The sequence below is a fragment of the Centroberyx gerrardi genome, chromosome 21 (genome assembly GCF_048128805.1).
Source record: "Centroberyx gerrardi isolate f3 chromosome 21, fCenGer3.hap1.cur.20231027, whole genome shotgun sequence".
Classification (NCBI taxonomy): Eukaryota; Metazoa; Chordata; class Actinopteri; order Beryciformes; family Berycidae; genus Centroberyx; species Centroberyx gerrardi.
Genome location: NC_136017.1, coordinates 3460207 through 3532295, shown reverse-complemented (window position 1 = coordinate 3532295; position 72089 = coordinate 3460207). Strand labels below are relative to the sequence as shown.

The 72089-nt window shown below is 41.5% G+C and overlaps 1 protein-coding gene across 1 annotated transcript; it reads right to left on the bottom strand.

Annotated features, from left to right (window-relative positions):
* Positions 1 to 18286: 18286 nt before the first annotated feature.
* On the bottom strand, positions 18287 to 41474 carry LOC139920561 (cytoplasmic protein NCK2). The gene is made up of 3 exons (XM_071910589.2): positions 41249 to 41474; positions 19500 to 20248; positions 18287 to 18481 (listed from the first exon to the last, which is right to left on the bottom strand). Exons 1-3 carry the CDS (start codon positions 41472 to 41474, stop codon positions 18287 to 18289), a joined length of 1170 nt encoding a protein of 389 aa, XP_071766690.2.
* Between the last annotated feature and the right edge of the window lie 30615 nt (positions 41475 to 72089).

Here is a 72089-nt window from a genome sequence, read left to right as displayed (position 1 = left end):
TCAGTCTGCACCTCGTTAAGTTTTGTAAGATCAGGCAGCTAAAACAGTTTGGTTCAAGTTCAATAAATAAAAACTTGTTGTCATGACTTGGGATTTGAACCCGAGTCGCCGCCCCCCCCCCCGCCCCCCCGACCTCCACACCCTGACCTTTACTTTTACCATTTCATTTTTTTATATTTATATATAAAATAATTTATTTTTACAGCATGCATGACACGTTTCAATCAAATACATCTTTCCTTTGACATTATTTTCTACACCAGAAAAAGCATATAGTCGAATAAATAAAAATGCAAATTAAACAGCTCTAAAGAGCCTGTGCTTTGTGGGGAAAAGAAAAAGAAGAAATGTAAATAAATCAAAATAAATAAACCTTTACCATTTCAATGTCACACTACTTCCTGGTTCAGTCACCTGAGCCCCGCCTCCCGTTTCACTCGATTCACCTTCGTATCATTTTTCGTAACCAGAACCACGAACCTGATCTGAGAACAGCCTGTTTTCTTGTTCAGATCAGTGTCATCAGATCAGGGAAAAAAAACAAATCTACTTCTGTCTCTGTTTCTAACGTTCAGCGCAAACTGTCCCTGGATCTGTTTTCTGCAGCTCAGACAGTAAAACACCAGCTGAAGATTATTTCTGTGTGTTCATTTGGTTTATTTTGCTTTTTATTTTTACAGTGTTTCTTTGCATTGCAGTTACAGAAAACTTAATAAGCTAACACTTGACAGAATAAATATGCTGTTTCTTTTCTTTGAAATGTGTGATCTTATAATATATGGTATGGTGATGTGGTGTAAACATGATAACACACTTTGAAATATGCTGTAATTAAGAATTAATGCTCTTACACTCACTTACACTCCCTATTAGATTAGCCGAAGGGTATTTGTTAATAACAGCACACTTTGACCTAGTGTGTGTTATACTTTTTATCAGAGTTTATCATTCAGAGTAGAAAGATTTTAAGGGAATGGCAACAGGGAAAAATTTTGTTGAATTTCTGTAAGTTTTATCACACAGTGGCTCTTTGCTCTCTTTATCTTAATTTTATCTTATTTATATTTTATTTTATCCGTACTATTTATTTTGGTTATCCTAGTATTTAGTTGAATGTTGCTCTTATCTCTTCTCTTAATTTTAATTCCTGTTTCACACTGTTTTATTGCTTTTTTAAAATTCTGCTGGTATTTATGACTGTCAGTTATTATTGACTTTTATTATTATTTGCTGCAGTTTTCTTTGCTTGAATTAACCCACAGATTTGGGCGTGGTTTGGTATGAATGTGTGAGAAAACATGGCATCTCATGAGTTATGGGTCTTTCTGTGTTTCTTTTTCTTTCTGTGACACCCTTGTGCACACACACACACACACACACACACACACACACACACACACTTTATATATTCCTTGAGCTACATGTATTTCTATAACCCGAGCATTCAGAAACCAAGACACAAACACTTTTTGTGTCTTTCCCACACACACACACACACACACACACACACAGAGAGAGACACATGTACACACACACACACATGTAGATTCATATACACACATAAACATATGTGTGCTTTATACACACATAAACATATGTGTGTATATACAATATATACAACAACACAACATTATGTAGATACACAAAGAAACACACACAGAGATACAGTATATACACAAAGAAACACTCTCATGCACACACATACATATCCATTGAGCTTTGTGCCTTGCCCACACAGACATGGACGCATGTAAGCAAGCACACACACACACACACACACGCACACACATACATACACACACACAGAAATGCCCTCTTCCAAAGCAAAATGGGATTTTGTAGCAGTGAAAGCCCGGTCGGTGCAGCAGGGGGGATGAAAGACCGACAATCCCCCTGCAGTCTCAGTTTATTCTGTGATGCTAAGAGCACACACACACACACACACACACACACACACACACACACATATACACACACACACACACAGGCACACACACACAGCCTTTACAGCAGAGGAGCAACAGAAAACCCTTTGTCTTTTCATGAAGGACACTGATGAGGTGAATCCAGGTAGGAGCCATTATCCCTTATTGATTTCCCTGATTAAATCAATACTAATCACAGAGGAGGAGATGGAGACTGAAGCCCCTTTCACAACCTGAACCTGGGGACTCGAGTCACATGACTTGGGTTCTGGTGACTTGGGACTTGACTCTGACTTGTACTTTGATGACTTGAAAAGGTTTCTAAAGTCTTGACTTGAGATCTTGTGTTTGTGTAAATGACTCAGATTGAAAGTGATGAGATTTGTTCCAGCGGACGACTGAATTTAAATTCTGTTTTCTGAATTTGTATGGAATGATTGAATTTATTGAAGTTGAAACTGATTATAGAAATCAAACTCATGATGCTCTTACCAAGTTTTTATCCTATTAAAACCATATTGCATTGAAAAGTCCTAGATATTTAGTTTTCTTTAAGATATTAAATTGATACTGGACTCTTGATTTGTTCTGACTTGACTTGCTGTTCTACATTTAGACTTGAGACTTGACATTAATGACATGGACTTGACTTGGTAATCTACATTTAGACTTGGGACTTGACTTGGGACTCGAGCAGAGTTGTGGCAATAATGCCGATGGGAAAAAAACTTAAAATTACACGGGTATTATCCTTTAAAAATACAGCATGTCAACACCCAGAAATCCCACTTCATGTGCTTCAAACAAGCCGGTAGAAAGTCAACAGCACAAAGGAGGGTTACATCATCCTGTGCATCAGTAAACATCTTTATGTTCAGTTCATGTGAGGTCCTGTTGTCTTTGTACCGTGTGTGTTATGTATGTGCTGTGAAGCCGTCAATATGTTTTCACACCACGCAGATCGATCCTCTGGTTTCCGGTCATGGCCGCATAGAAACCTCAAGGATTACACAACAGGAATCGAACAAAGACGCGCTCATTTATTATCGATCGGCACACAGTGAACGGCTTTGTTGTTTTTGTTCTGTTTTCACAGAAGAATGCCCATGTCGAGGTCATGCAACTTGTCCTGGTTTGCACCTTTTCCCCCGAGACATGCTGTGGCAAGAATGGCTGAAAAAAAAAACATAAATACCGGAACTGAACAATCAATAGACTAATAGAGACTCAGTGAACTGAACTGAAGCGCCCTCCGGTTGGCTAAGAAACTGACAGCGATGCGTTCAGGAACACTAAAAACCAGTGGGGGAAAAAGTCTGGAAAATTGTCTTTTGCCATAAGAAAAGAATGGGAGATGTTTGTCCAAAAACTATGAAATGAAAAACAGAAAAATCACATTTCTAAACTGATTTTTTCCAGTCTATAATATGAAAAAATGTGATTGGAGTTTTTGATGTGAATGCAGAGGAATTGGAATTGGAATTTGACAAAAACCTACAGGAAACAGAACTGGAATTGATTTTGAATTTCAGGAAGTTTAATTTAATTCAGTGAAATTCTGTGAAATTCCATGTTTTTTTCTCACCACATATCTGAAATTACAAATAGTGTTATATATTATCAATACTGAACATCCAGAAAATCCAGCCAGAAAATCTCAGCAATATAGGCCAAGTAATTGTTGAGTCATTTTTGGACGGTCGAGATTTCCGTCTCACTCCCCCGTCTCACTCCTCCGTCTCACTCCCCCGTCTCACTCCTCCGTCTCACTCCCCCGTCTCACTCCCCCGTCTCACTCCCCCGTCTCACTCCTCCGTCTCACTCCCCCCGTCTCTCTCCCCCGTCTCACTCCCCCGTCTCACTCCTCCGTCTCACTCCTCCGTTTCACTCCTCCGTCTCACTCTCCCGTCTCACTCCTCCGTCTCACTCCTCCGTCTCACTCCCCCGTCTCACTCCTCCGTCTCTCTCCTCCGTCTCACTCCCCCGTCTCACTCCTCCTTCTCACTCCTCCGTCTCACTCCCCCCGTCTCACTCCTCCGTCTCACTCCTCGGGCTCGTGGCTGCCGTAGCCCAGGCGGTCGGCGGAGGGGAAGTGAGCCCAGAAGGTTCGGGCCAGGTCGTCGATCTTCTCGTAGCCGGCGTGCTTCCTCAGCTCCTCCACCCAGCCGAAGAAGTCGGAGGAGGACAGGGCCCAGTTCGGGACGTCCCGCTTCTCCCTCGCTTCTGCAAAAAAACACACTGAGGTGAGCCGGAGTGAACCGAACTGGATTTAACTGGAAATTGGAATAAATTGGAATTAAATGAACTGGAACTTGATTGGGATTGGAATAAATTGGAATTAAATGAACTGGAACTTGATTGGGATTGGAATAAATTGGAGTGAACTCAGCTGAACTGAACTGAATTTAATTGGGACTTAATTGGAATTGAACTGAACTGAGCGCTGCGATGGACTGGCGACCCGTCCTGCCTTACGCCCAATCAATGCATGCTGGGATAGGCTCCTTCTTGGTTTTTACAAAAGTGGTTTTCTGTACAGAGGCTTCATTTCACACAAATCACAAAAATCAATCAGATATCAGTGGTGAAATGATCAGTTCCCAGTCAAAAACAGCACAGAAACAAAGCTGTGTCTGTTCAATTCTGTTGAGACGGACCTCCAATATGGCCGCCAGAGGGTATTACATCACCTGGAAGCCTTCTCATGCGTGAGTGTTTTTTAGCAGCCAAGCAACTTTATCAAATATATTGCAGTAAGGCCGGGTGGATTGAGCACAATCCTCAGAAATCCAGCAGGAATCAAACGCCCACCTGAAGCTTGGCCGGCCTCCTCCTGCTCCGCCGCTGAAATGAAGAGAAACAACAAGGAGGAACTTCAGATTAGGGAACACATATTAACTATTAATAAGCTGCTTATTAACATGCATATTAGTAGTGTATTGGTTCATTATTAGTCATTACAAACCACTTATTAGCACCTTATTCTGCACTATTGTATTCTACAAGTTTACCCCATCAACTATGGTTTTTTCCCTCAACAGCCTCCTAATTAGTGTTTATATCAGTCGGTTTATAAGATGCTAGTATCACATATTATTGAGGGAAATTATTAAACTATTGAGGGAAAACCCATAGTTAATAGTTAATATGTGTTCCCTAATCTAAAGTGTTACGCGATTGAGTGTTTGGACTGTACCGGGGCGTCAATTCACCAAACCTATTCACCATGGAAAACTCTCTGCATCTAATATAATTTTCCACCGAAACTTCCAAACCTGTTTTTATAAATAGAGTTAAGACTGATGACTGACAAGATATTTGGTCAATGTGATAAATTATAATGTTTTTATAGAACTTGCCTTGTGCCGCTTTAATGGAAGACAGAACCGATTTGAGCTTGACTGAGGCGAATTCTCAGCCTTTTCCCTCTCATTTTTGATTTTTTGTCTTTTCAGCTTCATCTTTCTCTTCATCACTCTCTCCCTTTCTGTCTCTGCACCTGCATTACAGCATGCTGTGCTCACTAACAGTGGGGGAAGGAAGGAAGGAGGGAAGGGAAAAGAGAGAAAACAAGGCGGCGAAGGACGCAGTGCCATTGGTTTCCATCTGGCGTTTGGAAGTTTTGCGACCCGCTGTTACAGCTCCGAAGACGACTGGAAGGTCACGAAAAGTCAAGACAGCGAGGAGTGAAAAAGCGCCAAAGACAGACCAACCGCTGGAATGTGTTTAAGTTCGTCAGAGTAGTGAGAAAACGTCAACATCTTCGACGTACATGTACAGAATATGACAGCAGAGTGAGAAAAGTGCCGGAAAGAGACAAGAAGACAAAGCTTGGAAAGGGATCCAGACTTATCAAGCTTATTTCAGGTGTTTTTTTAGTGAAATCATCTTAGATAATTTTACCGGTTTCAACAAATTAGTCTTACTTGGTAAAAGTGAAATTGTCTTGGAGAAAGTTTCTTGCTTCCAGATTTTCTTCATTGTTTTATGATGATTTCTTGAAAGAAGTCATATTGGCATGAATCAAGTGAAATTTACTGAAAGCAGCAGATTATCTGCCAGTGCAGTGAGAGAATTTGATTAAAAATATCATGAAATAAGCTGATAGGTCTGGAGACAAGAGAAAAGAGAGAGTATGTGTCTATGAAAGCAGGTTTGTCGATGTGTATCGGCCTTTTATTAAAAATCAGATATGTCGGTCAGTTTGATTGATTACATAATTATTGTACAGTTAATCAATACTACCACTGATTAATGGAAGACCTTAACCTGAATTGACTCAGATTCCAGTGTGCATGAATATGTTTATCATTATTATCGTCAACCTGTGTTTCAATGGAGAGTTTTAGTGTCCCATGGCCTAAATTTTCATTATTTTTTGTTTAAAGTTTTAGAGGCTTTTCAACCCTGACAAGCATAAAAAAAACACTGAATAGTGGCTGAAAACCCTTGTGTGTGTTTGTGTGTGAGAGAGAAAAAGAGAGTGTGTGTGTGTGTGTGTATGTGTGTGTGTGTGTGTGTGAGAGAGAGAGAGAGAGAGAGAGAGACTAGTCTGTAAGAAAGAGAGAGAGAGAGAGAGAGTTTGACTGACTTAATTAATTGTATATTTGTTGACATATCAATTGTATATTTAAGTTTGATTACTGTTATTTGAATTTGTTCGCTTTGGCAATATGTACTTTTGTATTTCATGCCAATAAAGCACCTTGAATTGAGAGAGAGAGAGAGAGAGAGAGAGAGAGAGAGAGAGAGAGAGAGGGAAAGAGGGAGAGAGAGAGGGAGACTAGTCGAAGAGAGAGAGAGAGAGAGAGAGAGAAAGATATAAAGCAGCAACACACTGAATCGGTGTGTGTTGAAGGGAAACTCTTCAAATATCCCACACAGGATCAATATCATCCAGACTGTATGAATACAGGATACCAAAAGAGACACTTTCCCATGTGATATAAGGAGAATTTTCATTTATTTTATTCCCATCGCTTGTTATTTATGCGTTTCGTTCTCTTTTCCCTTGAGTTTTGATGCACTTTGGTTTCTGCGTCTCTGTTTGTCATCTGTATCTTTTTTATTGCCTGTTGGTTTGGGGTGAGAAGCTTCTATAAGCCCCTCGGGATTTATCTGTCATCCACAAAGTATTTCCTCTCCCCGTTTTCATCCTTTTTATCGTTTGTTTGTGTAAATACACCAAAACTTTAAAGGGGAACATGGGAACCATTAGAAAGATGATGAAGACTTCCTTCTCTTTCCAAAAGTATACAAAACTCAAAATGTGTCAGTGATAAAACAAACCATATTTACTCTCCCTTCATTATGTCTTTTTGTCTGGGTGTCATTTATTTGCTCAAACACAGAAAATACACAGAAAATAGATACAAACTTTACAGATGAGACAATAAAAACCGCAGGGAGCTTATTTAAAAAAAAGCCTTGAAAAACGGGAGATGACATTTCTTTGTTTTCTCTCGCTTTGCTCTTTTTCTATTTTTGTTTCCGTAACCCTAAGATTCATCTCGAATTTCCATCACACTTCCAAATAATTCACTTAATAAATTTAACAAGGTGTTTGCCAGATCAGCCCCAGACAGTCTTTCCCTTCCAAACCTTCCCACATTTAGAAGCTGAAATAATCTGAGCAGAGTGATATTGTCGTCTCACCTGTTAGACGCAGCAGCCCCAGCATCAGGACACACAGCAGCAGGGAGAGACGCAGGAGACGAGGCATTCTGGCTTTAAGAGAACAGATCAGAACAGATCAGAACAGAACAGATCAGATCAGAACAGAACAGAACAGAACAGAACAGAACAGAACAGATCAGAACAGAACAGAACAGAACAGAACAGAACAGAACAGAACAGAACAGATCAGAACAGAACAGAACAGATCAGAACAGAACAGAACAGATCAGATCAGATCAGAACAGATCAGAACAGATCAGATCAGATCAGATCAGAACAGATCAGATCAGATCAGATCAGAACAGAACAGAACAGAACAGAACAGATCAGATCAGATCAGAACAGATCAGATCAGATCAGAACAGATCAGATCAGATCAGAACAGAACAGAACAGAACAGAACAGATCAGATCAGATCAGAACAGATCAGATCAGATCAGATCAGAACAGAACAGAACAGAACAGAACAGATCAGATCAGATCAGAACAGATCAGATCAGATCAGATCAGAACAGAACAGAACAGAACAGAACAGATCAGAACAGAACAGATCAGAACAGATCAGAACAGAACAGATCAGATCAGATCAGAACAGATCAGATCAGAACAGATCAGAACAGATCAGATCAGATCAGATCAGAACAGAACAGAACAGAACAGCAGAATGTGAAACACGGTCTTGAATCTGCTCTAAATGAACTGAAGTAGAGGAAGTCAAAGGAAAAATCCACCCTGACCTCTTTAACACTGTTAATGAGACAGCTACTGGTGATGTACTTTGCATTCCTAGGTCCATTTTGTTGTTTGCTGTATTTTGTTTTGGTATTTTTAATTAAAAAAGCAAGCACTTTCAAGGCCATCCATTCATTTTCACAACCTTTTAAAGCCTATTTTTTCCTAAAATCCACAAACGTTGAAAATCCACGAACCCTGCTGCCTTCCACTGCATTTTTTCTTGAATTTTTTTTCCAAATTTCACACAGTAAACCGCAATGCAACGCACAAATTGGCAACTCATCTCACAAATCGCTGTCGTCAGGTGAAAACCTTGTATCTCCAAAATGTCAACTTTTGTTAAAGTTTTTAAAAGGCTTCATAAACCCAAAGATCTGAGCATTTTCTCAACCCATACAGGATCACAGAGGATAGAACAGATAGTTAAAACATGAAAATCACAAAATTTTCACACATTAAACTATAATGCGACACACAAATTCATCTAACAATGAATCATCTAACAAATCGCTGTTGTCAGGTGAAAGCCTTGTATCCCCAAAATGTCAACTGGTCAGGAACAAACAGAAACAGCCTCGTTTTCAGCTTGACCACCAGGCATTTTTTAATTTACCTGTTTTTTTTTGTTTTTTTTCATGAATCCCAAGCGTTTCCTCAACCTATAGCAGAGTATGAAATCTTTCAACTTAATTTAAAACATGAAAATCACCAAAATTTGGAGGTATGAGCTTTTCACCCGACAGTGTAATGATTCAGCATTTATGTTGAAATGAAAACATCAAGACTGCAAAAACTGACAAACTTGTTCAGTTATTCTCTCTCAGTTATTCGTCTCCAGACTCATCAAGCTTATTTTAGGTTTTTTTTTGTGAAACCATCTCACTGCACTGGCAGATAATTTTATCGGTTTCAACAAATGTGACTTTTTTCCAGGAGAATGTAACTTGTTTCAGGACATTTTCTTGGTAAAAGTGAAATTGTCTTGGAGAAAGTTTCTTGTTTCCAGATTTTCTTCATTGTTTTATGATGATTTCTTGAAAGAAGAAGTCATATTGGCATGAATCAAGTGAAATTTACTGAAACCAGCAGATTATCTGCCAGTGCAGTGAGAGAATTTGACTAAAAATATCATGAAAAATAAGCTGATAGATCTGGAAACAAGAGAACATCACTGGACAGCTTGTTGTTTTTTGCAGTGAAAACAGCACAACAGTTATTATTTCTTTGTCTAATCTTTCTTGTCAATGTTTCCGTACCTGGATCTGGATCCTGGGTGTCGCTGTGTTTGATGCTGCCTGGTCTGCCGAGGAAAACTGGATCCTGGCTGTGGATCTCTGGTCTTACAGGAGGTTTACTTTCACACCTCCCCTCCACATGCCTGACCTCTGACCTCTGCAGCCGGACCAGCCCCTGTCTGGTCCTCACAGCAGCAGAGGAGCTGCTGGGTGAATGGACGTCTTTGTGGCTGGAAACACAGCAGAGGAGCTCAGGGTTTGGCTGGGAGAGAGATGCCTCGTTTATCTTTAATTCCTTTTCTTTAAAATAGAATGGCAAAAAAAAATGAAAATGATGTCTATTATCGCCGTGGATAATGAGAGAAATTAGCGCTGAATTTTAATTGGTTTTCATGAGGAAGAAGGCAATGTAACCTGCTGATTTTGATTAATTTTTCAGGTGTTGGCACTCACACATTACAAGGCAAATAGAAAATATTGGAATTAGAAGTCATTAATGAACATCTAATGTTATCAAAAACAATCCTATAAATACTGGACATGGGTGTGGACATCAGGTGTGTGGACTTGGACTCACTTGGAAACTAATTATGCTCTAGGCATTTAAAATGTCATTTTATTTACGCAATGCTACTGCTAGAAATGTGTTGCAAATGTAGATCTTGCATGGCTTCAGCTGATTGAGAATGAAATGAGAATATAGACTAGGCAACTTTGCAATTTGGCGGCCCCAAGTGGCAGCGGGACATAACTGTTGGAATTTTTGAATGTTTGAAGGACTTCATTACTCAGAAATCATGTAACATGACGTCAGAAAACCACCTAAACCAAAATGCCGCTACTGTGCTCTGCTCCTGTGGTGGAGAAACTGGTCTCTCTCCTCTTCTACGATGGATTTCTCCCTGTATGATTGTTGAACGTCTCTCGGTGCAAAATGGCGGCTCTAGAAAGAAGCCCTCGCTCTTTGATTCTGAGGGACTGACACCAAAACCTGACGTTTACCGCTGATGTTTTACATCCTGAAACATTTTCTCATATCAAACTCCATTGGAGCTGCTGGAAATATCTGGAGGTGACGTCACCTCGTCTATGATTGGCCAGTTATCCACAGGAAGAAGAAAAATACACCAAACATAAATGAACCCAGAAATGCAAAATACAGCGTCTCATTTAGTGAGGATGGGACGCATTTCTCTGTTGCAGCACAAATTTGTGATTTAGCCTGAAAAGACGGGTGGATTTTTTAATGTAAAAATCTAGTGCAGCTTTAAGATCGATATTGATCCTACAAGGTGACAGAAATTACAGCCTGAGATCAAAAAATCTTTTATATAATGTTCCAAACACAAGGACAGAGTTTGGTAAAAGGGCTTTTAGTTGTCATCATCTTGGAATAATTTGCAACTGGACCGTTTCATACCAATTTATGATTTTAAAGTCCAGATTTGGTTTCCAGGGAATGCAAATGCTTTTAGGATTTATTAGCCTCAAAGATGTTTGCATTGTTTTACCTGTTGATCTATTTCATTTCATATGTCTTGTGTTTTATTGTCTTTTATGTTTTATAATTGTGGAACAATGTATGCTGCCTTCTTCTTCTGCCAGGTCTCACTTGAAAACGAGATGTAAATCTGGTTATATAAAGGATAAATAAAAATAAAGATATAAAAGATGACGTTCAATAATTGTGTTCTGAGGGGAATCGTTAAGAGTTCATGTCATAACACACACACACACACACACACACACACACACACACACACCTCTCCACAGTGGCTCTTCACCCTCAGGCTGCGGTGGAGTGTGTGAGCTAGATTCCTGTCAAGTATAATGAAGTGAAGAAGGCTTGAGAGCACCAACCTCTTGACACATGAAGAAGAAGAAGAAGAAGAAGAAGAAGAAGAAGAAGAAGAAGAAGAAATCTACTTCAGAGGGCAGGAAGCAGGAAATCCTGCGAGGCCTCAAGAGCTCTCAGGTGTGTTTGTCAGTAAAATACTCCACCATGGTCACAGAGGGATTACAAATACATCTGTTGTCTCTTCATCATCGATCATATATTCCTACATTTTATTTACGCTGTTTTCCCGTGATACCAAGTTCAATTTCTTTGTTTTCTCGAGATATCAAGTTTATTTATGTCATTATCTCGAGATAACACATTTTGTTTCCCAGAGATCTAAAGATCATTTTCCAATTATCTTGAGGAAAATTATCTCTGAGCAGGAAAATTATCTCGAGATCTCGGGATAACAAAAACTGTTTTCCTGAGATAATGACAAAATCATGTCGTTATCTCGGGAAAATGAAGAAAATTAACTCGTTATCGCAGAATAACGGCGCAAATAAAATGTATGAGCATATGTCCTCAATGGGCTTCCGTAGAATACAGACTTTTTGTTAGGGATAATAGACAGATCCCATCTAAAAATCACTATAACATTCCTATAGGGACTTATAGTGTGCTCTTTTCCATAAGGATCAGAAGATAAAGATCATGCCATGTAGCTCGTGATCGCCACAAAAAGAAAACAAAAAAACTCAACAGTATGAAGTCAAAGATGAAATGTCCCGCGGATCCTTCACGCTCCGTCCCGCGCGCTGTCGACAGATCTGGACCTCAGGCTGTGTAACCTAATAAACCACCAGGAGCCCCTGATGACGTCACCGAGACCCCCGACTGGGCCGACTGCAGCTGGGTTCAATCTGAGCATCTGCCTCCACTCTGCCTGGTGGAAGGAACCGATTACATTTACTCACATTACTGTAATAGACCCTGAACTTGAATGGATAGAACGGTTCCACTGTTAGTCATGGTAATTTGGCTAGTAGCTACAGCATAAAACGGCACTTTATGGAATTTTAAGTGTTAGTTGCTATGGTGACAACACAAGTCTGGGCATTAAGGCTAAAGTCTGTCACACTTGCTTGAGAACTGAGCAGATGAGTCTGTTAGCAAACTGTCAAAACTCAACTGAAAGCTAACGTTAGCAACGAGGCTAACGTAGCTTTATCGAAGACTGTACTTCTCTCTTTTCTAGTCAACATTAGCATGTTAGCTCTCCTCTCGTCTCACGACTTGCTGTCGGTTTAGAAGCTAGGCTAACAGTACACATTAATGGACGGCACCATTGAGTGATTTGACGGTCACAAAATGCTAACAACCCAGAAATTACCGTTAACCTTGGTTAGCCAGTTAGCATTTTGTGACCCTCAATCAAATCACTTTTTTATAGTGTTGCAGTCGTCTGATAACATAAACAGAAAGATATATCAGTGACATAACCTGTATTGTGTTAAAACACTGTGTTGAAACTGTATACTGTGTACTTGTGCTTTTTTTAGGTGTTTTTTAGGTGTTTTTTAAAGTCAGCAATTTTACTTTTTCTCAAGTATTGTAGCCTACTTTGCTAAATTTTAAATCCCATCCATCACAGAACAGATTGTGTCTCTCCATCAGCAACAGAAACTGGATCAACGTAAACTGACAAACTGTGGATCCATTCACAGTGAGAAGAGGAGTCTGACTTTACTTTGTTTCTGCACTTTATTTTGTCGTTTCTAATGTTTCCAGTTAAAAGAATCTAGTTTGAACTCTGACCTCTCTCCTTTTAGAATCACATGGAAAAGATCACAGCTGACAACGTTCTCTGTTCTAAAGAGGAACTCAGGAACTTTTACTGAGGACATTTTAAATCGGACACTTTTTACTTTTACTGTAAGTAGATTTTTACACCAGAACTTTTAGTTCTACTTAAGTAAAATATCAGCAAATTAGCAGTACTACTTGAGCAGGATGTTTTAGGACTCTTTCCACCACTTGTGTTTTCCCTGCAGGACTGAGAGTTGGGTAACAGGATATCTGAATGTACAGAGGTTTCAATATCAGTCGTGCAAGCCTTCCTCTTCCTCCTCTTCCTCCTCCTCCTCCTCCTCCTCCCCTTCAGACTCAAGATCTCTCTCTCTCTCTAAGGATTCAGCAGATGATCCACAGCAGCTGTGGCAGCCATACTTTCATTTGGTGGGTGTATTAAACCCTCAAAGTGGTTTTATATACAGATTTATGCTACACATGCATCCTCAAGTTCGACCGATATGGGCATCAGAAGTGCCGATACAGATGTATTTTTTATACTGAAGCTGCTGATAGCAGATACTTTGTTCCATTATTCAATATCTTTAGGCTACTGTTTTTTTCTTCTTGTCAGGGTTGAAAAGCCTCTGAAACAGCATTTAGGCCATCATGGGACTCATACTCAAGTATGTTTTGACTGAAATATTGTATTTTTCTAAATTTTAAAATCACATTACATGTTACAGAGCACAAGTTTTGTCGGCTCTCCATAAGCACTGCGTCATAATCAGGCCAAACGTAATTGCGCTGCATAAATCATATTTCAGCAAAGTATCAGTACTACTTCTGCTTCAGTTGGATATTTCAGTTCTCTTTCCACCCCAGCTGAAACCCATATGGGATACAAGGCTGCCTTTAAATGAATAATTTCCACAAAAAAAAACATTATTAAACAATTAAATTAACTAATAAAATGTGCAAATAAAAAATGTCACTGCAGGTTGTATAGATTGTTTATATGCATCTGTGGTCAGGGAGGAACCATGATATCTGACATTTAAAAGGAAAAATCCACTCTGAATCTTGTATCTTGTATTCCTGGGTCTATTTTGTTGTCTTTTTTCTCCTCAGATCCCATCATAACACACTTTTCATCCACAGCACTTAGTGGATTACCAAACCTGTTGCATCATTAGAGTCTCTCCTAGATTCCCTCACTGTTTTACAGTAACACTGCCATCTGGTGGAAGGAAACAGAACTACAGGTCTGTTATTCAGAGTCTGCAGAGTCCCTCAGTATTCAAAACACACAGCAGGTCACCTCTACATCGATTTACCGTCTCCACGTTTGCCTCTATTGACTTTTACGAATATGAAACATGTCTGGAGCAAAGTGGACAGATTTATTGTGTCGTTTCCCTCGATTGCTGCAGGGGTGAAGTTCTGTCTGAGTGACTTTGTTCCTCTTTATCTTTGGGATTATTTGAATTTGAACAAAGATAAAGAAAAATTCAGATTAATCGAAGAGGGAAAACTCGAAGACAATGCTGTCTGAAATTTGTTCACTTAGGAAAACCTTTAATCTGATGAAAGTATTCTGACTCTCACAGCACAATCTTTGAATACAGTACCTTTGCGCCATGTCTAAACTTCATACAGCTTAGTATTCTTTTTTTCTTTAAATAGACATATACAGTTGAAACAAAATTTAAATAACAGTGCTCGGTAACATTAAGACATCTTAAAAAAAAAAAAGATGAAAATGAAATGGTAAAGTTGCACTATGTAGTTTTAGGAATCAGAAGAGTTAAGAGCATAGCTGCGCTGCAAAAATAGGAAAATCCATACACTCTTAAAAAAAAGATGCATCATTTTTAAAGGACTACATTGACTTTTTGGGAGTTTGGCCCATTGGTCTCCTTATATGTGACGAGAGGATTGGCACCAAAATCATCTCTGTGTCTCTGGTAGTTAGCTCTGTCCGATGCGCATGCTAACGCTTTAGCATACAGTAGCTGGATAGTTGATTAATTTTAATGAAGCGTCTAAACCTGCCAGGCTGGTTTAGTGGATTGGTAAAATAGACACAAAATAATAAAATAATGCACTTTCAATACCAGAAGATTTCACTTTCCACAAGACTTTAAGCGTAACTTGTTTTGTTTACACAGGAAGTTAGCGGAGTTAGCCAGACAACTAAAGTGCTGTTGATTCATACTGAGATTTTGTTTTCTGAAGTTATGAATCTAAGCCAGAGAATACTGGCCTGTAGATTCATAACAAAGTTAGCATTGTTACAATGCTAACAATGCTAACTTTGGATTACTAAAAGGTCTATCTTCATACTTTGGATAATGCTAGTCGCCTACGATTACTTAACATACTGTATGCTAAAGCGTTAGCATGCGCACCGGACAGAGCTAGCTACCAGAGACACAGAGATGATTTTGGTACCAATCTTCTCATTAGATATTGGGTAAGGAGATCAATGGGACAAACACCCAAAAAGTCAGTGTAGTCCTTTAATACATCCATGCTAGCTAGACTAGCTTGGGGCAACATTTGTTACTTTTCAACACAATATGTTAAGAGCAACACATATTGGCATTATGAGAATATCTTGTGTTGAAAAGTAACACAAATATGTGTTACACACGTTAAAAATGACACATTATTTTTTTAAAGTGTGGAGCAAGTTTGAAGCTAGAAAGACTGATTGTTGAGTCGATCCGATTTTCCTACCACAACAACAATACAGAGAAATATATTTTAGGATAACTGTTAGTTAATTTTGTTTCAAAAGTAAATTTTTGACACGGATTGCCTTAAGTTAAATGGTAATTTGGAAATGGTCATTTTTCAGTATGAGCTTTAATTGTTTTCTTCCCAAAACTACGTAGTGCAGCTTTAAATTGACTCATTAGTACGCACACAGCCAATAGAAAGTGGAGATCTCCTCTCACTTTTTAATTCAGCCTCCTTGATTTGTTATATTTCACTCAAATCGAGGAGCAGTGGATTATGGCGAGTGTGCACATGTATGAGCGATACACTGGTGGCACATTTGGTTGCACTGTACATCTAGAAACATTCAACTCACAGCTTACTTGCCCGCTCCACGAAACAAATGTTTTCAGGTATCTCCCCTTTCCCTTGTGAGTACCTTTATTCACAAGCGGGACCTGAGATTCGATTTCCCAGGTTGAGGGTTCCTGAATAGTACAAATACCACCAAGAGAAGCCGTACATTTATTAGAAACAGTTACAAACAGACTCGTCGAAGACAAGCGAGACAGAAATGGCGTATAGATCAGTCAGTCTCTCCGTGGTCGTCGTTTGCTCTCATCGCCTCTCCAGAAATGTACTGCTCATTTCTCTAGATCCTGACCCTGCGGATCAAGCTTGACGTGGATCAAAATTGAAAGCAAGCGACAAAATCACTTGTAGAAAGTCAGGAAAAATGTTTACGCAACACGTGGCGCCGCCAACTGAGGCGAAAAGAGCGAGTGCTTACAAAATGGTCACTTGGCGAAGGCGTTTTCTGGATATTTAGCGGATTCAAAGGGATGTGGTGGACAGGCAGATTGGCGGCTTTTGTGTGGAAAAGCCGGTTAACAGCCAGGCGTCTGTCGCAGGGTCCAATGGAGCCACTGAGGTGAGTGTTGAGCACCAAAATGGCGTGTGTCCGTGTTGTATTTCCATCTTGATTGACAGCATTCATCATGGCTAAACTGTAACCGTGTCAAAAGTGTGTAGTAAAACTGCTAGAGCCATCCAGGCCTCCGAAGAATAAATTCCAGCAAAAAAGGTTACTGGAATTAGACCGGACCAGACTGGACAGACTGGTTTGTATGTGGGGGAATGTGTACTTCCAGGCTACAGTAGTGTAGTGATCACCAAAATGGCGTCTTTCTGTTATATTTCCATGCGGAGTAACAATCTATCTTCTCTCAACTGCGGCTGTGTCAAAGTTGCGCGGCAAAACCGGTAGAACCATCCGGGCTTTAGTAGAAGTGATTCCAGCAGGAAAAAAAGGTACTGGAACTGGACCGGACCAAACTGGATCAGACCGGTCATGACTGGACCGGAAGACAGCTATCTGGTTTGTTTGTTTGTGTGTTTATGTGCGATCTGGCTGTGTTACACTTCTACCTTGTTCAGAATGACTGTGCTGTGAATGTAGTTCTAGACTGGAGCACTAAAATGGCATCTGTCTGCGTTCTGTTTGTGTTCCAGCTAACAAAAAGCTACTGGAATTGGACTGGACCAGACTGGACCAGAAGACAGCTATCCGGTTTACGGCCTGACTGTTATATTTCCATCTGGACTAACAGTAGGCATCATGGCTCAACTGAGACTGTGTCAGAAGGTGCGCAGTAAAACCGATAGAGCCATCCGGGGTGCGTACAATACATTCCAGCACAAAAAAAAGGTGCTAGTTTTGGACTGGACCAAACCAGACCAGAGTGGACTAGGAGACGGTTTTATTTGTCTGTGTGTTTGTGGGGCATGACTGCGTTATATTTCCATATAGACTAACAGTATCCATCATGGCTCAACTCAAAGTTGCATGGTAAAACCGATGGAGCCATCTGGGCTTAGTACTGGAATTGGACCGGACCAGACCGGACCAGACCGGACAAGACAAGACCAGATGACAGCTATCATATTTGTTTATTGATGTGTTTAGACTAACAGTATCCATCATGGCTCAACTGAAACAGTGTCCAAAGGTGCGTGGTAAAACCAATAGAGCCATCCAGGCTTCGGTAGAATACATTCCAGCAAAAACAAAACAAAACAAAGTGTTGGAATTGGACCAGACCAAACCGGACCAGAGTGAACCAGGAGACGGCTTTGTTTGTTTGTGTGTTTGTGGAGTCTGACTGTGTTATATTTCCATCTTGAGTGACAGTATTCATCATGACTTAACTGCGACTGTCCCAAAGTTGCGCGGTAAAACCAGTAGAGCCACCCGGGCTTCCGTAGAATCAATTCAATCCAAGAAAAGCTACTGGAATTCGACTGGACCAGAAGACGGCTATCCGGTTTGTTTGTTTTTTGCGTCTTGGTGGGTTGGTGGGCGGGTTGCTCAGTTGCTGGGGTTGCCAAGTCTGGGTTGACGGGTATTTCGGGTTCATAAGTCACTGCAGAGGTCGGACCAGGTAGAGTTTCTCGCCGTGCTCGCTGGTGAAGATGGGCGCCTTCTTGTAGTGCTCCACCAGTTCGTCCATGGTGGAGAAGCGCCGCTGGCCGATGCAGTAAACGCCCTCCGACTGCTGGACCTTGAAGTGTTTGTTCTTCCCCACCGCCTTGAGGGAGACGGAGAAATCACTGGGCTGAGGGGGGGGGGGGGGGGGAGGAGAGGATGGAGGGAGGAAGAGAGGAAGAGAGGAGAGAGGGGGGGGGGAGAAATGGCGGGAGACGATGAAAGAGAGAGAGAGTGAAGGAGAAAGGAATAGAGAGAAGAAAGAAAGAAAGTGAAAGACAGAAAGAGAGAGAGGAAGAGGGGAGAGGGAGGATAAAAGTGGAGGGAGGGAGGGAGAGAGAGAGGAAGAAACAGTGGAAGAGAGAGGAGAGAGAGAGGGGGATAGAGTGAAATAGAAGGGAGGGAAGAGAGACAGAAAGAAAGAAAGAAAGAAAGAAAGAAAGAAAGAAAGAGGGTAGAATGAAGGATAAACAGAAGGAAAGAGGGAGAGAGAGTTAAGAAAGAGGAGAAGGAATAAGAAAAGTGAAGGTAGGGAAACAGAGGGAGAAAAAGTAGAGATTGGTAAATAAACTATATATAGAAACATGTAACTCATGTACACTTTATGCTTTATTTGGATTCCCATTAGCTTACACTGTAGTGACTGGCAGTTTAATCTATAAGACCATATAATTACTCAGTAAGTGTAGTTGAATTAACCATCCACCAGAGGGAGATATTGTTCTATACTCTGATTGCTATTGTTTCAAAATGCAGTAAGATTCCTACTGTATATATGGACCCATAGTGCATTAAAATACTGTGCTATATTAACCAAATACTATAAATATGGACCATGTTGTATAATACATAAAATATTTGCATAGGAAAAGAAAATACTGTATGATCAACCTGATTTTCAGTAAAAAAACAAGCCCCTCCACCCCTCCATTCAACTCAAACTGCCTTTCTCTCCCCAACTGATCTCCCATTGGTTTACACATTTGAATGATCCCTCACTGTGTTATGTCCCGCCCCAACATCCTGTTTCAACAGGAAAAATATCGAGTCAAGGAAGTAAAGATGCTGTTTCATGGGGCTTTTAATGACTTCCCCAGCCTCTGTGAACATCAACATCAACCAATCGGCATCCACGCTCCAGTACTCACCGACGACTCGCTGTCTCGGACCAGGAAGTCTCCCTCCGCCCCTCTCTCGTTGAGTGCGCACTCCGCCTGGTGCCGCGTCACGTTGCCATAGTACCAGTCCTTGCCGGCAAACTTGCCGACAGGAGCGGGCCCCGTGTGGAGCGAGGGGGAGGAGTCTAAGGGGGCGGGGCCGTCGCTGAGGACGATCACGTAGTTCTTTGGTACCAAGCCCACCAGGCCGCGGGCGTTCCGGCATCGCCACCACTCCGGGTCGTTCTCCGGCTTCTCCACCACCTCCATCACCTCGCCCTTGTCGAAGTTCAGCTCCTCGTCCGTCACGGAGCTGAACGGGTACAAGGTCTGCACCGTGTGGAGGACCATGCCGCAAGCCGATTGGCCGTTCGAAACCAACGTCGCCCCTCCCACCCTCTGGTAGAGGGCTCCCCCTCCTCGGGCGGGGTCGACCGAAGCCGCCTCGCCGTCATTCTCCTCCAGCACGTAGTTGGACGGGAACCAGCCGGCCTGGCCGCCCGAGCTGCCGCGCCACCAGCCGTCGCTGCACTTCTCCATGACGACCACCCGCGCCCCCTTCACCAGGGTCAGCTCGTCCTCACGCTCGGCCGTGTAGGCGAACTTGACCAGCGCCGGGATGCTGAGGTCGTAGATGCGCTCGGCGCCTCCGCCGCTGCCGTTGGACGGATACTCTGCGTCGGTGCTGGGCGTCGGAGAAGCATCGCGGGCGCTCGTCTTCCTCTTTGTCTTCCCGAGGCCTGAGGAAGAGGAGGGAGAGATTTACGTTTAGAATAACAAGAAGCCTGGTTTAGGGAACATCTCTCCTTGACTGGATTTGTTTTCCTCAGAATAGATACATAAATCATGAGTTAACAGCTGCTGTGTTTCTAGACAGAGGAATCCTTCGATGGCACGACACTCGAGGCACCTAGAGAGATTGAGTGATGCACTGACTTGAGCCACTGGTGAAAGTGATTTGGCTCAACCACATTCACAGCTTAGAGGGTCGTGACTCTTCTTTCAAGCCAGCAAGGATGTAAACACTTCAGCGGTAACAAGCCGGTAGCATAATTAGTGCAGGAGAGGCCAGAAGTACAGCTAGGTATCGATTAGCAATGCTAATGCGCTAAGCCTCTCTGTACTAGGAATACTAATTGCTCTGCTAGCGGTGCTACCTGGCTGACCTAGCCAGACTAATTCCTTCAAGTACTTTCCATGGCACTCCTAGCGGCTGTGTGCTAGCGATACTGATTAATCCTCAGGCACCTGGATGTGTCGACACCGATATCAGGCCGACATCAAGTTGAAAAGGTTATAGCATTACAGAGTTTCCCCGACTAAGAGACAGACAGATCAAGAGAATTGAACCGCTAATCCTGACAGTGTTAGCGTCATGCTCTACCCATTGAACTACACTGGGAATTGAACCCCTATTCCTTGCAGTGTTAGTGCTCTACTCATTGCGCTACACTGGGAATTGAACCCCTAACCCAGGTAGTGTTTGCACTACGCTCTTCCCATTGAGCTACACTGGGAATTGAACCCCTAACTCTGACAACACTGGTAATTGAACCCCTAATCCTTACAATGTTAGTGCCGTGCTTGACCATTGAGCTACACTGGGAATTGAACCCCTAATCATTGCAGTGTTAGTGTTCTATTCATTGAGCTACACTGGGAATTGAACCCCTAACCCTGACAGTGTTAGTGTCATGCTCTACTCATCCAACTAAACTGGGGATTGAACCCCTAAACCTTGTAGTGTTTGTGTTCTACTCATTACGCTTCACTGGGAATTGAACCCCTAACTCTGACAACACTGGGAATTGCACCCCTAACCAAGGCAGTGTTAGTGCCATGCTCTTCCCATCAAGCTACAATGGGAATTGAACCCCTAACCCAGGTAGTGTTAGCACTATGCTCTTCCCATTGAGCTACACTGGGAATCAAACCCCTAACTCTGACACCACTGGTAACTGAACCCCTAATCCTTGCAGTGTTAGTGCTCTACTCAATGAGCTACACTGGGAATTAAACCCCTAACCCTGGCAGTGTTTTGAATTTTGTGAATTCAATGGAGAGTTTTAGTGTCCCATGATTTCAGAAGCTTTTCCACCCTGACAAGAAGAACATTTTGGGGGAACCGCTGAATATTAGTAATTTTTTGTAATATTTTCAACATTTTTGCCATGAAAGTGGCCAAACTGAAGTATACAGCACAAAATACCAGCATAAAATATCGTCTATCAGCAGTTTCAGTCCAGAAATATTGGTATCAGCCTTCAAAAATTCATATCGGTCAGACCCTAGTATGTACTTTATTAGTTCCTGACATGTTTCTGACCCAACTGAAACAAATTTCTGCACATTTCCTGTACTTGGCAAATAAAGTGTTTCTGATTCTGATAGAGTGCTTGCAGTGAAATTTGAATTCCCTCTTTGTGTCTGTGTATGATCTTCATTAAAGTCAACAGGAAGAGATTGGATGTCAACAGCCTGAGAGACAGCGGATGGAGCGTCTGGCATCGCTCTCTGGAAAACACTGACCTCTGAACTTGTTCCATAACAGCCTCCAGCGACAGTTCATCATCATCATCATCATCATCATCTCCTCTCTGCTAGAAAGTTCCCCTTTTTTTCATTTTGACTCCATCTCTTTCCCTCTCTATTGACTCCACAACGCTGTAATTTATCACCTGAAATTTACCGGTCAAGATTTCAAAAGCGGAGAAAATTATATCTTCAAAAGAGCAACTGGCTTTGTGAGCAAAGGTCTCTAGATGACTCATAACTTTAACAGTAACCCAAAAAATGTACTTTACATTCATGCCAGCAATCCTTTCATGAACGCAGGTGTAATTTTTTTCAAAGGTTGGATATCTCATTTTGGCCAAATATCACTCCTTTATCTATTCAGCATCAGAATGTCACACTCAAAAGCCAAATACAAAACGAATGACTTGAAAATTGACCTTTCATTCATGCAGTAATTACAGTTTTCTGTGATTGCATCAATGGGATAATTTCCAATACTGATATATCTAGGAATCCAATATCATATTGGATTTCCAGCAGGTCTCAAAGTGTGGTCCAGGGAGCCTCAGGGGTCCTTAACGGGTTCAAGTGGTCCGCAACAAAATGAGGAACAGTTTAATTTCCCTATTATTCAATTCCCTATATATTATCCCAATTAGAGACTATATAAGAGCCACTATTGTAATCACAGGTTTCACTCTCACCACTATTACAGTATCTCCTCATGTATAGAGTAGACAGTTCTACAATTCAATACTAAGTCAAGAAAAACTTATCAGCATACTAACATTACGGTTAAAATTCACAACTACTATGCTTCAGAAAATGTTGCTTTCTAGTGAGCAGTCAAAACAACAGGAGCGTGTAGCTGAAATGTGGAGTATTTAATTTTCACATCAAGTCATGAAAGTCGCAACATCAACTTTTGCCATATTGCACCAACCCTACAAATTCATTTTTATAGATTTTTTATTCTTTACTATACTGGAGTAAAAGAATATTTCTATTTTTTATTACTATTGCCTTTCTGTCTTTCTTTCTTTCTTTCTTAATGCCATTTTACTAGACAAATTATGTATTTTTTGTGTTTTATGTGAAGCACAGTGAATTTGTCTTATGTATGAAATGTGCTGTATAAATAAAGTTTGCCTTGCCTTTTTTTTTTTACCTTGAATTAGTGACAGAAAATAGTCCATGATTGTTCATAATATGCTTATTTAACATTATGAGTAATTTTTACCGCTATTACTACATTCCAAGGGATTCCCATTTGAAATTCCCATTCAAATTCCATAGAGGTTTACATGCAGGACCGGGCTTCTCCGGCACGACCCAGGTGTGTTCAGCGGTGACGGTAATGCAAGCCGTCGCAGAAACCTCGAAGGTCAACCGGTGCTGATCTGAGGAACCCTCCCCCCCCCCTCCTCCCCCTCCTCCTCCCCCATCCTCCTGTTTCCTCAGCTCTCTTCTCTCCCAGCGCAGGAAAGGTTTCTCTTATAAAAAGGTTAGGAACGACGCCCCCATCCCCCTCTTCTCCCCCCTCTGAAGCCTGAAACGAGGTTAACCTGCAGTGATCTTGAAGCTGGAGCGACCCTCCTGTCCTCCGACCGACCGACGGACGCACAAAACCATCTGCAGACTGGAGTTTGGTGTGTGTGTGTGTGTGTGTGTGTGTGTGTGTGTGTGTGTGTGTGAACAAAAGCAGAAGCCTATACTGAGCGGTTTGTGTTGCATGTGTCTTCTGTTTGTGTAAGAAAAACATAAAACTCACAGCATGGTAATGAGATGAAGAGAAGCATGCAGTCGCTAAGAGAAACACGCGTGACCTGGATGACCGGTAACGGATTTGGAAAAACCCTCCCTCATGGAGGTTAAAAAACAGATGAAACACGCCTCAGGGATGAGAAAAAGCAGGAAAATGGTCATAACTCATTAGAAACAAATGGGAGATGTGTCCCAAATGATAAAAAACACTGAATAAAAAGCAGAAAAAACATATTTCGGATGGTTATGAGAAAGTACAACCAGGAATTTAAAGATTATGAGTTTCTAAGAGAGACTTGGCCAAGGAAGCAGCATCAAAAACATGAATTAAAGTTAAAACCAACATAAAAAAACAATGCAAATACATCATATATATCATCAAAAGTGATAGATGCAAATGTGCATGTTTCTGCGAAGCGTATGTGAATGTAACTGGATGGTTTCAATGGTTTGAATCCCCACACACATGCTGGGAAAATCCGGGTGTGGAAGGAGAATGAGAAACTCTCCCCACTCTTTAGACAATTTACTGCCAAGGTGTGAATGTGAGGAACTGTGTGGATGATGAATGTGAAGCAGGTCGATGCTGAAAAACAACACGGAGCTCAAAGGTTAAAAGGTTAAAAAAAAACTAAAAAAAACCCTAACCCTCCATCTCTCTCCCCCAAGGCCTCAATGTCGTGCTCAATTCTTAATTGCTGCTGGTATTTTTGGAAGCCTGTTCATATCTATTCTAGGATGTAACCCATATCTGATACATAAATTGAACTGATAGCATAGAGATGAAAAGAAAGAAAGACAGAGCAAAAAGAAAGAAAGTCATATCTGCTGCTGTAGTTCCCCGGCTTGTTTCTAACACATTTCAGTTTCGGTTTTGGACTGAATTGAAGCGTCTCAAAATACCAGTCAAGTCGTCTATTTGTCTTTCTTTCCACTGCTGTGTCTCCTTGTCCTCCATGCTAACGCTGCTCAGCTAAACTGCCAAAACAATGACAGCTGGTGAATGATGTAAGACTTTCATTAGTATTTTTTCATCGGTTTTGGTGCTGGAGGTGTTGGTTTCTCTCGGGGGCGTGGGGATTTCTCGGTGGTTCCAAGCATCTGAACGGTAGTATACTTGTATCTCCGTTTTATTTTGTCACTGTGTTTGTCATTTCATTACTTGTTTTTTTTACTTTCTACTTTTTCTACTTATTTAGCTTCTTATTGCTGTCTCTGATGGGGACGACTTGTATTGTCAGGGCTCTCACACACTTTCATGTAAAGTTCCATCTGTTTTTAATTGTATCTCTGTTTTCTAGTTGTATCTGTTTATCTCTTGTAGTACCTTTTTATATATTTTTTTAATTTATTTTTATTATTCAACTCTATTTAATTAATTTAATTGTGGTACTTTTACATCACTGTTTCTTTGGGTTTTATTGTATGTAAAGCACTTTGTAAACTTGTTTTTAGAAAAGTGCTACACAAATAAAGTTATTATTATTATCATGGCAACGCTGACAAATTCCGATTCAAGAGTTCAAACTCAAGTCTCATGTAGGTCGCATTTGTCAAGATCCAATTTTGAATCACATATCCACATAGTCCAGATCAGAATAGAAAAATATGCGACTCCATGCGCTGTTCAGACTGATTAGAAAACATCAGATAGAGTCACATAGGAAGGAAAAACATCAGAATTGAGACATTTTGAGCTGCAGTGTGAACGCAACCTGCATCCTTCACTCCCTCCCTCCTCTCCCTCCTCTCCCTCTTCTCCCTCCTCTCCCTCTCTTCAGCTCACTGGTTTGTCCATCGATCTCTTCCTCCCTCTGAACCACAGCGGCTCGGAGCTGAGAAAAGACTTTCCCCAGATAAATAAAGGTTAGACGTTCGCTCGCTCTCATCTCTCCCTCCTCCACCTCTTCTCCTTCCTGTGAGCTGCTGTTACATCACTCTGTCTTCTTCTCCTCTTCTTTCCAGCGCTGTGCAGGTTTGGCAGAACGCATTATCAACTGGGAATAAAAGGTGGAAAATAAAACTTCCCCGGAATGATTTCTTTCCCTGCAGCTCAACGCGGTCCGGTGCGATGTGTTTCTGCCACGCAGAGCATACGGTAAAAAGATTTAACTGCGTTTCAGGCGTTTCTGTCAGCTAACATTAATAACTGCGGCGTTTTCGCCCGGGATAATCATACCATATAATGAAACCACTGATTGAAGGCTGAAATGTACAGATAACCGCGGCTGCAGAAGTAATCCTCTGCCTGCAGTCAGCGAGCTGTGAACCTCCAGTTCATCTCTACTGTTGACAGCATGAATACAAACAACCTTCACAACACCGAGGGCAGAAGCACACTGCAAGAAATACGCATCTTAATAAGTATTTAGTCACATGTTTAGTCTTGAAAGCTTATTTTTCTTAGAAGAAGCAAACAATTCTGCCAGTGTGGTGAGATAGTTCTTGTTTCCAGTGCAGTTTCACTTCAAGAAACAAGTCTCAATATCTTGAGTCACTCTACTAGCATCAAGAAAATGATTGAAGAATATTCTTGAGAGGTTCATTCAGAGGAAACAAGCCTCAGGAATGTGAAACAATTGGGAGATGTGTCCCAAATGATATAAAAGGCAGAATTGACAGCCGAAAAATCACATGATTATGAGAAAATATACAACCAGGAATTTATTTTAGCAGGTGAATCTTGTTGAGATTATGGCCCTCGTTTCTAAGAGAAACCTGACCAAGAAACCAGCATCAAAAACATATAAATTAAAGATACAGACGAACAATATGCAAATACACAGTATAAATAATCAAAAGTGATAGATGCATTATGTGAATGTAACTGGATGGTTTGAGCAGTTTGAATTTGAAAACCGTTTTTTCCGCTTGTTTTAAAAATAAAAATACCTGATTCAATCTTATTTTTCCTAGAAATTAATGAATGAATTCTGACAATGGAGTCAGATAATTCCAATTGTTTTCAATGCAATTTCAAGAACTCAATAAGTCTCAGTAGAGTCAATCAAGGCCAAATAAGGCAGATAAATCAGGAAAAAGACATAAAGTCAACAAATTCTTGAGACAAGTTGATTTGGACTGAGATCAAGTTTAATTTTCTCCCACCATGGTCAGTATTTTGACTTGCTTTAAGAGAAAAAAAGATTTCAGACTTAGTACCTGATGACTAAGAAAGTCCATATACTGGCTCAGAAAATGGACATAAACTATAAGGCTTCTCTGGTGCGTCAATTACAAACAGGCTCCATTCAAGAACCAAAAAAAGGGGAAATCAAAAAGATATCTTGATTGATTTATTTTAAATAAATAATAAAGTTTAAAAATAAAATGACGGGCGAAACGTTGTCTTTTCAGTTTGCCAAGCTGCATATTTTTTGTTTGAAACATGTAAAATAAATCAAGATATCCTTTTGATTTCCCCGTTTTTTTGGTTCCTGACTCCACACCTGATGAGACGCCTGGCAGACGAGCAGCGAGCCTCGCTCTGCGCGCGGCGTGTAGACGAGCGTCTGGTTCAGAGCAGCCGACTGGAGCTGAGCTGAGCTGAGCGACTGAGAGCAGATCACAAGTCAAACATGAAACCGAATGAAACCAAAAGCACATCAGTGTCCCCGAGCAACAAGGACGAGCGGAGCGAAACCACGGAGTCTCACGGAATCAGCTTCCAATTCTGCGTGCATATCCATGCTGCGGAGTGTGTGTATGTATGTGTGTGTGTGTGTGTGTGTGTGTGTGTTTCTATTGGCATCTGCACGGGTTGGTGGCAAAGACGAGCCGACGGCAGTGTCACTGGAACAGAGTCTGAGGAAAAAAGGCAAAGAGTTTGATCTGCTAACCAGCGACCCGAGGAGACGGAAAGAGGGAAAACGAAGGATGGATTGATGGGATACATGAAGAGAGGGATGAGGGGAAGGTTTTTTATACTGTATTTATCCAGGGAAAGTTGACATTTCAGTAGCTCCCTGCTTGACATTTATACAGTTAGAAGACACTCTACTCAGTAAAACCACAGTCTAGTCTAGTCAATCGTTGGCCTCTGAGCAGCTCTACTGGAGCTTCTGGGGGTTAAAGCCTCAATCTGTAGGGATGGAGAGTCGAATCCAAAAGAGTCGATTCTCGATTCCGTCATGTTGATTCTGAGAACTGACGAACAATTAAGAGTCGACTCCTGTTGCGATCTCAAGTCCAAAATCTGTAATCGAAGCAACCGTTTAATCTAAATTAATTTGTAATTAATTCAGTCTGATTTAGGCCTATACTTTACTAATCTGTGTTCGATTGCCTCGGTCTGATCCATTTCACAACAAGTGTGGAGGGGAGAGGGAGAAATTCAAGACTCACTGGTTGAATGCCATCCGGTGTAAAACTTCAATTTTTGTGTTGATTTTCATTTGGATTTTGATTCAGAATCGATTCCATCAATTCCATCACAAGGAGTCGGAGTCTGAATCGACTCTAAAAAATGCAGAATCGTCCATCGCTACCAATCATCCAATCACAGTCGAGAGCAGGTCTCTTGTGGCTGAGTGAGGAATTACAACAACACAACTGTTTCGGTTGGCTGTAGGATTTTTTCCCCCTCAAACTAAACCTAGTTAGTCTTTAATGGGGTTATTTATTAAAACATTTTCAAAAGCTAGGTGTCCCCCAGACTTTTTGATGGGCAGTGTATATAAGAGACAAATTATATATAGGTCCAAAATGGCCGACTTCTCCTGTAACAAGTTTGTCAGTTTCTGCCGGCTGCATGCAGGCGGATCCAGCAGCAGCTCTTCTTCTTCTTCTTCTTCTTCTTCTTCTTCTTCTTCTTCTTCTTCTTCTTCTTCTTCTGTCAGACTATCTGCTGCATCAAGTCGCCTCCTGTGGCAGCCTGAGAGGAAGACGGTTATATTTAGCCTGCGCAGGAGAACTGAACTCTGAGAAGTTTAATGGAGACGCAGGGAAGCTTTCCCAAATCTGCTGCATGAGTGACAGGAGCGCACACACACACACACACACACACACACACACACATACACACACACACACACGCAGAGATGCAAATACACTTACAAAGACAGACATGAACGGATGCACACACAGACACAAACACACACATGGAAACACACACCACACAAAAAAGACACTGATGCCCATACACAAAAATAGACATGCAACACACACACACACACACACACACACACACACACGTAACACACACACACACACACACACACACAACACACAAAGGGTTACACACACAGACATGCAAACACACACACACACACCCCTAACACAAAGACACTCATGCTCACACACAAAAACACACACACACAAGCATAACACATACACACACATATAACACACTAGGATAACACACAAACATGAATGCATGCACACTCACAGACACACACACACACACACACACGCATACAGATATGTGAATAGGTGAACAGACATACACACACACACACACACACACAACATGCACATATAACACAAAGGACAACACACACTCAACTACACACACATACACACAGATACACACAGCACACATTACACACATAACACACAAGCACAATGCACACACTCACCCCCCCCACACACACACATCCCCCCCACACACACACACACACAAGAATAACATGCATATATAACACACAAGGGAAACTTACTGAAACACACACATAACACACGCGTACACACAGATGCACACACCCCACAACACACACACACACATTACACACATAACACACAAGCACAATACACACACACACACACACACACACACCTTTCCCACAGCGCTCTGACAGCGGCTCGTTGACCTGAATGCTAATTCACCTGTTGGCTCCGTCAGCCAGGTGGGCGTCGGCCAGAGAGACGAGGCTCTCCCGTACGGCGAGGCTGCGGCCGCCACGGAGGAGCGTTAATTGCTTCGCTGCCGAACGATGAAGAGTGTTAATGGAGCTAAAGAGGAGTGAAGGGGGGGGGGGGGGGAAGTGGATCGAATTCACGGTTGCTAAGCGACAGCGAGACAAGCCGCCGGATGGCTTTTATTATGATATTATTGTATTTCAGTGTCACAGGAGAGGCGATGGACTTTCTCCTTTGAGGTGTTAATGCGACAATATGCGACTTTTCTCCGTGAGACAGGAAGCGTCTTGTTAGCCCCGCCCCCCTCCCCCCCCTCAGTGGGTCCAGTTCCCGCCCCCGCACCTGTCACTCATCTTGACGAGCTGTCATCGGTACCCGGCGTCCGCAAAGCCTCCGCAGGCGCTGAAGAGGCAGACGGCAGACACTGAAAAGCCAGTTTCAGGCAAACGAGGGGGATTTAGGCATAAACACACACTGATAATTTATAATATATATCGTATTGATTATGTTAATTTTGCAGTTTAATTTTAATTGCATGGAGATAAGAGTGGCGTGACGTACAAGTGCGGTACAGGTGCGAAACCCTATTCAGTTTCTATGAGAAAAACAATCGACATTTTCTGTGTTTGCTTCTCTCTGTGTTCTTTTCCACAGCTGTCAAACAACTGCATGATCATTATAAATTAATTATGCGGAAGTCACAAAATGCTAACAAGCTAGCAAACTTCCATAATAGAAAGGAGTTAATGATCATGCTGCTGTTCGACAACCGTGAAAAGACAACGACAAATTATTTACACCATGTTCATTTCACATCAGTTAGCACACAGAAGGAGCAACCGCATTTATTTATTGTTTTATTCATAAGGGTTTCACACTTGTACCGCACTTTGTAGGCGTGGCCTTTTGTGCCACGCCATCGCCATTCTTATCTAGTGCAGCTTTAATGCGTAGGAAAGCGGTGCGGACCTGCAGCCTGTTGCACCAGCTGGACGTGCGTTTGATCGTAAGTTAGGATGTAAAGTCTCCACTGAACGTTACGTTGAAACTAGCTGGTTTGATACTAAAGCTGTCTTCGTTTAGACTGTGGAGACGTAAGGTTCGTCTTAACTAGTAGAGTGCGAAGGGATAACTAACCAAATACTGTACTAATGGTAGCCTAAGTTAATATAATTTAACTTACATGATAGCAAGAGAAAAACATGATAAACCTTGTTAATTTAACATCCAAATGTCATCAAATAGGTACGTTATGTAGTACAAAGTATTTGTCTCCCATGCAAAGTACAACCAGACATAAATTCTCATGTAAAACTAGATGGAACTACTATAGACAACAACAGGGACATCAGTTGGATGGAAAGCTGGTCTTTCCTCTTATCACCTTTCCTTCACACACACACACACACACACACACACACACACACCATGATTGGATAAGAAAGAAATTAATCACCAGCCGTCACGTTCCACAGCATCCCATTTTCATAGGACAATCGATTTTTCTAACCGCCTTTATCAAAAAATCGAATCCACGTAGAGCGCTGGACGGACGGCAGGCAATATCTGAGGAACGATCACCTGGATCTGATACTGTTCTGCTGTCGTGTCCCCAAAAGAACAAAACAACACTACTCTTGTTATTAAAACATAAAAAATAAAGCAGTTACCACAGTTACAGAGTACCGTGACGTATCAACAGATGAATGTGTCTTTTCCCACTGAGAGAGATGAAGGGAGGATGACAGACTGGTGGTGGTAGAAAGAGAACTAAAACAAGTAGAAGTGCTGTTACTTTGCTGATATTTTGCTTAAGTAGAAGTAAAATTTCCAGTGTAAAAATCTACTGAAGTAAAAGTAAAAAGTGTCGTCAGAGTAAAAGTTCCTGAGTTCCTCTTTAGAACAGAGAGCGTTGTCAGCTGTGATCTTTTCCATGTGATTCTAAAAGGAGAGAGGTCAGAGTTCAAACTAGATTCTTTTCACTGGAAACATTAGAAATGACAAAATAAAGTGCAGAAACAAAGTAAAGCCAGATTCCTCTTCTCACTGTGAATGGATCCACAGTTTGTCAGTTTACGTTGATCCAGTTTCTGCTGCTGATGGAGAGACACGATCTGGTCTGTGATGGATGGGATTTAAAGCTCCCATATTCTCCACTCTCCAGTGTTTTATTTTGTGTCTTTCTGTCCATTCAAAGCTGTGTGTGTGGTGTCATGAACCAAAAACACTCTCAATCCATTTCTCCACGTTCATTTTCCAGCATCTCTCTGAGCCTTACCAAGAACAGGCCGTTTCTGTCGCCGTGTCTTTAAGGCTCATTAATATTAACGACCCCTCTGTTCCGATTGGCTAACCGTTTCGAGAGTGAAACGTGAGACGCCGCGGCCCGGCGGCTACAGGTAGGGAAAACTCTCCGGTAATAAACGATGACGACCGCTCGACCGCTTTGAAAAAAACACTTTGTTAGTCTATTATTTCTTACAGAAATGATAATGAGCAAACCTTTGTGACGCCACAAAGTTACGGAAGTCCAAACGGCTCGTTTAGAGGCTCGCTTTTCTAATATGGATTGTGTGGATTTAGTTTTGATACTTTCACCATGTTTAGATACACATCCAACTCCTTTATCATCACAGAGGAGAGGGGAGTCCTGCTTTACACCATATGGGACCTTTAAAATGTAGCGAAGTACAATACTTCAGTGAAAACGTTCTTAAGTAAAAGTAAAATTACTGACTTTTAAAGAGTACAAGTACACAAAAAAGCGATTTAATTACAGTAACGTGAGTACATAGTAACTTCCGCCTTTGACGACATGAAGAGAATAAAGTGGAGTGAGGGAGAGAGACGGAGGAGAGGAAGAAATGGAGATGTCAAACAAGAGATTCAGACAGAAGATGGATGGACGTTTCAGCCTGGTAATGCAAGAGGGGGAAGATGGGAGTAGAGCGGGGAGGAGCGGCCATGATGGAAAGCGATGCAGATGGAGAGGATGGAGAGATGGGAGCGAGCAGATTGCTTATCTCCCGGGCCGCACTCTTATCTCCGCCCCTTTATCCGCCTCTCTCTCTCTCTCTCTCTCGCCGTCGGCTGTCAGATCGAGGCAAGAGTCGATCTCGTCTGAGTGGAAATTATCCCCGCGGAGACGTCGCTCGCCCGCCGTCAAAGTCAGAAAAGTTCCTTCAACCGTGAAGGAGAGCTTTGCCCCTTCGAGAGCGGCGAGGTACGGCCCCGCTTCGCTTAGGTGGGCGGAGCAAGACACCGACGCCGCCGGGGTTCGGGGTCCGATGGGCAACTCACAAGTCTGAGCGACAAAGTGGAAAGAAATAATTTACTCAAGTATAATTTTGAGGTACTGGCACTTCACTTGAGTATTTTCCACTTTGTGAGACTTTCTACTTTTCCCACATTTATCTGCCGGCTGGAGTTACTAGTTACTTTGCAGAATAAGGTTTTACACGCAAAACATACGATAAGCTCATAAAATATGTTGCATTGTTAGAGTTTAAACTCCCCAACAGTATATGGAGCAGTTAGACGACAACATTAAAATACTTCTGACAGGTTCATGCTTCAATAATATAACTCTCTGACAGAATGACGACTTTTACTTTGATACTTCAGTTCATTTTACTGCTAATATTTCTATACTTTTACTTAAGTAAACCTTTGAGAGCAGAACTTTTAATTAAGTATTTCTCCATTATGGTGTTGCTACTTTTACTTAAGTAAAGGATTTGAGTACACACGGACAAATAAAGGTGCGGACTGGAACTGAAAATGGTTCTTCGGAGCGATGCCATAGAAGAACCGTTTCTGGTTCCACAAAGAACCTTTCAAGAACCCTTTAATATCCCAATTGGGATATTAAAAGGTTCTTAATTCTTAGTCATTGGATGGTGGGTGATGGCATAAATGTGGAAAATAACCAAACTCCTCCATATTATATATTGTGCAATTGCAAATGAGGCTTTACAAGGACAGATAAACAAAAACACACTGCAGGAGTCTAAGCAAAGGAGAGCAGAAATGGTTCTTGAAAGGTTCTTTGTGGAACCAGAAATGGTTCTTCTGTGTCATCACGCCAAAGAACGATTTTCACCACCTTTATTTTTCTGTAAGTGCTTTTTCCACCATCGGCAACAAGTTGACCCATAATATTTCGAGTAATCTCAAAATTCACTTCTCAAGCACCCGAAGCAGTGAATATCCAAACTCTGAACACCAGGCACAAAGAGACGCAGCACACCTTTCCTTCATGGCAGGTACAAAACAGAATTAATTTTGCCCCGCTGCTTTACTCAAAGAGATAAAAACATAAAGTCATAGCGTGCGAATTAAGGCCGGAAATGCACATAATGAATGTGCTCAGCGAAGGGGAAAAGCCGCCGTCCTCAGCCTTATTTGCGGCGCGAGCGATAAACGGAAAATGAAAACGGGGAAAATAACTTCCAACCCCGACGCGCACGACTCTGGGTTTCACTCGAGGGTTAATTAGAAAGCAGTCAGTCAGGCGGAACCGCTCCGCCGATACAGGCCAAAGTTCAAATGCTTTTCAATTAACCGACGAGCGTTGTTTTGCCTGGTGACTTTTCCTCGTTGGCCCCGGGAAGCTCGCTGAGAGGCAACAATTATCGTCTCCGTTGCGAGCTGTGGATTGTGCTAGTGTGTGTGTGTGTGTGTGTGTGTGTGTGTGTGTATTGGGTATGAGCGCTGAAATGCAGATCCACAGTCTGCTTTTACATCTTTATTCATCTTTATTCATCTAAGTAAGGGCTTTATGGAGCGTTTGTACTCTCTTTACAGCACTGCTCTGCTTCACATTCATTAACACATATTCATACCAATGAACACCTCAACCTCAGCCATTAAGGAAGGAGAGAGCATTCATTTCCCCACCCAGTTTTTGGATTGGAGTATATATATATATATGGTACTCTAGAGCAGTGGTTCTCAACATGGGGTCCAGGGACCACCAGGGGTCCTTGAAGGGGTTCCAGGGGGTCCCCAGCAAATTGATGAATTATTAAACTTTTTTAAATGACTGTTTTGATCATAGTTTCTCTGTTATCTCTCTACCTACAATACAGACAGTCATGGAATTCTGGATTAAAATCATATCTGACAATAAAAATATTCTCAGATTTGGGTCCGAGAGACAAAATCTCATGAAACGGGGGTCCGTGGCTCTAATGTGGACTAAATTAGGGTCCTTTCCACTGCCTGAAGAAGACCTGTTTAGGTTGAATGCCTGACTGCCTTGTGATATTTTGTTCTTCACTTTGGAAGATGTGCCACCTCTATTCATTTTTGACACAATTACTTCTATTAAAGTGATTTTGTTTTGCATGCAAGTAAGCCCTGCTCCTGTTTTCTCTTTTGCTCCGCCATATTTGGGCCCCTACTCTTCCCAAACCATCTATCTCTTTTCTAACCCTTAAACCAGAATCAAACTTAAAGTCACACTGACATAAAAAATGACTTTTCCGCATTTTTAGCTCATTCTATTATGCCATACACCTATGTGACAATTTATGCCAAAAAATGCCAATCAAATATTTCTTGTATTATATATATCAAAATCTTCCTGGAAAAACAGAAAATCGTTAGTGGTGACATCATCGTGTACCAGGAGGCTTTGATAAAAACTTCAACCACTAAAACCATCACAGATTTTTGATTGCCTCTCTCTCTCCCTAACTGATCTCCCATTGGTTTACACTTTTCAATGATCCCTCACTGCGTTAAGCCCCGCCCCCAACATCATGTTCCAACAGGAAATACATCACATTAAAGAAGCAGAATGATAATGCTGTAATGGATGCTCTCATTCGAAATAAATGAAGATAAATGAAGATAGATTTAGAGCAGAAGGAACGACAGCATGAGGACGACGGCGTTCAAGAGTCGGGGCTCAAGAGCGCTTCATCAGCCTGTGTGTGTGTGTGTGTGTGTGTGTTGGAAAGCTCCGCCCCTCTCCATCTCAAACAGGCCTGGCCGTTCTCTCCGTCACTCGTCACCGTTTCAGCCGCGCTCGAGCGGGCCGGACCGCCTGCCATAAAGCACTTTGTCTCACCGCCGCTCTGACAAGATTATCAGGCTGTTCTGAGCACGAGGAACAAAGAGCGGCGGGAGGGTTTTCCCCCCATATCTCGCTCCGCTCCACTCCTCCGCCTAAAACGAGACGCAGGAACACACTGCAGATCAATGAGGTGAGAGGCACCGCACCAACAGAGGTGAAACCAACAGCAGCTGAAGAATCTGCACTAACTAAAGACAGGAATAAGCTTGAAATACGAATATAAACCAAGTGAATTACTAGAAATACTGAGAGATTGCCCCTAATCACAACAGAACAACAACTCACTACTCACTACCTGGATGACTGAAGTGAATCTACACACAGATAAAACAACAATTTAGTGACTTTCTTATGTGTCACAGAAACATCATGTCCCCAAAATGTAAAAAGTCCACGTTCACACTGCAGATTAAAGTTCCAATTCTAATTTCCCTCTTAAGTGACACAGATCTAATGTCTTTTCCCTAGAGGCTGAAAACTATTCAGTATTTCACAAAAAAAAGCAAAAGTTTTAGAAAAATCTGAAAAAATAGGTATGATAATAAATGCGTATAGTAGAAATATGTTTTTTTTTCCCCTATCCCATGAATCATCTTGCAACCCCCCAAAATTATCCTGCGACCACCTGGGGGGTCCCGACCCACAGGTTGAGAACCACTGTTCTAATCAGTGTGAACACTAAAAAGCTTTAAAAAGCTATTCAGTCAAAACTCGAAAACACATACTGTGACCGAAATGTGTTCGAAACAAGTGGAAGAAGTGTAGGTGCGTCTTTTTAACATCGCTGCACTGCAAAAACTGACAAACTTGTTTTAAGTCATTTTCTCTTGTCTCCAGACTCATCAAGCTTATTTTAGGATTATTTTAGTGAAACCATCTCACTGCACTGGCAGATAATTTCACCGCTTTAAACAAATGTGACTTTTTCCCAGGAGAATGTAACTTGTTTCAGGACATTTTCTTGGTAAAAGTGAAATTGTCTTGGAGAAAGTTTCTTGTTTCCAGATTTTCTTCATTGTTTTATGATGATTTCTTGAAAGAAGAAGTCATATTGGCATGAATCAAGTGAAATTTACTGAAACCAGCAGATTATCTGCCAGTGCAGTGAGAGAATTTGACAAAAAATATCATGAAATAAACTGATAGGTCTGGAGACAAGAGAAAATCACTGGACAGCTTTGTCATTTTTTGCAGTGTGTCAGTTCATATTGTATAGGATATGGTTTAAATCCTAGAAAAGATAAGAACAGGCATCCAAAAAAACCACATATGAGCAGCAGTTCACGCCTGCAGTGTGAACGCAGCCATACAGCGAGGAATTCAATTAGTGCTCGTACGGCGGCTGCCTTCACGTCTCCTGGTCTAAACTTCCATGCGGAGCTGACTCTGCAAAAACACTCGGAGCGATTACTGAGTGACAGCTCCTGCTAACAGGATCGCTGAACGCTGCGATTCATTTTCAACACGACAGATTACCAATTACCAGCTCTAAATAAAAGCTCAGATTGGTCCTAATTAATCAGCTCGACTGATAAATTGCCCGACAACTAACACACTGCAAAAAATCTCCATCTTAACAAGTCATTTAGTCGATTATTGAGTCCTAAAATCGTAATTTTCTTAAAATACGTGAAAAAAATCTCCCAGTGAGGTTTGATAATTTCACTTGTTTCCAATGCAAATCAACTTGTTTGAAGAATTTAGTAGAATCAAGAGTCATTTTCTTGACAGCAGTGCAGTGATCTGCCTTATTCTGACTGGTTTCAACAGACTGACACTCATTTCTAGAAAACTCCTGAAACAAGTGAAGCTGCATTGGAAACAAGTGGAGTTATCTCTCCTCACTGCAGAATGTTTCTCTTGGTTTAAGAACAATAAGATTTGAAGGCTGAATATGAGACTAGATGACTTGGTAAGATGGATGTTTCGGAGCAGAGGAAGTGGTTCTGTAAGTAGGTGGAACATGTGAGCGCCTGGTGTGTGTGTGTCCTCAGGTGAGTCTGTCTCTCCATCACCTGACAGCTCGACATGCTGCCAACACAGGAAACGACAAGCTGCTCGTCTTGGCGTTCCTCGTCCGGTCCTGACAGGCTGAAGTCTCTACAGCTCCTGTTTGAGCTAAAAAAAATAAAATCTGGGAATGGTGGTGATGACTAGAAGGAAACAACTAGTCAGAATGTGATGGTTGGCTGCTTCAAAATATTATCGATGGAAATCCGTCCCTAATTTCAGTGGAGCGTCGGCTAGCCCGGGGTTAAATGTGGCTAATTTTGAGCTTATGAGCTCAAAGTTTGGGTTTATTGGTCTTCCAGCATTCAGCTTCCACAAGAGCTGCTAGAGGACGGATACCCCCACCCTGCTGCCAGCACACACACACACACACACACACACACACACACACACACACACACACACATATAACCCAGATAACAACAAGCACCCACAAACACACACACACACCAGGGACCTCATAATAAAACACTCCTTGCGCACATATTTTGTAGCAAATCCAAGCCAAAGTTGTTATTTATGAGGCAATGTTATATTGTCTTACTTTGATTTTCCACAGTATATATTGAAAAGAAAAACGTCCATCACTATCCAAGGTATGAATGCTATAAATGTATTTAATCTTTGAAATGATCATATGATCCTTTGAAGTGTTTCATGCCAAAATGAGACAACCACCATTTGAAAAAAGTTACAAAAGCACTTATTATTATAATTATTATAATAATTATTATTGATAGAAAATAAATAAATCATGATACTTGTTATAGGATAGCAGGTAGCTTAAGTCAACTTTTCCCCCCAAAAACGGCTATATAATTTTACGAAGAACTTTAAATATTTGTGAATACTATTACTTCTTCTACTACTACTACTGCTACTACTACTACTAATAATAATAATAATAAAGTAGCTGAAATAACAGCAGTAGTGGTATACTTGTATCGCAATTTTCTTGCCAAATTGACTAAATGCTGTAAAATAAAAGGACCACAACAAATCAAACCACCAAACAAAGAGTTTAAATAAAGGCAAGGCTTGCATAGTTTGACTCCATTAACAAAATAAGAGCCCCAGATGTACTCAGCATTAGCCCGTGTGTCCTTCACGCCCCCCAGAGCACAGCGAGCTCCCATCAGCCTCGGCTCTGTTTTAAGGTCAGCTATCGATCAGCTAGCTGCAGGCAAAAATCCATCCGGGAATCAATCTCTTTTTGTGAAGAGTGGAGCCATAATGAGACATCTTTAACTGTGTTATGAATTCACCGGCCTGGCTCTGCAGCGTGCCAAATCTCTGCTGCAACTATTTCCATCCATAACAAACATGGAGTCAGTAGTAAACAGGAGTTGAAGAGGGGTGGAGGGGGAGCAGATAGAAAGATAGAGACACTTCTTCCAGTAAAAGTCACATTTTTACTGGATAAATGTATTTATTTATCCAGTAAAAATGTGACTTTTACTGGAAGAAGTGGCTCTATCTTTCTTTGCATCTTAAATATTTCCATATTTAAGATGCAATCACACCTACAGCTGGTTTTCTTTGGTCTGAACCAGTGGAAAAGACTTTGCTGCATTTTTGTATTTGGTTTGTTTAGCTTCAAACTGACTAATTACAAGTGAACCAGAGCTTGTAAACAAAAGTCACATGACTCACAAGTAGCTTGTTTATTGGACAGAGTTTTAGTAAGCTGCCATCCTGCCAAGTTAGAGACTTTGGAGTCAAAACAAATCTGATTCCAGTTCCTGTAACTTTATCTCAGCATGATGGACTTGTCTCTTCTTCTGTGGTGTTTATACCAGTTAAGAACACATGAAGAAATAGCTGAATATGAGCATCAGTCCAGACTTCATTTTGTTCTGCTAGGCTTTCCAAGCATCCGTCTCCTTCTACCCATAATCCCTTGTGCTTTGGGGTGGTTTCCTGTAGTCGGTTGGATTAACGAACCGCGCCGCAGTTCTCTTGTTAGAGGACTGAGACTCTCATTTTCAGGCTGGGTTCATTTTTTCTCCTTCTATGTAGTTACTGTTTCACAATAAAAGCCCAACTCTCTGACATCATTCTCTGTATTCCCTTTAGCTTTACTTTCGTCTCGTTTAAGAACAAAACCAGTCAAAACAAACACTCGAAACTCAAGTCCCACATTGCGACCCAGAGGCTGATAGTGATTCCTTCCACATGAATTCAGTGATGAGGTTCACAAAGACAAGAGGACAACTGCAGCAACATACCATTCAGCTTACTTCAACTACTATGCACAAGTTCCTCCTGGATATATCTCTTCATTCACTGGAACCCACAGCTTACTCATGGTGTCTTTGAGGTTTTTTTGCACAAACAAATCCACTCTTGAGGTTCCCTGCCTTGCCCAAAGGAACACAAGCAGCACTGATGTGAGAATGTGAGAGATTTAAAGACTATAAATCAGCGTCAAGCTAAATTATAACACTTCTAACAATTGTAACATCTGGGAAGATCCTTCAACTGGATTAAACTGGAGAAATCTTGAAGATTAGGCGATTGATATTTAGATTAAATCTTATAGGAACAACGAGAAAGAAATCTAGGGCAGTCTTCTCTTAGAAAACAGTTAAAAAGCCTTTATTTTAGTCGCTAATGCATGGAAGTATCGATTAAAAGTTGAAACGATGCGTTGCGGCACATGCCGGCCTTCCTCAGGGTGCAAGTCCATGCATTAGCATCTAAAATAAAGGCTTTTTAACTGTTTTCTAAGAGAAGAGAGCCTTGGATTTGTTTCTCATCATTTTTCTTCAACTCTGAATATCTTAACTTCCAATGAACACCTCTCTACAGCACACTGAAGTCAAAACAGTTCCTCCTCTGGGCCAATTTACACCTTTTAGGAGTTTTGACAATGTTCTGGTCGCACTGCATTTTAGAACAAAGCATTGCCAGTGAGGAAAATGTGGAAGATAATGAGGTAAATATTGGACTTCTGGACCCACAGTGCAATCGTCTGGCTACGAAACACTTGGATTATGCTGCATGAACTGTTTGGAGACATTTGAGGGACATTTTCTGCTTTTTTTTCAAAGCTGTAAAAACACGAACCCGTTAACTTCAGTAGCCTGGAGGAAGACTGAGGTGAAATCGCTGTGTGTTTGGTTTTCCTACCAAGTTCAACGGGGGGTTTCCACTGACGTTGGGGTGAGTAGATAAAGACTGAATTTTTGGGGTGAACTATTCCTTTAAACCTTTTAGGGTAAGCTATCAATATTTTAACGACACAGTAAAAACATACAAAAAGTGGAAAGGAGAAAAAGCGCTTCGGTGGGAATTAGAGTTAAAAAAGAAGGTGTGGGAATATCAAAAAGGAGGAAAAGACCAAGGCAATTCTTCTTCAATTGAAAAATTTAAAAAACCTTGGCTAATTCATATTGAATTCGTTTAAAATCTCCATAATGTTTCAGCCTTCAGCAGGGAATTGCTCGTTTACTTTAATTGAAGAATAGCTGCCATGGTCATTTTCTCCTTTTTCGGACACTAAACGTACCGAGCGTGTCTTTGAGGTTCTTGACCAGCGAGCCTTTCTTCAGGCTGTTCTTCCTCTCCACGTAGTTGGACGGCACGTAGCCCGTCTGGTTGGCGGCGTTCCGGACCCTCCACCACGTCTTGGAGTCGTCCAGCAGCCACAGACGCTCGTTCTTCCGGATGTCAAGTTCCTGCTCCTGCTGGGCCTGGTAGTCCCACTTGGCGATCACGATGGCTTCCTCTGTCATCTTTCATGGAGTCGCCCCGCCACCCCTGGAAAGCGCACACACACACACACACACACATACACACATACAGAGAGAGAGAGACAGACACACACACACACACACACACGTTAGACAGCAGTGGGGTCAAGGCTGGGTCAGCGCAGCAGTTGGCACGCAAACACACACACGCACAATGAGCCGATTAAGAGGGGGAGAGGGAGAAGGGCTAACCGTATGTTTGCCTCGAGAGTGTGTGTGTGTGTGTGCGTGTGTGTGTGTGTGTGTGTGTGTGTGTGTGTGCTTGTTTTGCTCCCTTTGTGAGAACCGGTTTGAGTTGAAGTGAGGACATCTTTGAGAAGTGAGGTCATTTCTGTCGGCCTTCACTTCTTCAAGGGGCTAGATTAGAGTTTGGACTTGAGTTTAAGTTAAGTTATATTTAGGGAAAGTTAAGATTAGTTTAAGGTTAGGATTTGAATTTAGGGTTAAGATTAGAATTAGGATTAGTTTATGGTAAGTAAAGTTAGTTTAGTTTTAGGGCTTGGGTTAAGATTAGAACTAGAATTAGGTTTCAGGTAGGTTTAGATTAGGTTAAAGTTAGTTTAGGATTAGGATTTGAGTTTAGGGTTAAAATTAGAATTTGGTTTAGGTTAGATTAAGGTTAGATTAAAGTTTGGCATGTGGTTAGTTTTGGATTTTAAAGAATGAATATAGTCGATGGAAAGTCCTCACAAATATAGTAATACAAACTGTGTGTGTGTGTGTGAGAGGGATTAAGTATGGCAGGAATGAGTGAATGTATGTATATATGTATATATGCAAGTGTGTGTGTGTGTGTGTAAGTATTGCATGTCAGACAGCTGCTGTAAAGCATCTGGCAGTCCCTGTCGGCCACTACTTATAATGCCTGCATATCTGTGTGTGTGTGTGTGTGTGTGTGTGTGTGTGTGTGTGTCTCCTCTCATGACTACATCCAGAATCACGAGGAAAAACCTTTTCTCACCCTCAGCTCTGAGCGGCGTGCGGCACGAGAAGCCGGGTCGTCCCTGTTTTTTTTTTCTTTTCTTATTTCTTATTCATCTTAAACGTCTTCAATTATTTAGCGGCAGGCTGAGCGGAGCGCTGTGCCGTGTTAAATGCATCTATAAACACGACTTTGGGTAGAAAGAGGGGAAAGAGGAGTGGAGGATGACAGAGAAGGGGGAAGGGAGGAGAGAGAGAGAGAGAAGAGAGAGTTGTTCTGTTTTGTTTCCATCCAACTGTCAAGCAAATTTTATGCAAAATCTCGCAAAAAAAATACAATGCAAATGAGGTGCAGCCGTTTCCATCAGCTGGGTTGAAGTGAATAAATAGACTTCCTCCTTTTTTTGTTTTTGACTTGTAATTTTATCATTTTATATCTTCAACAACAAAAAGCAACAAAAAGAATAAAGAGACTTCCTGAATGTCAAAAAAAAAGACTCATGAACAAATGGGAAGAATCTTTTAAGGATGGAAATGGAAGAATCTTTTGAGAATTTATTAGTGCAAGTTTCTATTTTTCTTCAGTGTCAGTTGGTGTTGGTCATATTTCATGCTTTCATCCAAAGACGAAAACAAATATTTATACCTGATATTACTGGGAGGTTTTGGTAGATATTTTACAAATATTTCACAACGTCCATCTTGTCACTTTCAAACTGTTCTGCAGTCAGTTTATCTGATCAGTCAGTATATCTGACAAATGCGTCTCCATCTCTATTCATCAAATCATCTCTTTATCTGCAAAAACATTGCGCCAAGCGAGCGTAAAATCTTTTTTGCGATATTGAGGAAATCTTTACTGAATATTTCTGTTTGATTTCAGTTTTTTCGAATATGATGCATCATAATTTGCAGAGAAATAATGGAAACCCAGCTATTATAATTATTATACAATGAGTGGATATTGTCACCTTCAGCTTCGGCAGTGTATGGAATCAGACCTATAAAGTGCATTCACTGCAAAAAAAAAAAAAAAAAATCCATTTTACCAAGTCATCTAAGATAGTCTGAAGATCTTATTTTTCTTACAACAAGTGAAAAAATCTGCCACTGGGATGAGATAATTTCACTTGTTTCCAATGCAGCTTCACTTGTTTCAGGAGTTTTCTAGAAATGAGTGTCAGTCTGTTGAAACCAGTCAGAATAAGGCAGATCACTGCACTGCTGTCAAGAAAATGACTCTTGATTCTACTAAATTCTTCAAACAAGTCGATTTGCATTGGAAACAAGTGAAATTATCAAACCTCACTGGCAGATTTTTTCACTTATTTTAAGAAAATTTGGATTTTAGGACTCGATAATAGACTGAATGACTTGTTAAGATGGAGATTTTTTGCAGTGTGGTGGAGTGATCTGCTTTATTCTGCCTAGTTTCAACATATTGGCACATTTCTAGCAAATCACTGGAACAAGTGAAACTGTACTGGAAACTGGAATGATCTCACCTCATTGGCAGACTTGCTCTAATAAAAAATAACACTTTTGGACTAAATATAAAACTAAATAACTTCTTCAGATGGACACTTTTTGCAGCACTGCATTGAACTGAAGTACAATCAGAAAGACGGGGAGAGGGGAAACAAAGCGAGGGAAGGTGATAGGGAAGAAGAAAAGAGGAAGAAAGAGAGAGGAGGAAGGAAAGCATCTCCACACGGCCCTCTGCTCCTAAAAACTAAAGACTAAAAAAACGTCACCTCCTCCACAAACTAGCAGTAAACAACAGAAGGTCGAGAAAGCTGGAAGGAGAAAGAGAGAGAGAGAGAGAAACCAAGTGGAGGAGGAGAGCCGGACAAAGAGAAAGAGGGAAAAATACGAGGGAGAGAGAAAGAAAGTGACAGGCTTTTGTGGGGGGAGAAGAAAAAAAACGGGTTAGAAAGAAATGAAGGAGGAAGAGAGAGAAAGAAAGAAAGAAAAGAAAGAAAAGAATTCCCAAGACTAATACAGCAGCTGACAGCCAGATATTGTGCTGAATACAAAGTGCGCTGCTGTTGTTCCCAGGCTTTACAGGAAAAGACAGAATCTGCCTTTTCTAAAGCATATCTCAAGTCTTTCATAACCATCTGACCAAGAGAAATTAATCCAAATACAAGTCAATTTGCTGCAAAACACACTTCTCAGCTCAAAAATCTATCAAAAACCCTATAAAATATCATAAAATACCACATTGGTTTTGAAAGATAGGATTCAAACAACACAGAGACACCAAACCTATAGATTTGAAAACAGTAAAACCTATGATTATTTTCAAATCGATAAATCATTACCGCATTTAATTTTGAGACGTTCGTATAATTACCGTAAACAAACCAGACCATCAGTGAGAAGCCTGTCAGCCTCTATCAGCCTCTACACTGCAGGAAGCAACGGGGCTTATGGGAAATGTAGTCTTAATGTGGAGAAACACTAGCACTAACAATATTCCTGGTGTGAGAGATAGAGGAGACCAATCAGCTCCAACATGGACTCATTTGTTTACGGTAATTATACCGTAAGATAATTAATTTGAAAATGATATATTGATGTTTAAAAATGCAACACATGGCATCTTCAGACTATTCTTCATGTTGCCATGGACCTCTGGAGATCCCTGGACCGCATTTTGGGAACCACTGTTATACCATATGGCACATACAGATCCCTTATCAATAGATATTTCAGTTTTTACTACACAGCCACGTGCCAACCAATACAAACCAACACTAGTGGAGTCTGTGTTACTGTCAGCGGGTCAGTAGTTGTTCCCTCAGGCAGGATGGAGTCAGTCGGTCCAGCTGGTATAAACAACATGTAAAGAGGTCGCAACAGAAGCTACAGCCTGAGCATCAGAGCTACACTTCAGCCTGTACAAGTTCTTTAGTTTTAGTGCATTTTACAATTTTGCACAAAAACCTGATCTCGACTCCTAAAGCGTTTCAATCAATCAACGAAAATCTACTGCCTGTTCTCCAGGATCGCTCCGGTCTAATGCAACAGCAGAATGCTTTCAATCAAATCGAATCACAGCTGTTGAATTTAGCCGATGCTTTCATCCAGAGCCACTTACAACGAGTGAAACAGCAGAATTAACTCCTCGTTTGCCAATCGGGCTGCAACTATTGATTATTTTCATTATTTTTTCAATTAATTGATGTCAAAAATAATGACCCAAGATGCCCATCAGAAGTCACCAGAGCCCACAGTGACTTAAAATGTCTTCCTCAGTCTGACCAGCAGCCAAAAAAAACCAAAGTATTCATTTTCGATTAATTAATCCATTAATCGACTGATCGTTTCATTTGCCAATATTACAATCAGCCTTTAGTAAAGAGTACAAAGCATTTCCCCACAGGGATCATTCAAGTTTCATCTTATTCCTTATTCTTCTTCTTGTTTTTATCTGTTTTGTGTCACTTTTATAAAGCGCTTTCTGACAAACCGGTTTGTTGAAAGCGCTCTAAAAATAAACTTCAGTCGACCGTTTCCCCCAGAGAGAGAAGCTAGGTAAGGAAATAAAAGCCAAGGAAGGAGGGAAAAAAACAGAAAAACAGAGGAAGATAAGCTATAAACAGCAACTTCAGGTGGGATGCAGATAGTTTAGGTCAGGTCATTTTTTTTTTTATATCCAGACCTCCTGGTGGTTCAGATTCCCAAAAGGTTTACACGAAAATATACAAAATCACAATCACATGAAAAAAAAAAATAGCCAAGGTCAGCTGCTTAATCGCCTCCATTGCTCCGTCCTAATCCAATAAAAAGATCCTTTCAATTCAGAGACGGAGGAAAACCGAAGAGCGAAAGCAGAACAGAGCAGACACTTTATTTACTCGAGGGGAAATTTGGCAACAGAGAGAGAAACAGAAAGACAGAGAGAAGAGGGAGACGAGGTATAAACAAAACTTCAGGTTGGAGATGTGAGAGAGAGAGAGAGAGAGAGAGAGAGAGAGAGAGAGAGAGAGAGTGGGTGGGAACTTGAAAGACACATGTGAAGAGCTTTATATGAAATTTCAGATGTGTCTTAAAACAAAGCCTCGCTAATAAAGTGTAACGGGGAAAGCGCAGATGTCAGAACATCACCTCAGGATGCGCGAAGAAGAAGAAGAAGAAGAAGTGCCATGAAGAAGATAAATGCCGACACTTAACACGCTGCAGGCGATCTGCAACTTGCTGCGTCCTCATAACGTCTTTCAAACTGTGCGACACACACAAGAGGGGAACGCCGAGCGGGTTTGGACGGGTGCAACCAGGCGGCGTGAGGAGCAGAGCGTTCAGCACGATGTTGGGCGACACCTGGGCCTTCCTACTGCACCCGCTGGCCTGGTGGCACCCTTGGGTTCACCTGGGTGTAAGAGCGGGTATTATAGCTGGCATACTGTGCGATTTCATGCCATGGAAGCAGTGGTGAGACTGTAGTACCTAACGCAAATGTAAATCTGAAATTGAAACCCTCCCTTCATCCTTCATCCACCCTAACTAGTACGATTATGTTGGGCAAAAGTATCTCGATATACAATATTATCTTGATAATTATTAAAGAGTAACTAAACCCCAAACCCAAATCTGTGCTGAAGCCCGACACCTAATGGTAAAAAGCAGGATACTGAACTGGCCATCTGCTATTGGCTGGTCTTTGGTGCCAGGTGATGTCACCTTCTATAATAGAGTACAACAGGTGGTGACATCACCTGGCACCAAAGACCAGCCAATAGCAGAAGGCCAGTTCCGTACCCTACTTTTCACCATTAGATGTCGGGCTTCAGCAGAGATTTGGGTTTGGGGTTTAGTTCCTCTTTAAAGGCAGACTGAGTAGGATTTTGCCGGTTGTGGTTTGTAAACAACTTGTAAACAACAAACGAGGGTGAATCTGGTTTTGGCTTTCACCTGTTGGAGAGTATTGAAGGAGAGGATGAGGATGAAGAGCGACGCGGAGTCGGCCTGTTTTCTGTTGGACAGCTAGCTGCCGGTTAGCTTAGATATCAGCTTTTCTACTACAAAGACGCTACGCTAACAGCGGTAGCTAGCTGCCAGCTCACACACACACACACACACACACACTCACTCACTCACTCACTCTGACCAGAACTCCAGTTCCTCTGTATTAGAAATCGCACCGCGGTACTTCAGGATTCAGCAGTGGTTTTGGTTGCAGGACTCACCTGCTGCCAACCCACTGTTGACGCCCAGAAACGTCCCAAACATTCAGAAATAATAAAATCCAGGCAGAAGGCAGCAGGCTCTCTGCACACACACACACACACTGTCACACACTACCAATGGGCCAGAAGTCATGATTGAGTAGGATCATTTTTGGATGAGTTTATGCTGTTTCAAGGGGGAAAAACCTGCTCAGTATGCCTTTAATAAGATGAAAACATTAAAAACAGTACTGTAATATGATTAATTGACAAATTAAAAACATGTTGGCACCCAGAAATCCCACTTCCTGGGCTTCAAACAGGCCAGCAGGTGACGTCACGGTCACTTTTCCATTCTTCATACAGTTTCTGGTCCGAATCCTACCTGAGGTCATCCCCACCCTTACTCAAGCCAGGGTCCTTTTTTTGGAGCCATATTTTCAATTTAACATTATACACTCAGGTTGTAAATTACATCATAAATTAATCCCAATCCTCCATCCAAAGCCCGTCACACACACACAGACAGAATAAATGAGTAAAAACCCTACCAAATATCCAGATTACAAGCAGCCATTCCTACTGAAAAATAACAGCCCAGAAAAGACACTGCTGGTCGTTTGAAAACACTACCGTCTTTTAAAAATCAATTTTAACTCATCAGAAAGTGTCCAAGGTGGCTAAAATGTTGCATTCTCGCAGTGAAAACCCCAAAGTCTTCACGGAGTTTATGGGTGTTTTTAATGGAGGAACTAAATTACGCACGGTGTGATTATATTCAGTACAGCAGGTGGCATGGACAAAGGTTAAACTGAAACTAATTTACTCTGCTGCCGCACAAAGAAACGCACTTCCATTCAACAAGGACAGGCATCAAGAAAAACGACCGCTGTAGAACCAGAGCCAACTTTAAGGTACTGGATATACATGATATACGTCTGTGTGTGTGTGTGTGTGTGTGTGTGTGTGTGTGTGTGTGTGTATACAGTATATAGCCTACCACCACAGCACTCTCATTGCAATTCTCTGCCTCTCGACTGCTGTAACCCTCCCTTCAGTCTGAAAGGAAACCTGAATACTGAGTCATCAAGCAGGAGGAATTGGAATTGGAATTTGAAAAAATCTACACGAAACAGAATTTGAATTGAATTGGAATTCCAGGAAGCTGAATTTAATTCAATGAAATTCTGTGAAATTCCACGTTTTTTGTGTTTTTTCTTACGGTTAATTTGATTCACGGTATAGTTCACTATAAAATACCCACAATGCACTACACACTGTAGTGAACAGACAATGTGCCCTACAATTTCTCCTGTATTCATGGTATTCTGTTACATCAGCACACGGCCATCTTGGTAGGAAAATAACAGGTGATTGTGAAAAGGTGACTATGACAAACACAGCCAATGAGCTGTGTGTATTGTAAAGCGCCATATTGGTAGGAAATGCATGTGACATCATGGGAATACTATGAATACTACAATGCAATGCGATCGTGTCCTACAGAAGAAGAAGAAGCATAACTTGAACCAAGAGCAGCAAAACAGCTACAGGTCAGCTAGCCAGTCGCTAGCTTGTGAGCTAGCTAACTTTAGCTCACAAGCTAACTTTAGCTCACAAGCTAACTTCAGCTCACAAGCTAACTTCAGCTCACAAGCTAACTTTAGCTCATAACCTTATTGTTTGCCAAACCAAAACAGCTTCCTGCCATTAGGAGACAGCGCCTTAGTTGACACTTGCACATGTTTAGAATTTCAACAATTTATTCGTAATTCAATGTTCAAAACTTTACAAAAAAATCAATTTCAACCTGATGTCATGAGTGCTTGGTTTGTTTATGAGATGCTGGGTGCTTTTTTTGAAGCAATGATGTTTAATGTAGTGTTCGAGACTTTGTTCAGTCGTTGGCCATATAGTTCACTATATGACACACTCTATATGACACTATATTATCAATACTGAATATCATAAAATGTTAAAGGAACTTTCAGCTGGTATTTGATGCAGAACATGTAATGGTAATCCATACATTATGACTGAATGTGTTTGATTTGTTGCATGTCTTTTATTTGATTCATAATGTTTTGATTTACAATGTTTAGCGAGTCGAGACAAACTCTCTCAGAAGTGGAATTTCATGGAATTTCATGGAATTGAGTTCTGTCTCCTGTCATTCACATTCAGTTCACATTCTGTTTCCTTACAGCTGGGTGACATTCACACTCACACTGCAACTACAAAACCCAAAAATAGCTTTTCGTGGAAGAGTCTCTAGAGGTGCAGAACCTTTGAAGAACACAACCTTTGGAGAACACAAACAGATCTTGGTTCGCTTGGAGCAACTGAGAGAAAGGAAGAGGAGGAGGAGGAGGAGGAAACAGGAGATGAAGAGTTTGTGGGAAAACAAAGTCGCACCTAATTAGCACAGAAATGCATCTTTCACCAATTTGGGGCGCGATGCCATTCACAACTTCACTTGAGTCTTTCTCAAAGCGATTCTGCTTTTGTCTTGAAGGAATAACAGAAAGGAACAGAAAGGCAATAGAGTGCCTGGATATTCAAGATTCAGGCTTTCACAACATGCCTTCGATGATCTGCACTTTGGTTAGGTTTCTCCTTGAAAAAAAGACATTTTCCTGCTAAATCCTTTGTATTTAATAGTCAAACATTAACAGGTTTAAATCTGCAGCTGTAAACAGTCCAATTTTAGCCGGTTATTAAACAGGTTCTATGAAAATAAAGATAAAATGCTGAGCTGTAATAGCACTCTAACCCGTTCTGTTTTCATAGAGATGCAGACTGCTGAGAGGACTTTGAGTACAGCAGCCAAAAAACTGCAGGGGGGAGGGATGGAGGAGGGGAAGATGAGGGGGGGGGGGGGGGGGGGGGGGTGAAATGCTCTGGCATCTGTCAAGGGAGAGATGAAGAGATGGATAAAAAAAAAATAAAAAGAGAGAGGGAGGGAGAAAGCGATGGATGAAAATAATACCGCCGGTTGAATTCGATCCGCTCAGCATGCAAGCGATAATCCTACACTTGCTCGCAAAAAAAAAAAATCTGCTGCTGTCACGTAATCATCACCTTCATCATCATCATCATCATCATCATCATCATCATCAACTGCTCTATTTTGCCCTGAATTCATCCTCTGAATTCTACCTACTGAGCATCTACTGGTGACTGCAAATCTCAAATAATCTCATCTAGTAAAACGACACGAGAGGTAATTTGTGTCTCATGTTCACATTTCTCTGCATTTTAATATAATAATAATAATAAACTGTATTTGTATAGCGCCTTTCTTAACAAGGCTACAAGGTGCTTTACAATAAAATAAGAAGAAAAGAAATAATAGAAAACAGTAAAATATCAAATACAGATAATAGATAATGGAATAAAACAAAGGTAAGAGCAAACAGTGAACTGAAACATGAAAATTTCAGAATTGCATGTTAACAGACGTTTTGTTTAAAATGTTCAAATTCATTTTCCAGACTTTCTGTACGCCGCTCTGTTATTGGGTTAATGGAGTGAAAGTGTCAGTTTTGGCCTTCTGCTACACGCGGCGTCGGTTTACAATCGACTCTCCGAACCACGTGACTCCTGAACCCCCCGACCCCGTCGCTGGGAAACTCTTGACCCCCAGAAGACAGGGTGCAGCCAGAGGAGGAGGAGGAGAGGAAGGAAGTGACAGTGGACAGTGACAGAAAGAGGGGGGGGGCGTACACACAGGATATGGACGTCGTGACCCCTGTGACCCCCGGGGGCCGGCCAGCGTGGGAGCTGTCACAACAAGAGCGACCTTCTCTGCTGCTCTCACACTGACAGGAGAGAGGAGGCTGGTTCACTCTGAAGCTGCGGCTGGGCGATGGTTCAATATTATCCTTTAACCAGAGGTGGGGACTCGAGTCACAGCACCTGGACTCGAGTCAGTTTTAACTGCTTGAGACTTGACTTGATGCATGAAGAGAAGACTTGAGACTCGACTTGACTTGGGTTCTGGTGACTTGGGACTTGACTCTGACTTGTACTTTGATGACTTGAAAAGGTTTCTAAAGTCTTGACTTGAGATCTTGTGTTTGTGTAAATGACTTAGATTGAAAGTGATGAGATTTGTTCCAGCGGACGACTGAATTTAAATTCTGTTTTCTGAATTTGTATGGAATGATTGAATTTATTGAAGTTGAAACTGATTATAGAAATCAAACTCATGATGCTCTTACCAAGTTTTTATCCTATTAAAACCATATTGCATTGAAAAGTCCTAGATATTTAGTTTTCTTTAAGATATTAAATTGATACTGGACTCTTGATTTGTTCTGACTTGACTTGCTGTTCTACATTTAGACTTGAGACTTGACATTAATGACATGGACTTGACTTGGACTTGACTTGGTAATCTACATTTAGACTTGAGACTTGACTTGAGACTTGTGCCTCCAGACTTGAGACTGACTGGTGGGCTTATATTTTCACCGGGCTATTTGATTTCTTATCTACCGCCACACCCGTTTACAGTACGGTGAATTCACGTCTTGACAACTGATTGGCTAATCACCACATCACATCAAAGGAAAACGAACAACCATATGAACTGTTTAATTCCAAAATATTTAATATCCACTTCGGCAAAAAGCAAAAAAAAAAACTGTTAAAAGTGTCATTTTTATGTCAACCTAGGACCTCGAGTTACCTTTAAAAAGTACCACCATTTCGTCATTTCCTAGACTAGGTGTCACATATCGTCAAACAGCTGATATCTCACTTTGCAGCGAGTCTCTTCACAGGTTCATCTGCTCATTCTGCAGAACCTCCGCTGTCTTTTATCCAACCCAGGAGGAAGGACGGCTGTTTGGCATTCAAACCGGCGAGCCGCGAACGTCCCGACGAAACACGAACATCCCATCACTCCCCGGTGCGATCCGTATCTTTAACAGACTATAACTTATGAAGGCAGATGGAAGCGCCGGCAGGCATTTATGGCTTTTAAAAAAGCAAAGAGGGGAACATCGCTTCAATTACGAAATTACCTCACTGGGAGGGGAGGAGGGAGGGAAGGAAGAGAGGGAGGACAAGTGAGATGGAGGATGGAGGATGGAAGAAGCGAGAAGCGAGAGAAAGGGGTGAGAGGGGAAGAGCAAGAGAGAAAAATATAGTAAAAAAAAAAGAAGAAAACATGGCTTTGCAGCGGGGTAAAGTGCGAGTAAATGGAGGAGAATCCTGTTGGGTCATCACATCGCTAACAGGCTATTCTTCACGCTGAATTGCCTCTGAAGCGAGCGGTTGGAGGCGGCGGCGGCGGCGGCGGCCAAAGCGGCTCCACGCTCTCCACCCATTTGTCTTGGTCAGAGAAGTGATGCTTTAGTTAATCTCCGCTCTTCCAGGACTAATTGCTGACGACCGGAGGCTGGAGGATTGCACCGGCTCGGATCCCGAACCCCACGCTGTGCCCGCCGCTCCTCGCTTCGAAAACTGTTTTCCCCAAATTCTCTTCACTGCTGCAATCCATCTGAGTTATGAGAAAACTTTGAGGGTCAGCTATCCATCCCCCCCCACATATTCTCGATTTTCGGAACTCAGAGCGGTTTAGATTGCGTGCTCACAGACATGAATATTCACACAAATCATAAAAAAATATTTCATTTGCAATTCACTTTCACTGTGGATCTTGTATCTGTGAATTCAAGAGATGCTGCATAATGTTGCACCATTTATATAGATAGATATATCGATTCATGCCTGCACTACCACATGGTAGGGAAACAGTCTATTTTCCAAAGGTTTTGAGTGGCTATATCACATGGAAAACTGAGTAAAAAAACGTGGATTTTTGTGAACATCCATTAATAACAAAATGGCTGCTTTACAATTGATTCCTAATTCAATCGTGCGCTCAGTTTGGCCGATTCCAGCTATTTCAGAAGGGAATTTCTAAAAGCGACATGAATCAACCCCTCGGTGTTCAGATGTGAGAGCTGGAGAGAAGAAGGATTTACGGTGTGAAAGGTGTGTTTACTCTGCAGGAGAATCCCTACTTTAACACCTGACTGAGTCTCCATCTGGATTTATTCCCACCTCAGTGACTACAGGAAACCCATCTGCCCCATGTAATGAAGTGTGTGTGTGAATTACTGAGCGGAGTGCTGCTCAGAATTTAGAAATGTAGAAATCGTCAACAGCATCAGCAGTGATACGTTTCTATGGATTCTTATTCTTCTTATTATTCTGTATTCAGTCTGATAACTCAGGCATAGATTGGTAACTTTTTTTCTAATTTGGCACATAGAGAGTCCTGGTGACTCATAACCTGGTCACAAAGAATGGCACTGATTGGCCCATAGGGGGCGCTGTAATAAGCCCTCAAAGTCTAAGGCTCAGCCCCCGCAGCACTGTTAGTCGTAGAGATGTATAATTTGGTAGAGTTATGTATCTGGACATACTGAACACTTTTGTCTTTTGCCTCTAGAACCCATAATGTCCACCATCAATTCTGGCTGGGATTTTTTGAAAAACCTTTAAAAATCTTCTTCTTGTGTACTGGAGGTCAGAATGATATGAAACTTGGCAAGCATATTAATTGGGTCTGCCTTTGCTTAAATGGCAAAAAGCTAAGGGATTGGTCCAAAAGTAGCCAAGTTATTAACCTATACATTTTTTGTACATTTGCACAAAAAGTTCCACTGACTGTAAAATTATGAGAAAGAAATCATTACACTTGAAATTCTACAGGTTGGTGAGCAACATCATTTTAAAGATATCTGCCATGCCACATGTGGATATGTTGAGATTTGAAGAAAATACAACCATTTGAATTTATGTTGTGTTGTGATAATAATGAAGATTCTAATGCCCACAATGCCTTGCGGGGCAATCAGGGAACTCAGTGCATTCACTGTCAAGCTGTCAGGAGGAATTTGTACCACCATTAGAAGTAATTTTCAACCTAATCTCACTTCAATGCATCAATACAGTCAAATCAAGACTACACTGCAAAAAATCTCCATCTTAACAAGTCATTTAGTCTATTATTGAGTCCTAAAATCCAAATTTTCTTAAAATAAGTGAAAAAATCTGCCAGTGAGGTTTGATAATTTCACTTGTTTCCAATGCAAATCAACTTGTTTGAAGAATTTAGTAGAATCAAGAGTCATTTTCTTGACAGCAGTGCAGTGATCTGCCTTATTCTGACTGGTTTCAACAGACTGACACTCATTTCTAGAAAACTCCTGAAACAAGTGAAGCTGCATTGGAAACAAGTGGAGTTATCTCTCCTCACTGCAGAATGTTTCTCTTGCTTTAAGAACAATAAGATTTGAAGGCTGAATATGAGACTAAATTACTTGTTAAGATGGACGTTTCTTGTAGTGTGGAAACCGATGATTGCCAGTTGTGATCACAGAATCTAGTAAATAACTATCATCATTTTAGCCCTTTTTGTGCTGCCCTTTTATTCCCTGCTGACTTCTTTAAGTGCCATCATCCTTTCCACATTCCTCCAGAGGAGTGATGGCCCTGCAGCCCGGAGGCCGATCAATAACAGCCATCCAGCTGCGAGTGATTTGTCCACGCACCAGCGGGCAGGCCCCGTGTGATCGATCTCAATGCGCTCGCCGGTTAACGGCGACCCGCGCCGCTTCCATCAGCCTCAATACAGAATGTCCATTAAGGAGATGTCTTTATCGCCGGGGGCAGTTAGAGCCGCGGCCGGGTGTTTGGCAGGAGACATCAGGAGATGACAGCCAGGAAAACTCAGGCGTTCGGACGACAGTGTGACCCTGTGTAGCATTATGGGTAGAACAAGACAGCAACACTGCCAGGGTTAAGCCAGCTGCACACTACAGGACTTCAGGCCCAATTTAGCTGCAGGGGGGACTGATTTGAGGGCGCTACACTGCAAAAAATGTCAAGTTGTCAAGTGATTTTAACCTTTTTCCAGACCTATCAGCTTATTTCATGATATTTTTAGTCAAATTATCTCACTGCACTGGCAGATAATCTTGCTGGTTTCAGTAAATCTGGAAACAAGAAACTTTCTCCAAGACAATTTCACTTTTACCAAGTAAATGTCCTGGAACAAGTTACATTGTCTTGGAAAAAATCAAATTTGTTAAAACCGGTAAAATTATCTGCCAGTGCAGTAAGATGACAATAAGACAAAAAAAAAAAGCAATATTCCCTAGGTGATGCTACATACACAATATGAACATTAAAACAATGCACACAGCTATTTGACTGCAGCATCAGCATCAACAGTGTCACCTAAGGTTTGACCGATGTGGATTGTGGAAGACCGGTACCAATATTTTTGGATTGAAGCTGCCAAGAGACGATATTTTATGCTATATTTTGTACTATATTACTTGTGCTGTATACAATATCTTTAAATTTGTTTATTTTTATGCCAGAAAACTAAAAACAACTACAAGTATTCAGTGTTTTTTTTACGAATTTTCTTCTTGTCACGGTGGAAAAGCCTCTGAAACAGCATTGAGACCATCATGGGACACTAAAACTCTCCATTAAAACCCAAACTAATGAAACTAATAATATCACATCCTCGCCTCCATCATATTGGAGAGGGAAAACACTGACTGGCCGATATCTGATTTTTATTAAAAGGCCAGTGTCAGCGGCAGTATAAGCCCAAAACATCAATGTAAATGTAAAATGAGCGTGTGAATATCTATAGCTTCTGCAGCAGAGATACAGCACTCAACAATACTGCTATTCAACGATGCGATCAAAAAAAGAAAAAAGCAAGACAAGGTGGAGGAAGACAGTAACCTCCAATTAAAAATTAATAGGAGTTGTGAGTCAAAAAATAACATGAAACGCTGATAAATCACATCCCTGGAGCGATTTAATTGGTAGCAGAACCATAAAAATCTGGTTTGGATACAGTTAGGAGTGGACTGCAAATTGTTTTAACAAGACTCTGGGGTAAAATAAGAGTATTTCTTCGCCTCTCTCTCTCTCTCTCTCTATCAATGTCTCTCTCTCCCATCTTCCATTGTCCATCTCTTTCTTTTCCTCCCTCTTCCTCATCCTTTCCCCCCACATCCACACATAGTAATCCCAGCCTTTATCTCCCACAAGGGGCCACATATCTGCTCTTTTTTTTCTAAATATTGCAGTAACTCGTATCCTCTTATCCTCCTCTTCTCTCACTCTTTCCCATGGTGGGAGTTTGAAAGCAGAAAACACTCAGATTTGACCCGGAGCCGACACTCAGCAGCTGCAGCTGGGAAAAGACGATTCCTCCTGTGTGTATTTTTATCCAAAACACACACAAATACAACTGCGTTCACATGCAATAGATAGGCTTGTTTTGCACTTGTGTGTGTGTGTGTGTGTATGTCCGTGCACAAGCGCTATCGTGTGAAAAACTGATGGGCTCATTCTGCGTCGGCTTCATCATCACAACAGGGGAGCGTTTTCCACACAAGCCGCAAGGAAAAGTCTCGTTCCCTGCAGTGGAAGATCACCAGCTGACAACAGAGAGCTGCAGAAATATTTCTGCAATCACACAGTGTGCGATCTGCTCAAATGCATTTAGATAACGGATGTTGAATGTATATTTGTGGAGTCATATGTATAGTGGGCTTTCTGGCGGCCATATTGGAGGTCATCAACTCTTAAAGGATAAGGCTGGTGTTTTTTAATGCATTGCTTACCGTCAACAAATCCTATGAAAATAACAAAATCAGCAATGATTTTGTTTTGCCAACAAGTCTCGTCCATGTAGCCGGTGCCCAGTGCAGCCTCATGTCCCAGCAGCCATAGAACTCCATTGTATTAAAAAAACGATTAAAAACACGTCACAGAGCCATGCTGTTGCTCTGGGCAACATATTTCATCATCACGATGCACCGGGCCGGCCGACTTTTTCCTCAAACAACTTAATAAGCCGGCTGTAAACACGTTTGCGATCTCAGGAAAGTAGTTCCGTAGCACAGAAAATAGTCCCCGGCGTAATGAAGAATTTGTTCCCATTTGAATTTGATTTGGTAATAACTACAACAGTCTGACTTTTCGTGGTAACAGTTAGCGATTTTTAAAATTGAAACTATGTCTTTGTGAGCTGTATTTAAAGGTTTTTAGCTTACAATTGGAGCCAATGACTTCCGGGTTGACGGCTAAAAACGGTACGTGGGAAGTCAGAAAGTAACGGGAGGAGAGCAAACGCATTGTTGATTTTGTTATTTTCATAGGATTTGTTGACGGTAAGCAATGCATTAAAAAACACCAGCCTTATCCTTTAACAGTGGCTGTGAACAGCTGATTACGTTTCTAAACAACTTGTCCGTCTCAACAGAATTGAACAGACGGTTAATTTCTGTCTGTTTCTGACTGAACTGATCATTTCATCACTGATCCATCTGATTGATTTAGTGTTTAGATAATGTCAGCTTGTTAGCTAGCTAACCATAGTATCTGGTCAGCTAACATCACTGTCTTGTTGTTAGCACATCTGATTAGCACGCTAGCTAACATATATAGCAGCTAGCGTTAGCAGTAGATAGTAGTCACATGATAACATTGACATCATACCTATTTAAGAAATGCCCAAGAAAACAAACTGCTAGTTAACTAAAACTACTAGCTAACGTATTTAAGCTAGTGCTGGTTGTGGCTAGTAGTTGCCTAATATGCTAAATTAGCCTTTTGGCTAGCTAGCTAACAGTTTGTTCAGGTTAACTGAGCTGACTCTTCTCAAGCTACAACTCAGAGTGTTTTGGAGTAGAGACTAGGGCTAAAGACTAGACAGTTTACTGTGTCACAGTAACCAAATCCACCTTATCACACTATTCACTTTTACTGAGAACGTTACTGAATGGATCTACAGCCACACCACAACAAGCTGACTCAGCTAGCTCTCTGTTTCTAGTCTGGTTGTTAGAGATTTAGATATTATTTGCACACAACCAATTCGCTGTGTTGAACTTTGCTACTGAAAAATAATGCTCAATAATAATAATAATTAATAATGAGAAGAAAAATAATGTAACTTGTTAATGTTAATAAACATAATTAATGTTAATAATGATAAATAGTAGTTGGGATGGTGGTAGTTGCAGCAGCTAAAGTATTAGCAGTTTAAGTAATATCAGTAATAGCATCAATAATCAGTAGGCTAGTAGTAGCAGCAGTAATAGTAGTAGGCTAGTAGTAGTATTAGTAGCATCAGTAGTATTTCTATCATTAAACTGGCTCCTGCTTGCTGTGTCCAGGTCAGGTCTGAGGTGACTCAAGTTATTTGCTGCAGGTCCAGTAAACTCTCAGAAAGCGTTCCTGAACAGAGCCAGCAGCTGCTGTAATCCCCAAAGCCAGAAAGCCTCTTTTCTCACGGCCTGAGCCTGAGCCTGAACGCCCCTCAGCAGGGTCCAGCTGGGTTACCAGTCCCAACACAAACACAAACACACACACTCACACACACACTATACATATCCAGGCTTGAATTAGGCCAATATATCAGTTAAAATATACAAAATTAATATAAAGATCAAATATCAACCAGTCAATGTTGTTCACTGCCAGCATGTTTGTATCTATAGTTTATTTTACTTCTATATTACCAAATAAATATGAATTGAATATTGAACTAAAGTGAACTGATATATAGTCAAGAGTTAGACCGACATATTGGGCCAATATTGGACTTTAAATAAAAACCACAGCTGATATGATGGAGGTGAGGATGTGATTTTACTCACCAGCCTGTAAAACCAGTAATGGAACCGGCCTCACTCTGACTCAGAGGTGCAATAAGTAAAAGTTTTACTGCCCCATAGCTCAAAACGACCATATAATATATCTGCTGCAGGGTTGATTGGGTTTTTGATCAATACCAAGGACTCAAGGCCAGCTGCTGAGATTTCTGGCTTTTACACATTTCAGCTAAAAAGCCTCACTCTCCAGCCAAAAAAGCAAAGCAGTATTATTATTCCAGTGTTTTGCATGATGATATATTATCTCTTCACTAGACATTTCTGTTGGATCTGCTCGAAACCTGCAGTTTTAGTGTCCCATGATGGTCTAAATCCTGTTTTACACCCAAATTTCATGCGAAACACTGAATACTTGTCATTTTTTGCATGTTTTTGACATGAAAACAGTCAAATTTAAAGATATTGTAGCCTATATTAGCACAAAATATCATCTATCAGCAGCTTAAATCCAAAAATACCTTCAAAAACCCATATCGGTTGAACTCTAATATACACTTGCACACACACACAGACGTGAATAGCTTACTCAAACACACACACAGACACACAGACACACACACACACCTCCAAAAACCTTCCCACTGGCAACCCAGGCATGTTTTCCTCTCGTCGCGCCGCCTTATGAATATGAATCAGCTGTGAATTAATTATGCATGAGGCATTTACAAAGAGAACTACAGTTCAGCATGAGATGTTGGCTGATATCACTGACACTACAATACACTGCTAATGCTAAACAGAGCCGGTGGCAGAGGGAGAGAAAGTACTGCGATGCAAAAAAAAAAAAAAATAGAAAACTGATGGTAAAAATAGAGCTAGGAGCGTTAGGGACGAGGGGACGGGGTCAAAGTGTGTGTGTGTGTGTGTGTGTGTGTGTGTGTGTGTGTGTAAAAGATAGCGTAAAACAGAGAGACCGGAGGCATGTTGGCTGATCAGTAAAGAAAGAAAAAGTCCACTTATCTGCTGACAGGACAAGGAAATAGAGAAAAATAGAAATAGTTTCAGTTCATCGGTGCTCAACGCCCGGACGACTTTTCAATAATAATAATAAAAAAAGAGCAAACGCAGTCGAAGAGAATTCACATAACTGGAAAATATCTTTAACCGCGCGGTGCACCTTGCAAACTTTCTTCCAAAAAAAACATCTTTCAGGCAAAAAATTTGAGTGAAAGAAAAAAAGAAAAGAGAAAGGAGGATTCTGTATCTGCAACTCTCCATATTTCTGCCTGCTGGCTGCACTTTTATCTGCCTATTGTTAAGATTCCTCACAGGCAGTGAAGGCAGCATCAGTCTCTCTCCATTTGTGTGGTGTCAATGCTTTGTCATCATTGAAGATCAGTGTCGAAAATCAAGGTAAAAGCTAGATGAAAAGGAAGAATGCGATCTCAGCTACAGTTTGTTTTCTTTCGTCTGAACCAGAGCGGGAAAAGTTTAATTTGTTCCATTTTTGTATTTGGTGCGTTTAGGTTCAAACTGACCAGTTACAAGTGAATCAGGGCTTGTAAACAAAAGTCACATGACTCACAAGTAGCTTGTTTATTGGACAGAGTTTTAGTAACCTGCCATCCTGCCAAGTTAGAGATTTTGGAGTCAAAACAAATCTGATTCCAGTTCCTGTAACTTTATCTCAGCATGATGGACTTGTCTGTGTCTTCTTCTGTGGTGTTCATACCAGTTAAGAACACATGAAGAAATAGCTGAATATGAGCATCAGTCCAGACTTCATTTTGTTCTGCTAGGCTCTTCCAAGCATCCGTCTCCTTCTACCCATAATCCCTTGTGCTTTGGGGTGGTTTCCTGTAGTTGGTTGGATTAACGTAACGAACGAGTTTTGGTAGTAGTAATCCGTAAATCCTTTCATATAAATAAATGTCTGTTTTGTTTCTCTGGTTGCTCCAACACAACAGTGATACTCTGCCACGTTTCCGGCTTGTTTTGGAATCAACAGAAGAAGAAGAACTGGGTAGTTAGCATGAGCAGCGATAGCCAGGCTCCGCCCACACTGTTTGATTGACAGGTGATCTGTGGGAAGTGCAGAGCAGAAACACCACAGCAATGAGGCTGAGAATGAAAGATGGAGACTAACTTCAATGCCTAAATTCCAGTAGCAAACAACGTAAAGATTAAAACAACAGCAATATCTCACCTTCCAGTTACACATTAGCACCATGTACAACTAGATACTGGTTGTAACTTTGCACTAAGAGAGATGGATGTAACGGTGGTGACAGATTGGACAACATTTTTGGGCAACATGATTGGGCAACATTACCCCAAACAGATGTCTCATCACTCAACACCTACTGCTCAACGCTCAAACCATGTCCGTTCTATTTTTGGCCCCGAGTGTCACTTCATGTCCTGCTGGCAGCTGCGTTGCTCTGTCACGTTGCCCAGAAAGTTGCCTCCGAGTGACTGAACCACCGGCATAAAAGCTAAAAAAAAAAAAATTAATTACTGATACAAACTCCGAACCTTCCTGCAGAGAAACCATTATCTGAATTAAAACTGACACCCAGGGTTCGTTTCCTGGATTTGCCCGGCAGTAAATTATGAATCACTGAGATGAATCAATGCCAAGTCACCGCTTTCTGAGTCATCCTCGCTGGAGAAGAACGTGACTTGGGGGGGGGGGGGGGGGGGGGAGAAAAGCGGCAACAACCAAAACAAAAAAAATAGAAGCGCTCCCCAGGGTGAGTGACTGCTCTCGGCTGTGAGAAACAAACAGAATCTCAGGGCTAATTTTTCCATTTTGCTGCCCGTTGCTCATTTCATACAACGCCTCTTCTCCCCCCCGTTAGTCAGCAGCAAGTCATTTTCTGCCTAGTTAGCCTCGCGCTGCAGAGATTAGGCTCGGCGTAATGAGCCTCCTCCGCCTCCCAACCCCCGGCAGAGATAAAGGACGGTGGAAACCCGGGGGACAAACAGGCAGAGGGCTGCAGCGCCGCATTAACACTTAATACACCGACTGCTTTCTTTCAGCACGCCAAACATGCATGAACATACAGTCTCCAGTCGAGCAGAGAACGAGTCTGAGTGGGCGAAACAGTATCTGTGCAAACGGTATTCACAGTTTGTTTTCTCCTACTCAGCTGCCAGAGGGGTGGGGCTTGTCTCACGGGACGATATGAGTGCTAAAAGGTTTAGACGATAACATGAAAGTACTTTAAAGGCTGTTTACTTTACTTATCTATGATTGACCGCTTACCTGATGGAATCTGATGGAGCCCATCTGGCACTCCATGTGGGTTAAAACAAATGCTACAAGTTATCTGCAAATGCTATTTGACCCAGGTCTAGTTTGTGGGTGTGTTTCTACTAAACTTTTTTCCATATTCATTTATCCTTTATTTAATCAGGAAGTCGCTCTGAGATTGAGATCTCTTTCATAAGAGACTTGACAACAAAAAATATTCCTAAAAATGACAAAGGAAATATGTAATTCAGTCACATATTCCAGCAACATATAGGGACATACATCTGGACTATTTGCCCCATATTTTAGTGAGTGTCGTTTGGCATGGGACTGGAGCTATGTGCCAAGTTTGGTGCATTTACCTAAATATGAGATATCATTGTTTTAAAATCATTGGGTGTGAAATACAGGCTAACAATCGTCTCCACCATGCTCTCATTGGTTTACAGAAATGACACCAAAGTATCAATTTGACACTGATGTTTAAAAATGCTACACATTGCACCTTTAAGCCTCCCAGAATCCTTTAAAACGTACAAATTTGCTTTAATGCGGTGTGATCTATCATTTTGTACGACGAAGTTTCTTATTTCTCTCATCTCATTCCTCATTTCTGAAACAAAACTCCTTATATATTCTCCGTCAGTCGGCCAGCAGCCGCTAAGTGACCAGCTGTCTAAACCAGCCAGACCTCAGCCAGGCTTCCATACATACATTCATTCATTCATTCATTCATTCATGCTTTACAGTCGAGTCATTCACACAGCGAGGTCAGGATCGCTCCAGTCTGAACAGCTGAAAACAACACAGAGACTTAGTAGCTGCATAAAAATTTAAGTTTAAGGGGATGGAAAAACGTGTCTTTTCAGCAGTGGTGGGAAAAGTCCTCAAATCCTTTACTTAAGTAAAAGCAGCAATACCATAATAGAAAAAATACTCCATTAAAAGTAAAAGTTCTGTATTGAAAATCTTACTTAAAGGGGAAATGACAGGAAAAATGGATGTATTGCACCCATATGTGCATATTTTGTATTTTTGAGGCCACTGTGATGCATTAAAAGCTGTTTATAAGCCCATTAGAAGCTTAGAGAATTATTATTTTTTTTACAGTATAATCTGGGACGTAGCGGAGGGTAAACCCACTTAATATCAGTTTACCCGCCTTTTTATTTGGTGAATCGTGTTTAAAGAGAAAAAGGAGGGAGGGAGCTTACTACTACAAAAACAAGAGGCAGAAAATCCATTCATGGCATTTATCAATCCATGCTTTGCTCCACAAAAAACAGTAAAAAGAGGAGACAAACGCTTTATTATGAAATTAAATGATTGTTTATGATTGAGATATACATTTTGTCCATATTGCTCGAATCTCAAAATTCCCTACTTTTCTCTAGATGTCAATTTTTTGACTGAATTTGTAGTTTTTCATTAATATTCAATATAATGACCAGGCCTTATCGCTCTATAGCTGGAGAAAGTCAAGATTCTTCACAGCAAGTACTACTAATTTTGTCGCTGTCAGGTGAAAACCTTGTCTCTCCAAAATATCTTTTCAGGAGGTAAGAAAAACAGCTTTATTCTTCTTTTCTTCCTTGCTATTTAGGGAATTTTCTCAACCAGCAGAGAACCACGTAACCCGTCATTTGAAGATTGAGTTAATAGGTTTTCCGGACTGACCAAGAACCAAGACCAGCGACCAATTTTTCCATACTGTCCCAGACTTTTCGCACGATTCCCAAACTTTTCAAGACCTGGAAAGGATCAAATTCTTTTCCCCATATACTTCCCCAGACTTCCCAGGCCTGTGTATCAACCCTGAGGATAATAAATCATCCAGCAGAACATTCAACTTCCTGGATCACAAACCCCCAAAAACCCCAAAAACCCTCTGGCTGTGGGACGGGACGCTCCCCTCCAGAGGGACACAGAGACGGGAGTCCTGCGCTGAGCGAGAACAGAGCGCGGGACGCTCGTCTCCCGCGGGACCGGACCGCGGCGGTGCGACTTGCAGCGTCAGCCCTTTCATTTCCTCGCCACGGTAACCTCTAAAGCGGCGCGCCAAAAATATGACAGCGCTCTTTTAGGGAGTGTTTTTTTTTTCTCTCCCGCCCCCCTCTTCTGCTTCTTCCTTTTTTCCCTGCATAATCCATTAGAGGAGAGACATTAGGAGGAGCCTTTTTTTTTTTTTTCCAAGGCCGGGCTATTTTCACCCTGCAAACCTTGACCGACGCTAAACTGCTTCGGGATGATTTGGGCGTGAAATTGGGTTAGAGGAGGCGGCCGCTTCAGATGAAACCGGGGTTGAAAAGGCGAACGTGGTAAAAGGGACTGAAAACAAAAAATGAAGCAGAGGCGGCGGCAGCAGTCGCAAGGGAGCAAATCAGCAATTTGGAAATGTTTTATTCAAAGCTGTGGGTTTATTTGTGTGTGTGTGTAAGAGAGAGAGAGAGATAGAGAAATGTCCTTAAACCATGTTCAGCCTCAGTAATGTCTGAATCCGGTTCCAAAAAAAAAGCATAATTTAATTCAGTCATGCAAATCAGGAATTCAAAGTGCGTGTTATAGTGCCGTTAGCTCACAGCTTCTTCAGAAACAGACAAGTGGTTCCGCTATAATCAGGGCCGGAGTGCACTCCAATATTTGAGGACGCGCAAATTCACACAAACAACGTCCACAATGCAAATGACTGGAAACACAGATATTAATACAGCCGTCGCCCGCTCGGCACCAGCTGCTCGCTCACAGACTGATCTCTGCTGCTGCCAGCTGCTGCTCTGAGGAGCTGGAAACACGAGGAAGAGGAAGAGGAAGAGGGGGGGGGGACAACTGAGGAAGATCTATTAGATAATCAGGATCATCATGACTTGATATTAAAGAGAAGATATTATTCGCTTTTCCTCCGATTTTTTGAATCCATGAATCACACCTGTCAAGTTTTTTCAAGTGTAAACAATCTATAAATGAAGAGTTTCATTTCAAAAGGAGATATTTTCCATTTGAAAACATTGACACCTATCAGAGGTGTGACCAAGTCAACTTTGCTCGAGTCCCAAGTCAGTCTCAAGTCTTGAGGCACAAGTCTCAAGTCAAGTCCCAAGTCTAAATGTAGATTACCAAGTCAAGTCCAAGTCATTAATGTCAAGTCTCAAGTCTAAATGTAGAACAGCAAGTCAAGTCAGAACAAATCAAGAGTCCAGTATCAATTTAATATCTTAAAGAAAACTAAATATCGAGGACTTTTCAATGCAATATGGTTTTAATAGGATAAAAACTTGGTAAGAGCATCATGAGTTTGATTTCTATAATCAGTTTCAACTTCAATAAATTCAATCATTCCATACAAATTCAGAAAACAGAATTTAAATTCAGTCGTCCGCTGGAACAAATCTCATCACTTTCAATCTAAGTCATTTACACAAACACAAGATCTCAAGTCAAGACTTTAGAAACCTTTTCAAGTCATCAAAGTACAAGTCAGAGTCAAGTCCCAAGTCACCAGAACCCAAGTCAAGTCAAGTCTCAAGTCTTCTCTTCATGCATCAAGTCAAGTCTCAAGCTGTTAAAACTGTCTCAAGTCCAAGTCATGTGACTCGAATCCCCACCTCTGACACCTATGCTTACAAAATGATGGATGGTATTAAAGTTAAGTCTATTATGGATAACGATTAAAGTTAGGAGTCACCTTAAGACATTTACTTTTACTAAATATATTTTTGAGGATAGGATTGTCACTGACTTTGAAATATTGACTGATGAATTTTGGGAAGGAAATTCTTTACAAAATGGATACATAGCATTTTGCCTCTCTGCCACCTAAAGAGCTACAATTTGTTTTGGGGCATTTCCAGCAAACAGAGCTAGGCACTGCTCTGATTGGCTGGCAGTGCTAGAGGCTCCGCCCCCTCCACCTGCCCCAAAACGCAAGATGATTGGTTTACTGAAGTAGAGTCAGCTTTCTACATCATAAACTGACCACGTAAATTCTGATTGGCCCGTTTCAGAGGCGCCTTTTTTTCTGAAATACAACTTTGTCAAAACAATAAATAGTACAATTTTCACTTTTTTGGTGCGAAAAAACATCTAAAAACATCTGAAAAACATTAGATTATCTATTTTTAAAGACACCACCCCGCCTTACCTCCTGCCCCTTTAAATGAGAAGCAACAAAAAGTCCCAGTTAGTTTTATTATTTATATCTGATTGATGTTTTGGTATCAAATTATCTGAGCGGGCACCGGCATGACGTAGGTTCCTACAACCACAGATGTTTATCACAACACCAAACTCTCAACAGGATGAACAGGCCTCGCATGAAAGGAACAAGAGTCTTTCAGTTTTCCTCGAGCGTGTAAATAAACTCCTTTGTTTCCTCTGTGGATTCACTTTGCATTCACATCTTCCTCTCTTTAGATTTCTGAGGTATTCGACATGAAAAACTTCTGCACTGCTGAGTCAAACGGTTCCATCACACTGAACCACAGTGGAAAATTTGACTTTGTTGCATTTTTGTATTCATTTAGGTTCAAACTGTCCGATTACAAGCCAACCAGGGCTTGTAAACAAAAGTCACATGACTCACAAGCAGCTTGTTCATTGGACAGAGTTATGGCAATTTGTAACTAAGCATGTCTGTCTCTTCTTCTGTGGTGTTCATACCAGTTAAGAACACATGAAGAAGTAGCCGAATATGAGCATCAGTCCAGACTTCATTTTGCTCTACTAGGCTTTCCATGAGGAACCGCGTCTGTCTTCCTTCTACCCATAATCCCTTGCGTTTCGAGGTGGTTTCCTGTAGTTGGAGTTGCAGTTCTCTTGTTAGAGGACTGAGACTCTCGGTGCCGTTATTTGGTGCCACCAAGAGTTCAAAGGTCATCGTTCTCACCTGGACGCGAACCCTAATCTGCGTGATGTAAACCCACATTCATACGACTTTACAGAGCGACAGCAGAAACCCAGCGAGCCAACAACAGACTCGTGACTCTCAGCCGCAGCGGGACACGTGGCCTCGTGTGACGAGCGGGAGATTACGACACAAACGCCTCAGAGAGACTCCGGGTCACACAGAGGGGAACAGCCGGTGATTCAGTCCCACATCAAAACATTAAGAGTAGCCTACAGCCAAACTGATGCAAACGACTTCGTCCAAGGAACTTTAAAGTGTACATGGTATGCACCTTAGACCGGTGGTTCTCAACGTGGGGTCCGGGAACCGCCAGGGGTCCTCGAGGGGGTTCCACTGGGTCCCCAGCAAATTGATGAATTGTTAAACTTCAGCATTATTTAATTTACAAGAAGTTAACACAGTTAGAGAATGTAGAAGAATGACTGTTTTGATCATAGTTTCTCTGTTATCTCTCTAGTCATGGGATTCTGGACAAAATCATATCTGACAATAAAAATATTCTCAGATTTGGGTCCGAAAGACAAAATCTCATCAAATGGGGGGTCTAATGTGGACTAGATTAGTGGTCCTTGATATGAAAAAGGTTGAGAATCACCGCCTTAGACCACTGAGCCACCAGGACGCCCCATCAGCTCTAATTTTGATAATCGATTAATCGTTTATATTATTAATTTGCTGGTTACAGCTTCGCAAATGCTAAGATTTGCTGCTTTTCTCTATTTCAAATCATTATAAAATGAATACTTTGGGTTTTCTGGCTGCTGCTCAGACTAAGTAAGACATTTGAAGAATCACTCTGAGCTCTGGGAACTTGTGATGGGCGTTTGTCATTATTTTTGACATTGTATAGACTCAGTTGTTTATCAATTAATCCAAAAAATAACCGCTAGATTAATTGATAATGCAAATAATTGTTAATTGCAGCCCCGTTGCAGAGTTGAAACAAACCTGAACGCGCCTAATTTAGCTGCCGATCTGAGAGTGGAAGCTCGCTGCGCTCATCGGCTCAGTCCCTGAAATGTAAATGTAGAGCAGTGTGTGCTGTGTGTGTGTGAGGAAGCAGAGGAGTGTGTGCTGTGTGTGTGTGAGGAAGCAGAGGAGTGTGTGCTGTGTGTGTGTGAGGAAGCAGAGGAGTGTGTGCTGTGTGTGTGTGAGGAAGCGGAGGAGTGTGTGCTGTGTGTGTGTGAGGAGTTTCCCTCGGGCCGCGGAGCCAAGCCTCTGCTTTCTACATCTGGGTCACAAGGTCAAACGGGGAAGCGGCGCGAGTCGAGGCACCGAGAAACACAGATGGTCGAACGACAGATGTTGGCTCGCCCTAAGCTCTGTGTGTGTGTCTGTGTGTGTGTGTCTGTGTGTGTGTGTGTGTGTGCATAAATGCATGCGATGCTGTGCTTTCGTAGTAAGAGTGTGTGTGTGTGTGTGTGTGTGTGTGTGCTTGAATCTATATAAGCCTATGAGTGTCCATATTCCTGCTGTAGACAACTGATGTGTGTGTGCAAAAAGAGCATTCATATATAAGTGTGTGTGTGTGTGTGTGTGTGCTTGCATATATAAGCTTGTAGCCTGTGAGCATATGTTCTGCACACAGACACGCATATATGAGCCTGCAAGTGTCTGCTTTCTTGGTGTGTGTGTGTGTGTGTGTGTGTAGGGCTGTGTGTGTGTGTGTGTGTGTGTGTGTGTGTGTGTGTGTGTGTAACAGAGAGACTGAGTGTTTCTCATTCTGCAGGATGGTCTAAACTCTTCAGTTACCGAACGGACAGCGCTCAGTCTAATGGTAATATTGAACTGAGTCACCATAAACACACACACACACACTTAATGGAATGATGCCATAAAATTTTGCTTGAGTCATTCACATTCGATACACACACACACAGCAAACCACTTCCCATTTAACTGGTAGAGGATGTAAAGTGTATTCTTCAGACATTCAGCAGGAGCTCTGACTGTCTTCACACTGTGAGAAACACATCAACAAACCTCTGGAAGTTCATTTGTTTCCCGTAGAGCCGAGCGAGCGGGAAACTCAGCTGATGAGTCAGATCCAGTCAGATTTCTTGTTTCCCTACTGATGTGATTTACTTTCATGAATAGTTCTGCCTGGCAAGAGCAAAATGGAGGAGGATTTGATTCCAGCAGTTCGAAGCTTCCCAGTTCTCTACAGCTTTTATTTTTTAAAGACGACAGGAATAAACACCTGAAAAAGGGAGAACGGTCGCATCTACCGTTGGAGTCTATGATAAACTCTGAACTTTATTTAGTTTTTCTGTTTGTTTTCCATTAATGCTATGTTAATGCTATTGCTAACTCACCAAGATGCCTTAATGTTATGAAATATAATACCAAAGCAGAGAAAAATACATGATTTGCCTCTGGACCCGCCTACGATTGGTCCATTATTCTGATCCTGAGCAGATTTGAAAACAAAATAATGAAAACTGAATAGTATGGAACCTTTAAATTGCCAAAGATCAAGGTCTACCAAACCTAAAACACACACACACACACACACACACACCTCCACAAATACGTGATGCAATCAGGTGCCTTATATATTCTACAACCAACAGACCGATCAACAGATTCCCCCAGATCGATCTATTCAAGGATCAATCGCATCCCACAGAGTTGCTCGTTCTGTCAGATCGGGGCAGAAATATCTCGTAAAAAATGCATGATGCGGCCGACCTGGCTGCCTGATCCCGACGCAGGAAGGAAGAGAGGTCAGAGGTCGGGCCAGCAGCGAGAGGCTTCTGTCCCCTGGGAAGCTTCAGCTTTCTCCTCCACAACTAGGTCACTGTGTTGCATTCAGGTTCCTCTCAGTCCCATGGAAAGACTGGATGTCATTCATTTTAACAGATAAAAGAGGAGTCTGTGTTTTACGTTTCCGGTTTGTTTGGAATCAACAGAAGAAGAAGAAGAAGAATTGGGTTAGTTAGCATGAGCAGACAAAGAGAAGAGAAACTCAAACTGCATCAACGGAAAATCCAAGCTCCGCCCCCACACTGTTTGATTGACAGGTGATCTGTGGGAAGAGCAGTGCAGAAACACCACAGTGATGAGGCTGAGGGACAAAGATGGAGACTGAATTAAATAAAAAAAACCACAGCAATGAGCGCTTACCAACAAATATGTTTCCAAAATTAAAAAAAAACAAGAATCTGCGGAGCGGCGATTGAACTGTTGAAGTGTTAGTGCTGTGATTTATCCACTGCGTTACACAACATTAGTGTTTATGAAGCAAGCACACTGCCAGTGAAGTGGAGCAAATAACCAGACTGTGCCTCCAACACACACAGTGGAACGTCAGACCAGCGTCAGTCGTCTCCTCTTAAACTAAACTCTGCAATTTTAGCAAATTTGCAGCTCGGCCACAAAAACCAGCAGTGGAGAAAGTTACGAGGCCTCGGGGGTTAGGAGAGACATTTCCTTAAAAGTCAATAAAAACCAGACAAAAAAAAACAAAAACGTACTAATGGAAATATCCATCTTTAGCGTCAGGAAATTGCCACTTTTTCAACCAGATCCAAAACATACATATTGTATGCCGTCTTAAAATAGGGAAGAGTTCAAAACTGTGGCACTGCTTTATCCAATCCTTGACTTATTAAATCTGACAAGCTGAAATATCTTTACCATTAGGAAAACTGACCATTTCTGGACCGAATCCAAAACAAACATATTATAAACATCTAATTCCTGTCTTAAAGTAGCTGGGTTCAAAGCACAAGGCTGGAAACTGTGTCTCGGGACACTGTGGATACTCCTAACCGGGGGAAAATGATATTAATAGCGCTGCAACATGCTCGTGAAGGGAAAGCAGTGAGCTGGCATGCGGAGGCAGAGCGGGATCCGGATCTGGATCTGGATCTGGATCTGGATCTTCCTGTGGGACAGCAGAAAGCCCGGCCCGGCTCGGCTTCAGACGGCCGTGACGCAGCGCTGAAACACCGACAGGCGAGAGCTCAGGGAAGACCGAGGAGACTCAGGGGGGGGAAAGATGACAAATCAACAGCTGAGCAGCTTTCCACAGTGAGAGTCTGAAGAAACTCCCACAGAGGGATCGATAGCAAGATTAAACCAAATTAAACTGCCTTCTAAAGGGTGGCAGGTAGGGTTTGATCCATATCGGTTTTTGAAGATCAATACCAGTGTTTTCTGGATTGAAGCTGCTGATAGCCAATATTTAATAATACCTTTAAATTTGACAATTTTTATTCCAAAAACATTCCCCAAAAATCCAAGTACTCAGTGTTTTCCCCAAAATTTTCTTCTTGTCAGGGTGGAAAAGCCTCTGAAACAGCATTTAGACCATCATGGGACACTAAAACTCTCCTCTGAAACCCAGGATGGAAGGAGAAGAAGAAGAAGAAGAAGAAGAAGAAGAAGAAGCAGACAAAGAAGCGGCAGAGGAAGTAGAAGAAGAAGAAGATGAAAACGAAGAAGATGAAGAAGAAGAAGAAGAAGAAGAAGAAGAAGCGGCAGAGGAAGAAGTAGAGGAGGAAGAAGAAGAAGGAGGAGAAGCAGACAAAGAAGCGGCAGAGGAAGAAGAAGAAGAAGAAGAAGAAGAAGCAGACAAAGAAGCGGCAGAGGAAGTAGAAGAAGAAGAAGATGAAAACGAAGAAGATGAAGAAGAAGAAGAAGAAGAAGAAGAAGCGGCAGAGGAAGAAGTAG

Bases quoted from the DNA above. Each gene is read 5' to 3' on its own strand.
- LOC139920561 (XM_071910589.2), bottom strand. From the start codon at position 41,474: ATGACAGAGGAAGCCATCGTGATCGCCAAGTGGGACTACCAGGCCCAG. The intron at 20,249-41,248 runs GTACGTTTAGTG...CCTCTTCCTCAG, and splicing joins GAACCTCAAAGACACGCTCG to GCCTCGGGAAGACAAAGAGG. The intron at 18,482-19,499 runs GTGAGTACTGGA...CCCCCCCCTCAG, and splicing joins TCCGAGACAGCGAGTCGTCG to CCCAGTGATTTCTCCGTCTC.